The following is a 72,089-nucleotide window of genomic DNA, read 5'->3' on the forward strand; positions in this document are numbered from 1 at the left end:
TTCTGGTTGCTTATGTCACCAAGAGGTTCTGCAGCAATATCCCCTACAGTCCTGCTACTAGAAGAGACTATCTTGGTTAGTGCAACCAAAACCATTGGAGCAATCTTTGGTGATACAGACATAGAGGTAACATCCTCAATTGTAAGCAAATGAGAGCTATTCTTAATTATTTTATCTACTAGTTGCAATGGTATCAAGGCATTCAATCCTCTCATCAAGGAACGATCCTTAGCAGCAGACAATCTCAAAGCCATCAGCTCCTTCTGTAGTAGATTCTTTTGTTCTGCTGTCAGTTGACGAATAACCCGACTACGTATAGAAGGCTGCCTCACAGGCAATCTTCGTGAAGGTGCAGAATGAACAACATAAACAATTGGAACAGCACCATTAGTGCACACAGAGCAGCATTTATCAGGGTCAAAGTTTCAGGAGATTCAAGGATATGTTTGACCAGCAAATCCCGAAGACACACCTCTTCTGAGCAAGCTGTTTGCATATGACAATCTGCTTCTGTTACTTCCCGCTTGTCATATAGTAGTTGACAGACACTCTGTAGCTGAGCTTTACGATAACGACGACCAGACAGTTGACTGTACATAAGACCATCTGCTGGGCAACCATACAATAAAACTGATGAGATGTCTGGAACATTAACCCCTAATCCAAAAGCGCTAGTGGCTATAATCACACGCATCTGACCAAACTTGAATGCGTGTTGATTTCTTGCCTTTCCATCATCGCTCATTGAAGCATGGTAGACACCAAACCAGTGTCTTTTAGCAAAGGAAGTCACACATTTCGAAAGATGAACATAAATACTACAGCAAACACCTTTTGTTAGACCAAAAATCAAGTTTTGGGGACAAGATCAGGACATTCAGCTGAATTAATACATGATACAAGAGGAGACAGATCAGGAGATAGACCTTGTTTCTTTCTAACAGACTATAAAGTGTTTTGACGATCAAGAGGTTGAGATACTGAAGAGTATGGTTTTCTGAGTCCAATATCACGTGACACAAGAAATTCAAGGGAAGGAGGCAAAGTTGCAGAAAGAGCCATAATAGGCACAGAGGGACAAAGAATACGAATAAATCTAAGTTCCTGGTAAGTTTGTCTGAAATCTTTCCCCCACAGTCTGACACAGTGAGCTTCATCGATAGCCACAAATGACACCAAATGCTTCAAGTCTTTGGCTAAGGCCTTTCTCCAAAACACCGAAGTGATTGCCTCTGGAGAAGTGAAAACTAAAAATACATGAAGTCCACAACAGTCGTATCTGTATACACATCAAATCGCCTATTTTAGCATGACAGATACCTAGCTTGTAGTGTAAAGTTTTCAGTTTCTCCACTAGCTTGTTGTCTTCTTCTGAAGGTATCCTCACAACAGAGATACATTTTCACTCCAAATAGAAACCTTTCAATCAGAAATTATTATCAGAAATCACGAAATGAAGAGAGCCTAGCCGACTGTACTCACTTGGAGACCACTCCTTTCGATTGACTGCCGCAATCCATGGACGCCGACGATCTAGCTCGGCAGAAAAACGGTAAAAACTTAGCGAAGTGCCTTTCTCCCATCTGCCATTGCAGTGAACTGTGGAACAACCTTTACCATTGCCACTTAGTATGGCGTGTAACCACGGTAACGTCACAGTCACATGACCAATGTCCCGGACATGGTTGCGTTAGCGCACAAGACCCACCTGCTCATTCATGAGAGAAATGAGAGGACTTATGATAATAGTGAGACCGGTCAAGCAAAGGCAAGGCAACACGTAGCACAATGATTTACCGCCTGAAGTCGGCATTTTCACAACAACATCAAGACCGTCTAAAACTGCGCATGCTGTTTCAAGCTGCCCAGCACGAAAGTTTTCGAACTGGAGTTTCTCTCGCAACGCATTCCAAAGCTGCATTTCTATCTCTTCCGATGTTTCCCGCCTAGCCATGATTCAAACTTCTGCCTCCTCAGTGACTGAGTAATTGCAAGCTGCAATCGTCTACCTAGTTAGGTCATACGATCCCCACTCGCGGTACAGACTCCGAACAGCCAAAATGAAAAGCTAGTCCACGCTCAAACAAGAACAGTTCAGAACTTCGCTCAGGACTTACTTTTAAGTGAGAACTAACCTTCGAACACTGATTTCTGATCCGCCATTGCAACGCTACGCTCCATAACGTAGCTGCAATCTCTTCACCAGCGCTTGGCAGCAGCCTAAAATCCCAATGTCGCAAGTATAGAGGCTAACAACGCCACAGTCCAAAAGCGGAAAGCTGAGATATTAGTTAATATCATTAGCAAACTAAAGCAAATTTATATCAATACTCCCGCCCAGTAAGGCGGTATCATACCAGACGTACAGTAGTGGTGATGGAAGCGCATCCGGGGCTGCAATCCACACTGCGAGGCTAGGGAACAACAGGGTGCAATCCAATGTTCAAATTGTAACGAATGGTTCAGAAGTAAAGGAGGATTGACAGTTCATAGATGTGTAGAATTCTAGCAGGCACAATATTCATTCATCAGACTTGTTGCCTTTTGGAGGCAAGCGTGACTGTGTTACGGTAGCTTTTGAACAGGACAGGACAGGTGTGTGTGTGTGTGTGTGTGTGTGTGTGTGTGTGTGTGTGTGTGTGTGTGTGTGTGTGTGTGTGTGTGTGTGTGTGTGTGTGTGTGTGTGTGTGTGTGTGTGTGTGTGTGTGTGTGTGTGTGTGTGTGTGTGTGTGTGTGTGTGTGTGTGTGTGTGTGTGTGTGTGTGTGTGTGTGTGTGTGTGTGTGTGTGTGTGTGTGTGTGTGTGTGTGTGTGTGTGTGTGTGTGTGTGTGTGTGTGTGTGTGTGTGTGTGTGTGTGTGTGTGTGTGTGTGTGTGTGTGTGTGTGTGTGTGTGTGTGTGTGTGTGTGTGTGTGTGTGTGTGTGTGTGTGTGTGTGTGTGTGTGTGTGTGTGTGTGTGTGTGTGTGTGTGTGTGTGTGTGTGTGTGTGTGTGTGTGTGTGTGTGTGTGTGTGTGTGTGTGTGTGTGTGTGTGTGTGTGTGTGTGTGTGTGTGTGTGTGTGTGTGTGTGTGTGTGTGTGTGTGTGTGTGTGTGTGTGTGTGTGTGTGTGTGTGTGTGTGTGTGTGTGTGTGTGTGTGTGTGTGTGTGTGTGTGTGTGTGTGTGTGTGTGTGTGTGTGTGTGTGTGTGTGTGTGTGTGTGTGTGTGTGTGTGTGTGTGTGTGTGTGTGTGTGTGTGTGTGTGTGTGTGTGTGTGTGTGTGTGTGTGTGTGTGTGTGTGTGTGTGTGTGTGTGTGTGTGTGTGTGTGTGTGTGTGTGTGTGTGTGTGTGTGTGTGTGTGTGTGTGTGTGTGTGTGTGTGTGTGTGTGTGTGTGTGTGTGTGTGTGTGTGTGTGTGTGTGTGTGTGTGTGTGTGTGTGTGTGTGTGTGTGTGTGTGTGTGTGTGTGTGTGTGTGTGTGTGTGTGTGTGTGTGTGTGTGTGTGTGTGTGTGTGTGTGTGTGTGTGTGTGTGTGTGTGTGTGTGTGTGTGTGTGTGTGTGTGTGTGTGTGTGTGTGTGTGTGTGTGTGTGTGTGTGTGTGTGTGTGTGTGTGTGTGTGTGTGTGTGTGTGTGTGTGTGTGTGTGTGTGTGTGTGTGTGTGTGTGTGTGTGTGTGTGTGTGTGTGTGTGTGTGTGTGTGTGTGTGTGTGTGTGTGTGTGTGTGTGTGTGTGTGTGTGTGTGTGTGTGTGTGTGTGTGTGTGTGTGTGTGTGTGTGTGTGTGTGTGTGTGTGTGTGTGTGTGTGTGTGTGTGTGTGTGTGTGTGTGTGTGTGTGTGTGTGTGTGTGTGTGTGTGTGTGTGTGTGTGTGTGTGTGTGTGTGTGTGTGTGTGTGTGTGTGTGTGTGTGTGTGTGTGTGTGTGTGTGTGTGTGTGTGTGTGTGTGTGTGTGTGTGTGTGTGTGTGTGTGTGTGTGTGTGTGTGTGTGTGTGTGTGTGTGTGTGTGTGTGTGTGTGTGTGTGTGTGTGTGTGTGTGTGTGTGTGTGTGTGTGTGTGTGTGTGTGTGTGTGTGTGTGTGTGTGTGTGTGTGTGTGTGTGTGTGTGTGTGTGTGTGTGTGTGTGTGTGTGTGTGTGTGTGTGTGTGTGTGTGTGTGTGTGTGTGTGTGTGTGTGTGTGTGTGTGTGTGTGTGTGTGTGTGTGTGTGTGTGTGTGTGTGTGTGTGTGTGTGTGTGTGTGTGTGTGTGTGTGTGTGTGTGTGTGTGTGTGTGTGTGTGTGTGTGTGTGTGTGTGTGTGTGTGTGTGTGTGTGTGTGTGTGTGTGTGTGTGTGTGTGTGTGTGTGTGTGTGTGTGTGTGTGTGTGTGTGTGTGTGTGTGTGTGTGTGTGTGTGTGTGTGTGTGTGTGTGTGTGTGTGTGTGTGTGTGTGTGTGTGTGTGTGTGTGTGTGTGTGTGTGTGTGTGTGTGTGTGTGTGTGTGTGTGTGTGTGTGTGTGTGTGTGTGTGTGTGTGTGTGTGTGTGTGTGTGTGTGTGTGTGTGTGTGTGTGTGTGTGTGTGTGTGTGTGTGTGTGTGTGTGTGTGTGTGTGTGTGTGTGTGTGTGTGTGTGTGTGTGTGTGTGTGTGTGTGTGTGTGTGTGTGTGTGTGTGTGTGTGTGTGTGTGTGTGTGTGTGTGTGTGTGTGTGTGTGTGTGTGTGTGTGTGTGTGTGTGTGTGTGTGTGTGTGTGTGTGTGTGTGTGTGTGTGTGTGTGTGTGTGTGTGTGTGTGTGTGTGTGTGTGTGTGTGTGTGTGTGTGTGTGTGTGTGTGTGTGTGTGTGTGTGTGTGTGTGTGTGTGTGTGTGTGTGTGTGTGTGTGTGTGTGTGTGTGTGTGTGTGTGTGTGTGTGTGTGTGTGTGTGTGTGTGTGTGTGTGTGTGTGTGTGTGTGTGTGTGTGTGTGTGTGTGTGTGTGTGTGTGTGTGTGTGTGTGTGTGTGTGTGTGTGTGTGTGTGTGTGTGTGTGTGTGTGTGTGTGTGTGTGTGTGTGTGTGTGTGTGTGTGTGTGTGTGTGTGTGTGTGTGTGTGTGTGTGTGTGTGTGTGTGTGTGTGTGTGTGTGTGTGTGTGTGTGTGTGTGTGTGTGTGTGTGTGTGTGTGTGTGTGTGTGTGTGTGTGTGTGTGTGTGTGTGTGTGTGTGTGTGTGTGTGTGTGTGTGTGTGTGTGTGTGTGTGTGTGTGTGTGTGTGTGTGTGTGTGTGTGTGTGTGTGTGTGTGTGTGTGTGTGTGTGTGTGTGTGTGTGTGTGTGTGTGTGTGTGTGTGTGTGTGTGTGTGTGTGTGTGTGTGTGTGTGTGTGTGTGTGTGTGTGTGTGTGTGTGTGTGTGTGTGTGTGTGTGTGTGTGTGTGTGTGTGTGTGTGTGTGTGTGTGTGTGTGGTGTGTGTGTGTGTGTGTGTGTGTGTGTGTGTGTGTGTGTGTGTGTGTGTGTGTGTGTGTGTGTGTGTGTGTGTGTGTGTGTGTGTGTGTGTGTGTGTGTGTGTGTGTGTGTGTGTGTGTGTGTGTGTGTGTGTGTGTGTGTGTGTGTGTGTGTGTGTGTGTGTGTGTGTGTGTGTGTGTGTGTGTGTGTGTGTGTGTGTGTGTGTGTGTGTGTGTGTGTGTGTGTGTGTGTGTGTGTGTGTGTGTGTGTGTGTGTGTGTGTGTGTGTGTGTGTGTGTGTGTGTGTGTGTGTGTGTGTGTGTGTGTGTGTGTGTGTGTGTGTGTGTGTGTGTGTGTGTGTGTGTGTGTGTGTGTGTGTGTGTGTGTGTGTGTGTGTGTGTGTGTGTGTGTGTGTGTGTGTGTGTGTGTGTGTGTGTGTGTGTGTGTGTGTGTGTGTGTGTGTGTGTGTGTGTGTGTGTGTGTGTGTGTGTGTGTGTGTGTGTGTGTGTGTGTGTGTGTGTGTGTGTGTGTGTGTGTGTGTGTGTGTGTGTGTGTGTGTGTGTGTGTGTGTGTGTGTGTGTGTGTGTGTGTGTGTGTGTGTGTGTGTGTGTGTGTGTGTGTGTGTGTGTGTGTGTGTGTGTGTGTGTGTGTGTGTGTGTGTGTGTGTGTGTGTGTGTGTGTGTGTGTGTGTGTGTGTGTGTGTGTGTGTGTGTGTGTGTGTGTGTGTGTGTGTGTGTGTGTGTGTGTGTGTGTGTGTGTGTGTGTGTGTGTGTGTGTGTGTGTGTGTGTGTGTGTGTGTGTGTGTGTGTGTGTGTGTGTGTGTGTGTGTGTGTGTGTGTGTGTGTGTGTGTGTGTGTGTGTGTGTGTGTGTGTGTGTGTGTGTGTGTGTGTGTGTGTGTGTGTGTGTGTGTGTGTGTGTGTGTGTGTGTGTGTGTGTGTGTGTGTGTGTGTGTGTGTGTGTGTGTGTGTGTGTGTGTGTGTGTGTGTGTGTGTGTGTGTGTGTGTGTGTGTGTGTGTGTGTGTGTGTGTGTGTGTGTGTGTGTGTGTGTGTGTGTGTGTGTGTGTGTGTGTGTGTGTGTGTGTGTGTGTGTGTGTGTGTGTGTGTGTGTGTGTGTGTGTGTGTGTGTGTGTGTGTGTGTGTGTGTGTGTGTGTGTGTGTGTGTGTGTGTGTGTGTGTGTGTGTGTGTGTGTGTGTGTGTGTGTGTGTGTGTGTGTGTGTGTGTGTGTGTGTGTGTGTGTGTGTGTGTGTGTGTGTGTGTGTGTGTGTGTGTGTGTGTGTGTGTGTGTGTGTGTGTGTGTGTGTGTGTGTGTGTGTGTGTGTGTGTGTGTGTGTGTGTGTGTGTGTGTGTGTGTGTGTGTGTGTGTGTGTGTGTGTGTGTGTGTGTGTGTGTGTGTGTGTGTGTGTGTGTGTGTGTGTGTGTGTGTGTGTGTGTGTGTGTGTGTGTGTGTGTGTGTGTGTGTGTGTGTGTGTGTGTGTGTGTGTGTGTGTGTGTGTGTGTGTGTGTGTGTGTGTGTGTGTGTGTGTGTGTGTGTGTGTGTGTGTGTGTGTGTGTGTGTGTGTGTGTGTGTGTGTGTGTGTGTGTGTGTGTGTGTGTGTGTGTGTGTGTGTTGTCTGTAGCTCAACCATTAGTAAGTCGCATTTGGAGAGTGGAAAGATATCCAAGACCTCTGGGTTGCAAGTTCTAGGAAAGGCATACTTTTCTTGGGCAAGGAATTCACAAACAAATACCTGTCTTGACTCTGGGAGTACCTGGTGAATTGACTTTGAGACCGCTGGCTTGGCATCCTGCTGCAGAAGAGTACTCGTCTAGTTTTAGACTGTGCCAAGGGGCTATGTCAGTGCAACCAAAACTTCGAGTAGCACCAAAGACCTTGTCTAAAGTCAGGTTCACGATGTGACAGACAGTAATTCATTTCGTTCCATAAAATTTGGTGGTCAGGTTTATTTGCCAAACATTGACCCAGAGCGATTCACAATTTGTTGCGCACTCTAAGGACATGACTTTATTATCTTGGTGGGAAAGGAAACTCTATTGTTGTTATATGTGCTGTGGTGCAACCGAAAGAGCAAGAAGAAAAGGAACTGTAGAAATGTTTGTCATCGTCTTCAGGGATTATACATGATACTTATAAGCTAATTTGCATATTTGTGATTCTCTTTGATTGGTGATTTATTCAATTTTATTTTTGCTAAAACAGTAATCGCTTGCTGTTTTGATGCCGGGATAGAACTGGATTCTAGTTGTGTGCTACCTGTTTGTCAGTGTCTGCATTGTCACGTTAAGTAACATAACAGCATTCACGGTATGTTACTGTTTTTTATGTGGGCGGACATGATGCTATGGAACAGAACGGCTGCTGTTTATCAAATATTATGAACCCGGCTTTAGTTAATGCTAGGTAGGGGAGTTATCTTTAACATAGGACATCTGAAGGTCAAACATCCATTATTTATCCTCTGTGTGTGTGTGTGTGTGTGTGTGTGTGTGTGTGTGTGTGTGTGTGTGTGTGTGTGTGTGTGTGTGTGTGTGTGTGTGTGTGTGTGTGTGTGTGTGTATGCGTGTGTGTACGTGCGTGCGTGCATGCATGGGTGAGTGGGTGGGTGGGTGCGTGCTGCATGTGTGTGTGTGTGTGTGTGTGTGTGTGTGTGTGTGTGTGTGTGTGTGTGTGCATGCGTGCGTGCATGTGTGCTTGCATGTCAAGTTTATGGTTTGTGTAGAATAATGTTTCATGCAACTAACTTAGACTTTGTTACAAGATGTCTTCTCTAATCTGACATATTTCGAATCGTCAATGATATTTTTATGAAATAGATAACAAATTGTATTATGGTTGGGTTTTAGATGCTTCTGGCAGTTCATGTCAGGGACGTATGTCAGATGGAGTGTTTGATGGTGTGGTTCACACACAGGCAGAAACATTCTTTATTGAACCGGCACGTCGATATTTGCCATTGTATCAATCTTTTGATGGAGTTATCTTCAAGAGTTCTGATGTTTTATGGGATCATCCATCGCATTCAAAGAACAAGACAAGTTGTGCAATGAATAAATGGATGTACAGGGAGATGAAAAAACTGCAACAGACAGCACAACCAGTTGAAACAAGCAGAAAAACGTCAGCAGTTTTTGTTTGTATTTGATATTTGTGTAGAGCATTGAGTAGGCAGATGGCTTCACTACTTGTCTAAGCTAGTTGATAGATATAGGGAGACAGAGATAAAGACATACAGACATACAGACGGAAAGGGTGACAAACAGACAGAGGGACAGACACTTGGTTATTTGTCTTCACTTGGCCCTGTCGCCCCTGCCAATACAGTCTAAACCAGCAGATAGTATCAAGCTATACTAATTAGAACATATAATTACAATAGCAGGAAACAGAATGAAAGTCTGAAAGGCTAGTCAAACAATCTTCCCAGTCTTGTTCTTTATGCACTAGACAGTGAAATAGCAACACAAGGCCATTTGAGACATATATTACAGAAGAGACTGATGTGAAGTTTTGTTATTAATCGAATCACAGACACTGGATGACTTGAATGGGATGAGTTCTGGTTCACCATCTAGCTCTTATCAGCTTTTCAAAAAAGCTTACCGTATTACCACACATAAATACATGTGCTTGTTTGTGAGTGTTATGAACCAGTGTGCCTGTACCTCGGGGTACTAGTGACTTGTTGATGAGGTTTATTGGCCAGGTATCTCCAAGTAGCAGAGTGGGTAGATGAGTTTTATAGACAGAGATGTTCTTTGAGGGTGCGGTATTGTCGATTGCGGTCTGTCAACAACAGGAAACTTCTTTGTTATGTACACTTTTTATTACGTCAGCTTCTAGAGAAGGGTTTCGTATACGTATCTGAAACAGAGTGCAGTTTCAGCAGTGTCGATGATAACGATGGATGATGATGGGGAGTTTGAGACCGAGTGTATTGACGAAGAAATGATCACTTAGCAATTATGACAGTACTTTAGACAAAAAGCTACTTAGAGAAGTATGTTGGATAGTGTGAATGTAATTCTTGTCAACACAACACCCAATCAGATGAATTCCAGTTGTTCACTTAGAGGCGCATGGGCTTCTATCTCTAACAACTTGTCCTATTCCTGAAAGATCCTCACAGGGGCATGCACTTTTATGCACGGTAATACGGTCTATCAACGGTCATTTTTCAAGATTAAGGCACGAAACAGTTTGCAAAAGTTGAAATAGTGCATAGAACTGAATTATGCCTCCATGTAAAACGATGACTGTTTAGGCCGGCAGAGCAGATATTTAAAATGTGCATAAGTGTTTGATTCCAGCCGCAAAGAGTCTTAGCATCCTTCTTATGCCAGCAGTAAAGATTGATGTTATAGACAAGGACATCTAGGACTGCATTTGTAACACTTAAATCCTTGTCTTAAGGTGAGACACGCTTATTTCCCAAATATCCTTTCTGTTGTAAGGTGAAAGACGGCGATGTACTCCTTGAATGGGGAAACATTTTATGCACTGGAGTCAGGGATATCATCAGATTGTACAAATGATATGATCTGGGACTTTATTGTTTGATGGCAGTTCTTCAAGACTTGCCACAATAGATTCTGTTTCAAGTGATGTTCTAAATTTATGATGCATGTCAGAGGATGAAAAGAATGGCTAGGAATTCAAGGCTTTCTGGTGATGGTGTTTCTGTGACATTATGACGATGTGACGCAAGTGTGATCTGCAGGAAATTATCAAGATTAGGTCAATCTAACACATGCCCCTAAGTAGGTATTCTCCTCGGCTTGTTAGTTGTTAGATGTGACTTGTATGGCAGCCCATTTTGGGTCACGCTAGTAGAATGTTTTGGTTTTAGTTGTCACTTTAGTGTGTTAAGGGTGTAGTCGTCATGATTTATGATAATACATGGTTTGACAGACAGACAGACAGACAGACAGACAGTCTAGACAGACAGACAGACATAATGATGTAACGCTAAAGTCATCCTCCACAAGCTGACTCATGTCTTTCCTGGAGAAGTACATGAGAACATATACGATAGAGACTATCAAGTAGCTTGCATTAAACTAAAACTGAACTCAATAGCTTGTTTGCATTTAACGTTAAAAATGTAATGTAGAGTTTGTGTTTCAATAAATGAAATTGACAGACAGACAGACGAACAGACAGACAGACACAGACATTTTAAATAGTTTTGGTTGTAATAGCATTCATTTATAAAAATATATGAAAAAGACAGATGGACAGACAGACAGACAGATTAGTTCTTTCAAGTTTTGTTTTAGTTTAGTTTAGTCATGAACACTGATAGTAGTTAGACGGCATTATAGTTATTTGCATATGGAAATGTATGATAGATAAATGTTTAAATGAATGTGACAGACATGCAGACAGGCACACAGACAGACAGACAAAGAAAGGCTACCAACTGGCAACCAGATAGTCTTCACACCTCTAGTCATCGAACACTTTGGTAGATGGGGTGATGAAGGATACTAATACCTCCGTTCTCTTGGATCTTAATCCTTTGACAAAAATGGTCGGCGCAACGTAGTACAATTTCTGGATTACTGGCGAAAAACATTCAACGTTCAGCTACAGCAATGCAGTGCTTGAGTAATTCAACGTAAGATGTCATCTTTGGGTTGCAGAGTTCACACAAAAGGAAACTGCAAAATTCCAATAATTAATGTGCTGTAGTAACTGGAACGCTCTTTGGGTTCTTCGGTAGCTATAAACTGTAGTTTTAGTTCTAAACTTGTTCTCTGTAGTCTCTAGGTAATTCTGTGTAGTTGGACTCGTAGCTACATATTGTATGTTGCTAAATTCATTTTTCAAATATATGTATTGGACAGACAGACAGACAGACAGACAGACAGACAGAAGAAAATGCTAAAATGGAAGGTACTTGCTTAATTGAGAATGCAACTTCACTTCGAGATGGCGCTAGACTTCACTCTCTGCAAGGCAAAGGTGCAGGCTCTTGGTTGTCTGCTATTCCAACTTCAGGGAAGCTCGCACTTAAACCCTCCGAATTTTGGTTGGCGGCTTATCTGAGACCTGGACTTCCCTTGCCTTTGTGTGATGATATTCAGACGCGTGACTGTGGACGAGCAACTGGTGACTCAAGCGGATATCATCAGATTACATGCAAAACAGGGGGTGGTCCTGTGTGGTCACATGACTCGATCATGTCTGTGTGGTCAAAGTGTCTAAACGATCTCAAAATTCAACACAAAAGAGCCAAATGATAGACATGCTACATCTGACAGCTGCCCAGACATTGCTGTTTTTGATACTGGTATTGGTGCCAACGTAGAGTTAGATATAGCACTTACTCATCCTTGGAGTTTGGACTTATTTCCAACGTCAGCCACTATGGAGGGAGCAGTCACTGCTAGAAGGGAAGACAGGAAGTTGGCTTGCTATGAGAAAGAAAAACATCCTGGTGGGTTGTCTGTGAGAGTGGTTCCACTAGTCTTGGAACATTTTGGGGAAAGAAGGCAGAGACCTATTTAGATGACTTGTCAAAACGATCAAAGAATGACTTTGGAAAATCAAACAGGGCAGAGTTTAAAGACTATTGGCGTCAAAGAATTGCCATTCAATTGCAAGTTGCAATGCCAATGTACAGTGAAACCTGTACCAGCGACCACCTCTCAGCGACCACCCAGCTTTAGGGACGGCATCTGCCTGGAACGGAACATTGTCCCATACAATAGCTACTGTACTATGTGACCACCTGCCCAACGCCAATGACCGCTAATCCAAGGCCCTACAGCAATTAACACCTCTTCTAAGCGACCACAATGTACCTTTTTTGTCTTGATTACACATTCCAACATGGCTGTCACCTCTCAGAGGTGTTGCCGACACACGTGCGATCATGTCAAGAATTCGGAGACGAGTGGGGAAAAAGACCTCCTACATCAAGCAAAGAGGCGGTGTGAGGATCGAGGCAGAGAGGATGTCATTGATGCTGGACAACATGGCATTGACACAAGTGACACTGAAGATGATGATGATTATGATCCAATTCGAGTTCAAACTTACAAACAAGCCGTAGAGCTCATGGATGACCTATTCCAGTTTTCACTCATCAGAAATGATCAGAAAATGCTGGATTTGGTTGCAAAGCTGGAAAATGTGGTGCAGAAGAAGAGTTTGGAAGTCAGGCAGCAGCAAACTCTATCCAGTTTCTTTTCCCTGTCACATTAGCTAGCTTTGATTAGAACAGTCTGTAACCACATGGACGAAATACATGTATGTACATTGCACAAAACAAGAAACGAGACGTTTAGCACTTTGTAAGTTCCGTGTCGCAGTGGTCTGGCATGCAGGGCTATAGGTGTGTGGAAGCGCTAGGCTTCCTCTACTAAGCGACCACCTGTCCTAAGCAACCAATATCCCTGGGTCCCACAGGTGGTCGCACAGGTTTCACTGTACTTCTGAAGAAAATCAGTAATGCCTTGTCGGGACATGCCAAGTGCCCAGACTTGTAGATGTTCTATAGGAAAGGGATCACATGATCCCTTTTAACCAGTTAGTAGTTAACTATATATTGTATTTAGTTGTTAGTTGTTTTCTCTTGCTTTTATAGTTGTTAGTTGTTTTCTCTTGCTTTTATTGTGATAGGACAAACATAGTTAGCCATTTGCTATTGTATCCTAATTCAAATATGAAAATATATGTATTGACAGACAGACAGACAGACAGACAGACAGACAGACAGACAGACAGACAGACAGACAGGCATTCCCAAGCAACATCTCTCACTTGTAAGCTAGTTTTTGTTGAACAGGGACATCTATGTCCCTTTACTTTACTTAATTTGCGTGTTGTTAGCAGTTGGACAATGTGAACTGTACTTAGCCTTTGCTTGCTATTGTATCTAACTTCATTTATGAAAATATACTACCATCGACAGACAGACAGACAGACAGACAGACAGACAGACAGGCAGGCAGGCAGGCTCAAACTCATTAAGAGGTAGATGCCGGCTAACAGGTTTGCACGTATGAGTGTATAATTTTGAACGTTACTTGTGTCTTCATTGTGTACTGTACTGATGTGTGAATAATTATGGTATTGTTTGAAATGTCTGATGCTAAATGCATTTTAGTAGTTTGCTGTTGTTTTTGGTGACCATTATCACAGAAAGAAGGTCAATAACCTAATTATTGTAGAGGAGAGGAGAGGGTTTTGAAACCTTGGATGAAGGGCCAATGTTAAGATACAAGAAAGCAGACAGGGTTGTACTACGGCTAAACTATGCTACTAACCTACAGTGATTATTACACGTATTATTACTTATCTTCACACCTGAAAGGGAGCCATCATGATCATCATCACTACCAACCAATTACTGTTTTGTGTAATTTTTTCTAGTTTAACATTTCAGGTACTTGTTGCTCACATCTATATGAACAATTGACTGAACTAGCAAGTGCCACTGCATGATTCTAATTTTAATTGTATTTTGAAAGTGCTTGTTTATGTAATAATTATTTAAGTGCTATGTATTTATTAATTTTGGAAATACACATTAGGTATAAGTACTTGTAACTGTTTTGTTGTTTCATTGATGATATTTTTATAGTGTTTCTCTGAATATTTTGATTTAGTACTAATCATGACCAACATTCACAATCTACCAAGAATATGTATCGTCGGGCCGCCAATGCTCCTCTGGACACTTGCACTGTGCTAGTTGCTGCTGATCGATTTTTCCTTCAACATGTAGCAGGGGGAAGTGAGGCTGAGGCTATCTCAGAGATCACACTTCATGTAGATGCTGCAAATACAGTTTATAGAACAACAGAATTTGGATTGACTTATCGTCCTGGTTTGTCCATAGCAAGAGTACAGATCTACACAGATAGTAGCAACATTTTTGATGATCCAAATTTAAGCGTTCAAAACTTTTTAGATCGCTGGTCTCGACTGAATCACGACTATTTCTGTTTGGCCATGTTATTCACTTATCGTGACTTTGCAGGTGGCGTTTTAGGACTAGCGTGGGTTGGATATCCTTCAGGATCAGGAACTGCTGGTGGAGTATGTCAGAAACAAGTTAGACTGTCATCAGGAATTAGAAGCCTTAACTCAGCCATAGTGTCACTGATCAACTTTGGAGAACGTGTTCCTCGGAAAGTGTCACTCATTACCACAGCACATGAATTTGGTCATAACTTTGGTTCTGAGCATGACCCTGAAACTGCAGAATGCTCACCTGGGACTAGCAATAATGGCAACTACATCATGTATGCTAAAGCTACTGATGGGGATCAACCTAATAATGATGAGCTTTCACCGTGCAGCATTCGTCAAATTGCAGCTGTTTTAAATAGCAAAGCGGAGAGTTGCTTTCAACGTAAGTATTGTCCTTTTATTATATGACCGAGTTTGCGACTAGAAGGCAGGCAGGTACTGAGGGTAAGTGAACAAACAGGCAGATGACCAGACAGATTATGGGTGGACAGACAGATAGACAGACAGACAAATACGCTATTCTCATATAGACTCTACTAGTACGTATGCTAGGAAATTGTGAAAGCAAACCAGTCCTTGCAAACAACAAAGTCATAGATTAACTAATGGAGTTGGCCTACAGACAGACAGACAAACAGACACACAGGCACACAGATCCTGGGTGTTGAACGGCAAACTCTTCTCCTTGTCGTTCTTGTTTGGACTTATGCTCTGGTCATGCCTGAAAGTATGCAGCATGCTCATCATTCCTGTGGGGTGCGGGGCCACATCTTTGCAGTATGTGTTATGCCATTTCCACAGTTCTCATGACCCAAATAACTGGCTGGACAGTTTTGTTCCTTTTGGTCCTCATCAATGATAGTTGCCATAAATGGTTTAACAAATTTTTGCAGCACGTTTGTCATTGCAAACATTAGTTTAGATTATAGGTACAGATTTGAATGAGGAAGCTATTGGGTTTGTAGGTGTAAAGATCCATTTTACAGCTTCAACCTTAATTAAACTGTGCTAGTTGAAAAATTTAGACCATTTCTTCACCCAGGACATTTTCATTGCTACAATTTGAAAACCATCTCAGCTAAGACAGTGCAATTTATTCAACCAAGTCTAAGAATGCTTTTTCGAGGTTGTTGTGCAATTGACCCCTTTCCAGTTCTGGGTACTTTGGTAATAGCCATATTTGGTTGGAAACATGCCTTCGCTTGTGTATCCTGCAACTGTTTGGGTTTTATTGTGCGGGATCTTGTTAGTTGCTGTAATGCTGACTGCTTGTTGTGTTCGTGGTTGTCGTAGCTTCTTGTCAGGAGATAAGTAGCTGTAACTGCGGAAAAGTGAGTAATCAATGGTTCCTGCCTTCTGGAGCTCTTCCAACTTTGGAACTTTAATAGTAGTTCTTTTGGAACTTTGGCACTTCCAAGTTTTGGAATTTAAAGTATTTGGAGAAAAATAATGACAGACAGACAGACAAGCAATAATCCTTTGGCACCTTATTTTTTTAACAGTGAGTTATGGTGACATCAAGATCAGAGATTACACTGCTATTGACATTTTACATACTGTTATTATAATGGTTCTTTGGATCTCTGTGTTTGATGGATTCTGAATATATTGAGCATATCTCTGTATTCAGAGCCAGTGCCAGATAGATATACCTCCCATACATGGGCATATAAGGAGATGGAATCCTAAGTCATTCTATGCTATCTAAAGCTGAATGACTTTGTTGCTGAAAGATATATGACTATTGGACAGACAAGTAGACAATCAGATGGAGGAACAAACTGAAACAGTCATTGATAGTGTGTGTGTGTGTGTGTGTGTGTGTGTGTGTGTGTGTGTGTGTGTGTGTGTGTGTGTGTGTGTGTGTGTGTGTGTGTGTGTGTGTGTGTGTGTGTGTGTGTGTGTGTGTGTGTGTGTGTGTGTGTGTGTGTGTGTGTGTGTGTGTGTGTGTGTGTGTGTGTGTGTGTGTGTGTGTGTGTGTGTGTGTGTGTGTGTGTGTGTGTGTGTGTGTGTGTGTGTGTGTGTGTGTGTGTGTGTGTGTGTGTGTGTGTGTGTGTGTGTGTGTGTGTGTGTGTGTGTGTGTGTGTGTGTGTGTGTGTGTGTGTGTGTGTGTGTGTGTGTGTGTGTGTGTGTGTGTGTGTGTGTGTGTGTGTGTGTGTGTGTGTGTGTGTGTGTGTGTGTGTGTGTGTGTGTGTGTGTGTGTGTGTGTGTGTGTGTGTGTGTGTGTGTGTGTGTGTGTGTGTGTGTGTGTGTGTGTGTGTGTGTGTGTGTGTGTGTGTGTGTGTGTGTGTGTGTGTGTGTGTGTGTGTGTGTGTGTGTGTGTGTGTGTGTGTGTGTGTGTGTGTGTGTGTGTGTGTGTGTGTGTGTGTGTGTGTGTGTGTGTGTGTGTGTGTGTGTGTGTGTGTGTGTGTGTGTGTGTGTGTGTGTGTGTGTGTGTGTGTGTGTGTGTGTGTGTGTGTGTGTGTGTGTGTGTGTGTGTGTGTGTGTGTGTGTGTGTGTGTGTGTGTGTGTGTGTGTGTGTGTGTGTGTGTGTGTGTGTGTGTGTGTGTGTGTGTGTGTGTGTGTGTGTGTGTGTGTGTGTGTGTGTGTGTGTGTGTGTGTGTGTGTGTGTGTGTGTGTGTGTGTGTGTGTGTGTGTGTGTGTGTGTGTGTGTGTGTGTGTGTGTGTGTGTGTGTGTGTGTGTGTGTGTGTGTGTGTGTGTGTGTGTGTGTGTGTGTGTGTGTGTGTGTGTGTGTGTGTGTGTGTGTGTGTGTGTGTGTGTGTGTGTGTGTGTGTGTGTGTGTGTGTGTGTGTGTGTGTGTGTGTGTGTGTGTGTGTGTGTGTGTGTGTGTGTGTGTGTGTGTGTGTGTGTGTGTGTGTGTGTGTGTGTGTGTGTGTGTGTGTGTGTGTGTGTGTGTGTGTGTGTGTGTGTGTGTGTGTGTGTGTGTGTGTGTGTGTGTGTGTGTGTGTGTGTGTGTGTGTGTGTGTGTGTGTGTGTGTGTGTGTGTGTGTGTGTGTGTGTGTGTGTGTGTGTGTGTGTGTGTGTGTGTGTGTGTGTGTGTGTGTGTGTGTGTGTGTGTGTGTGTGTGTGTGTGTGTGTGTGTGTGTGTGTGTGTGTGTGTGTGTGTGTGTGTGTGTGTGTGTGTGTGTGTGTGTGTGTGTGTGTGTGTGTGTGTGTGTGTGTGTGTGTGTGTGTGTGTGTGTGTGTGTGTGTGTGTGTGTGTGTGTGTGTGTGTGTGTGTGTATTTATGAGTGCTCTTCGTTTTAGCTACTCGTGGTTCTTTTTGTGGAAATGGCATAAAAGAGAAGGATGAGGAATGTGACTGTGGTTTCTCTGATGAATGTGCTTCTGTTGACCCTTGTTGTACTCCTCAAGGAGGGCAAGGCAATGATACAGAATGCACGTTTAGATTGGATAACAATGCAGAATGCAGGTTAGTGGTGCTTATATGGTTGCTATTTTCACTTTAATGCAAGATCTGAATATTTGCTGTTGTTTAGCTACCTTGAGCCTGTGTAATTGTTTATTGTGTGTATTTCTAATTGCTTTTTGGGTTGATCACTTACAGTACTAAAAGGTTCTGTTGTTATTTTGTCAATGACATTAATCGACTTTAACATCCAATTAGAAAGTGAGGAGATACTCTTCTACTTGGCTGTTGAAAAATAGATGGCACACTCTGTGCATACTGTCCGAAGTTAGGAATGGGCAGTTAAAATTTGGTGGAGATCCGATGCGCCGTTTCAGAGAAATTCACGTGCCAGTGGAAGTGGTTCCATCAGCAAGAAATCGCGTTATTCCGAGAGAACTCCGGAAGATGATGACAGCCTCAGTGTTGAGCTCCATCCATTCGGTGTGCGCGAGCAATATTCTGTGGCACTGTGACTCGCTGTTTGGAGATACTCTCTTACTCACAGATACACAGACAGACAGACAGACAGATCTCCTAGATATAGATTACAGAACAGGAAATCCATGATTGAGGCTTTGTCACAAAGCTATCTATCTGGATGTAGTGGCAATAGGATGGTTTTTGTTCAGATGTATGATATTACAAGATGTTTGTGAGGAGGAAGAGATGGCACAGAATAGAATGTTTATTGACATTCAGGCAAAGATTTTGGGTACAGGGTTGTTGAAACTTTTAGAAGATTTGTGGTCGCTTGTGTAGAGATAACTTGCATTTTGCTCTTTGTTGTGAATTTGCAGTTTAGTGCCAGACTTGGATATCCTGTGATAAAAGTTTTGACTACCTGCATGGTGATGAATTTAGCAATGAGTTATAGTTACTCTTGTGGACGATGGTGATATTGACTGATGACAATGCAGTACTTTTGTTTTTGGAAACATGTAGTAATATTGTATGGAGATAGTATTGTCTAAAATACTGTATTTTGTGATGTGAGATCAGCGCTATTGACTTTTTGTTTACAGAACATTACCATATAGCATTGGTATTCCTGGCACTAACAGAGGATTTTGCGCAATTTATTGATTTAGAGTTTTCATTAAGACATAGATCATATGGTCTATGAGTCGTCAACCAGTTGAGGAACAATGTTGAAAGCTGATAATAGCAGAAGAGACGTTGATTTATTGAGCATCTTGCTTGCATGCATTGTGCCATGCGCTTAGATAGCATTTCATGTTTCATTCGGTGATGACAATCAACTTTAGGATAGCCTTTTACATGAAGAGAAGGTGTAATGGAGCTTATCTGCTGCAGCAGTTTGGTGATACTTTTACTTATGTGTCTACACACGTGTTTTCTTGCTTATTCATGCAATTATCTCAATGACTGCCTGTCTGCTTTAATACTGTTTGCTTGCTTTTGGCCTGTTTAGTTTTGTCTTCTTTCCACTGACGTGAATATATTGTACTTCTTTTGTATGCGTAGGGCTATATACAATATAATAGGCTGTCTATGCTTGTGCTTAGAAAAGTCATGTTGTAACGTATTTAAATTGATGATGATGATGTTGTGCTGAGTTTATTGCTCATGATTGGTTGTTGGTTTAGTCCTAAAGATGGTGGTTGCTGCACACAAAACTGTAAGATTCTGAAACCTCCTTTTATTACTCCGTGTAAAGCTGCTACTGACTGTCTCCAGGCGTCTTATTGCAAATATCCTTTCGTTGATAGTCTTAGGTAAATGTTTTACATAGAATTGATATTAATAGTGTCATGCTGTGTACATACATGTGGCTATGTCATAGTCTTTTTTGCGTATTGTCATTGGTTCTGTTTTCAGTCTTATTTTGTGTTTGCATACTGTCATTGGTTGTTTGGCATTTACCATCCTTGACCTTGCTATTCTTACTGGATCAAGTGGTTTCTGTCCTGAGCAACCTCCCATAGAGAATCAACCAGCAGGAGGCAAACTCTGCGATAATGGCACAAAGACGTGCGTTTTGGGAGACTGCAGTGGCAGCATTTGCTCAACCATCAATTCTACAGAGTGCTTTTGTGACAACAGTCCATATCTTTGTCATATTTGCTGTCGCTTGCCTGGCACAGACCAGTGTTTGCCAACATCGTCTTCGGAACTAAAGGGATTCAATCCAGACTTTCGAGCTCTTCTTCGTTCAGCTGGCCGTTCATGTCAGAACTATGAAGGCTATTGCAATTCTGCAGGATCGTGCCAGGGAGTTGACAACAATGAGGTATTCAATACACTCAACAAAGTTTTGTTTTCTTCAGATTCTCTGAATTGGATAAAAGAGAACTGGCTAGTGATTGTTGGTATTGTTGGAGGGATCGTCTTTATATTAATCATGTTGCATGTGACATACAAAAAAAATAAGCCAGTGAGAAACCTTGCGAGGAAGGCGTTTAGTAGAAAGAAGAAGGAAGCAGAAGAGAAATTGAGGAAAGAGAAAGAAAACGCTAAACGCAAGAAAGACACACGTAAGATATGAATCATTTGTAAACTAGAAAATTTATGGTAAATTAAGAGAAATTTACATCTGTAAATAATTAAATTAGCCAATAATATACGAACAGTCAAATTAAGTTCTCATTAATGTCTTTTTGTTGTTGGTATGTGGAGCAGCAGTTGCTTCACTGATGTGTACACTGGATTGGCAAAATAAGTGTCAATATTATTAAATAAGATAATATACAGTGTATGTCAATATATGACATTAGTATTGCTCTGCAATTTCTGTTTGCTTAATCATTGTGTATTTGATTTTTATGCCAATTTATACTCTACCTAAGGCAGTAGCTATCTGCTAAGTGCTCAGCACACTGCTAAGCATATTTAGGAAAGTAATTGATTGATTAATTCTAAATGTTGTTGTGACTTGATTTGTAGTCTTGAGCTTGGTAGTTTGTCAGAAACTGCGGTCTCACAGTGCTATTAATTTTTATTATTTATCGTACGGAAAACAGTACTTTAGTAATAAATAATTGATAAATCATTAATAAATAATTACTAAACTATAAATTTATGTGTATAATCAGTGGTGGCGGAGCTGGGGGAAGAGGGGGCAATTGCCCCTTCCCAACTTCACGATTAACAACTACGAAGAAGTTTTTGAAGAAAATTTTTGAATATTTGTACTCCGGTATGAGTTGACAGTGTATACCATATTTCATCGAATAGAACGCCATGCTAAAATAGAACGTCACGCTCTAATAGAACGCTACCCTAGTGTCTCTCTGAGAAATAGAGCCATGCTGAAACAGAGCGTTAACGCCACCTTCTAGACATGAGCACAGTGGACAACCACGTGTTGTAGGACAGAATCCGTGTCGTAGTCATAGCAGAGCAGACTGAGCAGCATCGTCCAGGTATGTAAAAACGAAGATTCTACCGTTTCCACCTAAACGTGAAGGCTATTGAAGAGTCCAAGAGGTGAAGATGAAGATATCTAATTGTAGAGCAGCGAACGGTACCGGTATAAATTCGCGTTTATTTTAATTAATCAACACCACTAATGTTCTGTGGATACACTAATAACAATAAAGTACGTCACTGTTCTTCCAGAAGAGATGTTCAAGAATAGAGCGCCCATGCTTGAATGCAACACCATGCTCTAATAATAATAAAATTAATTAATAGAACGCCACTCTGGGGACCTCTTCCAAATATTATTAAAGCCATGGCGTTCTAAGTAAGCGCTTTCTGTTGCCTAAGAGGAGTGTTTAAAGTTCAACACTAGAAAGCGCCTCCCGACGTGCAGGAAACGTCGACAACGCACTCTTGGTTAGGCGTGGGGAACTTCATGTACTTCGACGTCCGTTTATGCGCCGCCTCCCAACTGCGAGTCGCTCCTGCGCCACTGTGTGTAATAGTGTGTGGGCCAAATAAATTAAGACTGCAAATCACGCCTATTTTCTACTTTTGCTTTTCACGCTCACAGTTTCTAGACATGTAAGTAAATATAGTATCCAATTTAGGTTACAAATATACTGCGGGACTGAGTGCCGTCAGTGTGCAAGGAGTGGAACACATGCACTGTTACAGTCTGTACCAAAAAAGGGTTTGCAAGGCTCTCTTCGATCGTCAAATTAGAATCTAGAATACTAATTCAGTGCAAACCGGCGTTGACCAATTTAGCATTTCGTAGCTAGCTAGATTATCCTGTGCATGCGCACAAAATGGAGAAAGTACGGAGTGCATGCGAATCGTTAGCTAGCGCGGAGCCGCCGGAGATTCCGTTCTCCCGTCAATCGGGTTGTCGACTTTAAAATTACTTGTAAAATAGAAGAAATGGAAACAAATAGAAACATATACAGGCAGATGGACAAAACTACAAATCGTGTGACCATAGGCGCCGAGAAACTGACTCCTTTCCAGTACCGGGTACTTTGTTTGTACAGCAGAACCTCGCTAATCCGAACAGCCCCATGCCAAGCCTTGTTCGGATTAGTGAAATTGTTCGGATTACCAAAACGGACACCCATACACCGATGCGAGGTATTCGGCTCTGCCGAACGCGTATCACCTGAGGTTCAGACCTAGGCACAGGTATACTGTACGTCTCCAATCGCAACAACACCATGCACACGTACTGGCAAGCACTTACTTGCAAGCATGCTAGACCTAAGCATCCCAACACTTGTATAGACAGGTGACTGAGAAGGACAGGCAGTCTTATCATCAAACGGTAAATCTGTTTGGTGCGGCGCTTTGTCGCAGGTTCACTTACTCTCTGTTCACTTACTCTCCGTTTGCTATGACCTTGAAGGTACACTCGAAAGTCATGATCAGTAATCAAGATTGGAACGTCCTGCGTGACTCCGCCTAGACTAACGGACAAGCTCCAACAGCCGTATGTCGAGATTACACGAGCGATGACAGTGAACGCACGCTATACATTCCAAAGTTGTTTACATGGTCGTTTCCGTCGATCGAGTTGGTACATTTCCGTCGAGTCGGTTGGTCGGTACATTTCCGTCGAGTCGGTCGCCATTCCGGTAAGACGACTACCCTAACCCTAGCTACGCCTAGGATTAATAATTGATGGATAGGCGGCTTCTGCCTTGTTGATGCAGTCTTCTTTGACTCTGCCATTGCCGGATAGCGTAGTGACGTCCTAGAAGTGATGGGCATGCGCACTTTACCACGATTTCTCGGCACCGGTTACACTGAAACGATGATGTGTATTATCAAAGAGATAGTCAACGTCGTCGTCAAAATACTACTCTAAGATTAATTAAGCGGACTGTGTAGTAACTTGGCTAGAGTTGAACTGTTTTGCTTGAAGCGGGTGACACGCCCCAACCCCCACGCCCCCAATCCCCCCACGCTATGCCGGTGAATTTTTCAGTAACAAAGGCAAAGAAATTTGAGCTATTTGGTATTTTATTCAATTTTCAATGATCATGCGATGTAATGTTTTAGTTGGCATTGGTCAATTGGTGTTGTTTATGCCTAGGTATGATGTTGCCTCGTTTGAAGAACATGTTCCCAAGTGCACAAGAAGATCTTCTGAAAGACGTTATTCATCACAGCGTCAACGAGGAGAAGGCTGTAGAGAAACTGTTGGCTATGAAATTTCTAATGCGCAGATGGTGAATGAAGGCTCGATTTCAGTTAATGTTATTTCTTTTGCTAAACACCGTTGCAAAGTGGCGACCAATTGTTAGCATAAAATTAATGTGGAGTATTTTAACTGCCATCACGTCGATGCAGTGAGATTGTTTTTTGAATATTCTTATAGTTTTTGATTGCCTCACGCAGTGGTCTAAGTCTGCTGAGTAATTAGTATAGATGTTCGGTTAGTTTACGGTAAATTCGGTAATTGCTATATTGCTATATGGTCTGGCTCTTACGGATTTAGAATTGACATGTTATTTATTTGTTAGCTCGAATCACTGTACTATATACATTTCTGGGGTTTGGTAGCATTCGTCCGAACTCACGCATGGTAGAAGTTTGCGATAAGAATTAGGGCTAGGGATGTATCCGACAAAGCGATCGATCATATCCGCACACATCGTGTCTATGCACCGTCTAGATATATATTGTAGACTAGAGTACAGACAACGCATTCACCTGCGTAGTACGCTATGAATGTCAAGGCTTCGACAAGATCTAGCCTACAAGATCCGTGCAGGGGTCTCTTCGATGTGTCATACAGACGTACCAAATTTCTCTGCCAACTATATGCAGAACTGAAATCAAACCATTCTGTACAATTTGACGCTTATTTAGATACTAGGTGTCGACGACTACATTTATGTTATCAATTAATTATGTTTGCGAGTTGTAACAACTGTTCACAGGGCCAGATCCAGAGGGGGGTTTAGGGGTTGCAACCCCTCTTTAACCTCTGCGCTAAGGTTATAGTAAAGCTGTTAGAAACTACCGACTCGACGACTCGCCACGCCTCCTGCGCATACGTTCATTGTTACGGTATGGTTACGTATGTGCTAAATTAAATTGTCACAAGAGTGGATTGCCGCCAATCATCTAAGTGTTGCAATGACGCACGGATGGTTAGAGACACGCGTACTGCTCTAGCTGTAGTGTTGCTATGTCAACAACACTACAGCTGTAGACTAGCTACTGAGCTTTAGCTATTAGATTAACCCTAGGCGTAAAGCTACATGTAGTCGTCTTACCGGAATTAAATGGCGACCGATTCGACGGAAATACCGACTCGATGATTAGACAGAAACGACCATGGAATGTATAGCGTGCGTTCACTGTTATCGCTCGTGTAATCTCGACATATGGTTGTTGGAGCTCGTCCGCTAGTATAAGCGGAGGCACGCAGGACGTTCCGATGTTGATTACTGATCATGACTTTCGAGTGTACCTTCAAGGTCATAGAGAACGGAGAGTACGCGAACAGAGATCGAATAGGTGAACCTGCGACAAAGCGCCGCACCGAAGTGATTTTACCGTTTGATGATAAGACTGCCTGTCCTGTCTCAGCCATCTGTATAAACAAGTGTTGAGATGCTTGGGTGTTTTTAGTGACGTGCACGTGGTGGATGCTTGCAAGGTGCTTGCCAGTGGACTTGTGCAGCAACTGTCTGGTGTTGTAACGTTTCGATTGGAGTACGTACCTGTGCCTCGTTGTTGAGGCTAAAATAAATCGTTGGGTGCTCTAGAAACACACGCCTAGGTAAGTTTCCTGTTTTGCAGTGCGTTTGGAAGCACATTGCTTACTCTACTGTACAACCAAAGTACCCGGAACTGGAAAGGGGTCAATTTCTCGGCTCCTAGGGTTCAGCACTGTAGTGCTCTCTTTCATTAATTAATGACAGTAATTGGTTAGTGAGAAAACAATCACGGTCTAGCTGGTCTAGAGCAAGAGAACAATTGCATAGCAGCCGAGGGTTTAGCACTTTAGTGCTTCCTCATTACAGAGCAGTACTTTACAGTACCAATATGCCATTGTACACCAAAAGCTGTATACTACCGTAGTGATTTCTTACTAAGTCACACAAGGTCATTGAGATCATCCGGCTCGTCATTGAAATCGACGAAAATGACGATTGTAAATGTGACCTTACTTTTTGTAGTCGATCGACTAATTACTATATATTGGATTGCCCGCCGTTGAGTCTAGCTTCCTCGGAGCTCACCATGGATCCGCCCCCACCTCTCACTTCGAGTGTGGAGAGATACCGGTGTGGTACACTCTTCTGCGAGCTCCAAAGCGGCAGCTGTTGCATCTTCCGTATTATCGACAAAAATAAATGAAAGAAGCTTCATGCCTATAATTTCTCACTTCACCAACAATCCCCGAGTTCCAAGACTGGCTTGAGCCTGCGCCACTGTAGATTGTTTTCAGCGACGTCTCAGCAAACATGCATACCTACATTTGATATAGCAGTAGTCTTTCCGTACAACACTATGCAAATTTTCGTCATGATTTAATTAATATCTGTCTAACAAGCGTAATTATCCTTTGGTTTAGCATACATGTACGAAAGCATACGTATGATGCACAGAGGGAGATGAGTCGCGTGCGAATGCAAACTCTAATCTACCATACAGGTATGCAGTGTCGTAGGAAGCTGCGAGCAGGAGACTCGCTGTGAACGCCATGGGTTAACAGAATTTTCTGGAAAGTCCTAAAAGCTTTACTAATGATAGCCCACTACAGATATATATATATATATATATATATATATATATATATATATATATATATATATATATATCTGTAGACTCCGGACACCCGCAGCCTCGCTTCTCCAGACCACACTATAAAGTTCTGTGGTAGACAAACTTGCTTCACTGAGCGAGGGGCCTTCATCCCCAGTCCCCCTGCTTCCTGCACCAGAGGTATGATACAGACACTTACAAATATCCTCGACAAACATATCTCGTCTATTTGATTGAGTGCACTCTACACGTAGTTAATCTAAACGCGGTGTCTTTCATGATATCTGAATACTAAGAGTACCAAAAACCGACCGATTAAGCAGCATAACCTTCAATTCTACTGCAGTCGCGGGGCATTGAAACCAAAAAGTACAGCACAGTTATTACAATTACAAACCTGTCATTTCATTGTTGTAACAATAACTCTCAGCATTTTGTGAACAGCAGCAAAATTTGGTCTGCTCTCCGCCTCATACTCCCAACACTTAAGCATTACTTCATAAACTTCCGTCGGTGTTCCTTCAGGCGCTGGCATGCGGTAGCCAAGTTCGACACGTTCACGACACTCCCTATTGTTAATTCCCGGGTATGGAGGAGAGCCACAAGAAAAAGACTCCCAAAGGAGAACACCAAAACTCCAAACATCACAGAATGATGTATACGTGCCATAGTTTAAGGCCTATAAAACAGAATAAAAGGTCACTACAAGAAGTTCCCAGAAACTAAAGATGTCACCTCAGGTGCAGTCCACTTAATCGGAATTTGCTTCATTCCTGATGATACCGTATAAATTCCATCATCCTCTTCACGACTCATTCCAAAGTCTGATATCTTCAGGACAATGTTATCATCACCTATCAAACAATTGCGTGCTGCCAAATCTCGATGAATACAATTCTTGCCCTCCAAATATTCCATTCCTATATCACCACAAAATCGATTTAGTACATATAACAGATCAACGTCTTAACCAAAACACATTCCAGTCACAGTAGATATATTTCTCAAACCCAATTCATTTTACAAAGCACATGTAATGAGATGACAAATACCATTATTTGCCATTTCAAATATTTCAAATTTACTCTGTCAAATCAATTTGGCATTGGCTCAATCATATAAAAATGTTCACTATAGCACTGCAAAGTGAAACGGGCAACTCTGCTTACCAAAATTTAATTTCACAATCCTGCTGATCACTACAGTACGTAAAACATGACCTATGCCACACAATGACTAGACATCGAACTAGCACATTACCTGATTCATCAGCACATAAAAACTTGCGTGAACAACACTCACTTATACTGTATTCCATTATTCCCAAAGTGTAATTTCCCAAACTGTTCTAATCTCTACATGCATGACGGGTATTCCAGACACAAGTAGTAAGTTTATGAGCTACTTGTGGTGTTCCTGCTAAGGCGTTGAAACCTGAAGGTGACAATCAGACGGCTGTACAAACAATATTATAGAACAAAACAGATTGGTGGTTTCATTTACAGAATCTAATATCCAGAACATCCTTTTAGCAGTTAGGGAAAGTGAATGTTCTGATGCGTTGATCCAAGGACTACTAGTCTTGTACCATGTTTTTCCAAGTTCAGATTGTGCGTGCGTTGTCAATACACCATTACAAACTACAGAGCGACAAAAGAGCCTCCTCAACTTTGTCTATTACGTAAACGAGAAATCCCTAACATAATCCACATTCAGTCATCAGTTTTCTCCCTTATAAGACAGCAGCAGTAGAGCAGGGCTCACGTCAGCTGTTCTTTGTGCCACTCTAGAGACATCGCATTGCATTTAACAATTTCTGCACGTTAAATATTCTTAAACACCTGAAATACTACCCATAATTTGCAAAGTACAACAGTACATTGAAATTAAAATATCTGATAATTCAAATGCTAACCAAATAACTATTACATGCACCTGTTCCTACCACACAACTGACAGTAACCATAAAACTTGTGATTGCCCATGAAGTATCAACGAACAATGTCAAAACTGAATACAACAACACCCATAACATGTGTGTAATCAGGAAGGTGATAATTCACTTCTAGTACCACAGAAATAACTACAGAAACTTTCTAAATTAAAGACAATGCATACAAACAGTGCACAGAGACATAAACTGCAACACAAGACTTAAATAATTGTATGCATAAATGATAATCAATTAAGTTAATGTCTACCTGCAGCTGCCTGTCTTCCAAACTCCGTCAGCTGCTTTGGAGAGCAGCCATTTCCTTTCTTCCTCAGAAAAGAAAGAAAATCTCCTCCCAACATCAGTTCCATGACAATGTAAATTGGCTCCTTTTCAGAGCATATTCCAATAAGTTTGACAATATTGGGATGGTCGTACTGAGCAAGTATTTGAGCTTCTTTCAAAAACTTTTCAGCATCCCCAAAGTTTTCTGAGCGACAGGTCTTAACGGCAACATCTTGATTGCTATGCTTCATTTTGGCTCTATAAACATCTCCAAAGTTTCCCTTGCCTAGACGAGCCCCCATAACAATGCTGTCATGTGACAATCCTACAACAACATTTCTTATCAGATCATACAACATACCAATACAATCTAAAAACAAACACTATATTATTGATATCATGTAATCAGCTAATACCCAACACAGGGCATAATTTACTTTTTCTTTTTTTTGCGTAGCGGTATTGCTACACAAATTGCAAACTGAGTAGCAGTAATGCAAAATTGCATCCCAACCATATGTTTGCAAAACAAAGCAATTATTTAATTAATTAAATACCCAGGCAGTTCATGCTTTTCTAGTCTACAGGCGCAAGTTCATAGTCAGTGCCAAACTGTGAATAGTAATGATATTATTAAATTTGTTATTATAACACAATTCCCTTTAGCTAAATGGAAACAAAGTTACTTGAATAGTAGCAAGTGGCACCCTGCCCATGCAAATTTTAGAAACAAAATATGCTATTCATTAACTTTTGGGTTTTTTAACCATATGGCTGAACGTGTGGCCTCCTTGGAGTGCTGAAAAACCGTTGGACTGCAAGTGTAGGGTCAAACTGTGCCAATGGCGGACCATCAACACTAATCCTCATCAAGTGATCTAAGGTATCTTTACTAAGACTTGACTGCCAGTCACTCTTTATCCTCCTCATAGCACTGAAACCACGCTCCACTATGGCATTGCTGACTGGAAACACCAGCAGTATGCACACCAATTGCACAAAGTTTGGAAATTTCTCTTTGTACTGGGACAGAAGCAGTGACCATACAGTATTTTTTGGATGGTGTCGCAAGTTATCGATCCAGTACATCTTGAAGAAGGTCCAGTCTGTCATTACCCCATCCAGCAATACGTTGTTCTTTAGTAGAAGACGATGGAAGTGCTCTACAGCAAGAGACGATGGAAGTGCTCTACAGCAAGAGATGATGGAAGTGCTCTACAGCAAGAGACGATGGAAGTGCTCTACAGCAAGAGACACATCAGCTACACCAAAGGCTGCAAGATCATCTCGGTCAGTCGACCACAGATTAGTGTCAAGGAGACAAACTGCTTTAAAAAATCCCTGTTGTAAATCATCAAAACGATTGTGAATGCATTTCCCAATAGCTTCGGCGTAAAGTGATCTCGACATCATAAATGCACTAGGTACGTTTGGCTGTACGCCTGACAGCTTTACGTTTTGAAAATGCAGCTGGTCATCTTTCTCTGCAGCTGCAGTAAACTGCGACAGCTCTGATGGCACTTCAGGGTTGTCAGTCTTCAAATTTCAAGGATAAGATGAACCGAGTCTAAGTTAGCAATGGTGAAAGGCAAGTCAGCGGAATGACCTTGCAAATGACATGACAATGTAGCTAGAGGGTTGAATTGCCACTTTTCCTGTGTTTTTGTGACAGTTCTGTTTGTGTTGACCTTTACATTGGAAAGGTCCCATGCAACTACACATTGCACGATTGTTTGTTATTTTAGTAGGTAGTGACCTTCTACATTAACTACCCTGTAAAAGTGCAAGTACATTGACTACACTGTTACTTACTTTTGTTCCTTTTTACCTTGTTACATAGTAACAATGGAAGTCTCAATAGCTATCTTGTTTCAAGTTTCAGTTGCCATCCCCTGCTAATGAGGTGATAGTTTCAGCAGATGTTTGCTAATGTGCTTTAGTTTCATGTATTGCACAGCATGACCACTCAAGTACAGATGGTTCATAATTGAATAAAGATATAATAGTATATTATATATAGTATCTTCTCACCACTTTGCTATGCAAGGGTGCACCATTATGAGGTCTGTAGTTAGACTCCTACTGTACTTGGATGGACATTCTGATTCCGCATCCCAGTTTGTGTGACATGTAGCTGACTTTGTTTCCCAACACACAAAAATTGATTCGCAAACTGCGATGCCATACCGGATAAATTATGCCCTGCAACATGTTCCTGCGTATACCTAAACACCACATGTCGCAGTCTGGTAACTAACTAGCATACTACAGTATGGCTAGAAACAAGGATAGGATGTCTATGCCTACATTGAGGAAGTAATAATAGCCAAGATTCCATATGAAGCTGTACATATTCTCTGACACAAATAAACTAGAAAAACATTTACACCTTATAGTTGATGCCCATAAGCACGCCACCAACTAGCCTACTTCCAGACCAGAGAGCGCGCCAAGCGGGGGGGGGGGGAACTCTAGTCTGGACCAAGTCGATACCAAAATGATTTCGGAAATAGCCCTTCTAAAGGCCTGTCCACACTAGACCAGAATGGATCGCGATCCGATCCCGATCGGATCGGGATCCGATTGGGATAGCGAGCGTCCACACTGCACTTTGAAAACGATACCTCCGCCTCATTTCGCTATCACGTGACTGATGACCGATGTGTATGTGTGGTTTCTTTGCTTGTAGAAAGCGTTGATACAGCAACGTAAGGTGAGCGAGAACAAAGACGAGTGAGGAGTGTTAGATGTTCCGACTACACGCGTAGCGTACATGAAGGTAACGCCCACTATTTCTAATTGGATTCAACCGATCGCGATCGAATCCACCTCGCGATGTGGATCGGACGGATCGCGATCGAGTTGCAAGTGTGGACAGCGTTGCGGTTGGATCGCGATCGGATCGCGATCCAGTTGCCAGTGTGGACAGGCCTTAAGCCAATCAGCTTCTACAACCCCAATCTCGGTTGTAAATTCTGATTGGCTTAGCAATAATTGGTTATGCTAAGTGCACTAGCACTGATTGCGCGTGTGTGAAGTCCTCATGGGCGGCTAAGTGCACACCAGAACAATGACTAAACTCTGCATGCCAGAACAATGATTAGACTCTGCACACACACATCTTAGTTTTAGTTTCAGCTTTATCTCTTCCATATTTTCAAGCTTGTGGTGACAGAACATGCACCGCAGCGTCGCCAGACCATCACCTTTGACAACTGGTCGAGCGGTAGTCTCGCTAGTCGAGCAGTTAGACTAGATAGTGGTCTGCCGAAGAATCAAAGAGTCCTCGTTTCATGCCGTCTACCAAGATATCGCCGCAAACACAGCAGACGTCTCTTCTTTGTTGGTGAGATCTCATGGCATTTACGAATGATATGTTGATCTAGGTACAACGATCCTACGGGGTAGACACCATTTAGCTGTTACACACCATTTAGCATAGCTATTGATAAATACTTCCAAAATCATTTTAGTATGGACTTGGTCCAGACTAGAGTTAGCGCGCTTCACGCGCTCTCTGGTCTGGAAATTCGAGGCTAGCCACCAACATTAGACCAATATCACTCACAACAGTGTAACTTGTTTACTAGACCTAGAATAGCCTGTTCCTACTACTGTATAACCAACGTTTAATAGAATAAATCAAAATTTATGCAACACACCTTTATCTACACAAATTCAATTAATATCAGTACAACTAGAATATCAGCCATACTACTGTCCACATCTTTTTTTACCCACAGTGCACAAACGCTGCTACAGATGAAGGTACGCTTGTAACGATGAACAGAAAAGAAAACAATTTGGTCTCTGTACTCTTGAAACAGAGTGACTTGATAAATGACAGCATATGCATATGCACAAGAAATCATCTGTGGGCAATCACATAGCTGTTGTAATCATAGTTACCAGCTGAATCCGTGAAGTAGTTCATTACTTTCCCATAGCTTGCTGAACTGCAAGATGACAAGCAGCCTTTTTTCTCAAAGATACCACTGCTAAGTCCTCTGATGTCTCTACTTTGTACTTCCTTAATTAATTAAGTACAGCTCCCCTGGAATACGGATCTGCTGTACTCAAACAAAAGGTGACTAATTCAACACATCAAGCTAGACTATGTTGTATGCCAGACACGCTAACCCTAATGCAAACACTTGCCTTCATTTCACCACTAAAAGACAGACTCCTTGTGCAAAATGTCATGCACATATTTCACTACCAATAAACGTTTTTCCCAAAAATACTGAAACTTTGGTATGTTCTGTTTTAATGTGATATTGTGTACACATAAATACAGAAAAGAGGTACTCTTGTCTCTTACACTCACACGATTGCACTGATGCCTTACTAAGACGTGCAATTTCAAAACAGATAACCTTATTCATGCCTGCATGACTGCACCCAGTGGTTGATTAAGATCAAGACAAAAGTATCAAGTAAGTCCTTGCTAAAATCCCCAGCTAAGGAAGCTAAGCATGCGAAATTTGCAGTTACACAAGTGCCATACAGATGACTGCCAATTAACACCAAGAAAAGCTCTAAAGTGTAAAACTGTTAAGACGGTCAAACTAGGGAATAAAGACGTGCTCGAATCTTAGGGTAATACTAGCACAGGTAAGATACAAATATCATACCAAGTTTTGATACTTCAAAGGCATAAACACGACTGTACAGGTAAAATCTGTTCCTTCACGCCTTTGGCCACACCTTCCCAAGCAGATGAAAAACAGTAACTGTGCATAAATTTTTAAGCATGTGTACCTCAAACTTTTAGACTAACACACAAAAGAAAACCCCTTTATGTAATAATTCATTAAAATCATTGAGTCATCAATAATTCATCAAAATCATTGAGTCAAAACAGCCACTATAAACGTTGTGTTGTAACCAGTCTGTACCTTTTGAGCCTGCTTGTAGTTTTCTTAAAATAGCTTTCTTGATAACTACACCACTCTTCTTTGTAACGGCTGTCCCTGTTTTAACATGATGTGTCAGCAGCTCAGCTACAGTCACAAATGCCTTATCTTCAAACAGAAAACATCCCTACCAACAAGAAAAAAGACAAACTTGCATTAAAGCACATTCATGTATGCTTTCACACACAAGACAAACAGAAGCAATATTTGACTGCTGCCAAACAAAACAGCAATTCAAACAAGCAACACTACCATATTTTTAGCATACTACAACACAAGAAAGAGTAATTCAGATATCCAACTAATGGAAACAGCAATGTGCGATTTGCCCAGAAGAGATACTATTGACCAGATTCAATTAGTGAGACAAATTGTGGAAAGACCGTTGAGCATAACTCTGGTGTATACGTCTGCTTTGTTGACCTGTCATATGTTTTCAATTCAATTCCTAGACATGCCCTCCTTCAGCTGTTGTGGAGAATATAAAGTACAGGAAGAAGTTAAAGGTGCCCGCTCACGATTCACCTCGTACGTGCAGACACACCCACGTAAACTTGAAACATGCCACGATGTCAAGTTTTGTCACAACAAAGCAGAGCACGCAAACATCTTATGGTATCATGTTCTATGACATACAGTCTTTATTCCTAGTTTCGCTCCTCATACTTGACATTTCGAGAAAGCTAACAACAAGTGTGTTAGGTTCTATATCCACACATTTACCATTTACCATCTTGAATAGCTTGCTGTTGACTGATAAAGTGCTTTCTCGATTGTTTTCTTGTTGCACATGACCCGGAAATGGATGCAAACAAGAGCAATTGTGATAGTATATGGAGAGGCGCCGGACACCACCGACAACAAAGTTCTTGCATCTATCGTGCATGATAGCTACTAGCCTCAATGTTCCAGACCCATTTTCGGATCGCGTGCAACAAGAAAAAGATCGAGAAATCACTTTGTTGTTCAACAGCAAGCTATTTCAAACTGGTAAAATAGTAAATGTGTGGATAAAGGCACGATTTCAAGTTAGCGTGTCTGTGCGTGAACGTGAACTCGTGAGCCAACACCGTTAACTATTTACATCTGATAACAAGACAATAATCTGGGATGCGTTTGATTGACCTCCTCCAGAACAGGAAGAAACAAGGTTATCTTTCAGATGCATTCAATTGATCACACTGATTGCTCCTGGAAGACTCTTCCAGCCTCTTCTACTTCTTCCAGCTCCTGTCTAAAAGTTTCAGACACGAATGCGCAGGTGGTATGGCTCTTCCAGTGATGAAAAGGCATTTAATTCACTCCAATCTCCCAGTCTCTTCCAACTGCCTTTCAAAGTCTTGCAGACTCTTCTGGAAGAGGTCAATTAAACACACCCTTGGCCAGTGACTTGTGAAAACATCAGATGGCTCACCACCTTTCGCCTGAGATGTACTGGAACAATTGTTGAAGTTTCAAAAGACAGAAGGTCACACATAAAGACAATATCATTGCTGCTACAGAAGACCCAACAGACACTGAATAAAGTCAAAGACTGCATAAAAGATTCGCCAATAACCATTCTAAAAAATTGTTGCACAGCAGACTTAAAATAAGTCAAACACACGACACCCTACAGCACTGGGTTGATACTATGTACAGGGACTCCAGATTACTAAACTTGCTGGTGACATCGGCTCATGACTGTCATGTCTGCTTAGTTTCTGCATTCTGCAAAGCCTACACCCTGTGGGAATCAGGCCGCCGAATGGTGTGTGTGTGTGTGTGTGTGTGTGTGTGTGTGTGTGTGTGTGTGTGTGTGTGTGTGTGTGTGTGTGTGTGTGTGTGTGTCTGCTATATATAACTTAGTTGATTAGAGAGTATCCAATAGAGTGTGTACATCCAGGCCGTTGCAAAATTGCACATCTAAGTCACAGTAATGGCGAGCTATGGCATAATTTCCTTGGGTAAGAAACTCACACATAATTGCCTCTCTCGACTCAAGAGTATAAACGAGTACCTGGTCTTTGACTGGGGGACTAAGCGACAATCGGCTATGACATGACATCAGCCACTGGGGTCTAGGTGAGACTTCGGGTGCTCACACCTCAGTTGGCTTCACAAGCTGGTGCTCCTGTGAGTACATGGCACAGCTCCAGGAGATCGCTAGCGCAGGCCCAGAGTTCTCCTACGTAGCGCAAAGGAGCCTAACAGTTAGCTGGGTGTGTGACCAGTATCTGGCAGTTCTTAACATTTAGTTTAGTTTTGTGTGTGTGTGTGTGTGTGTGTGTGTGTGTGTGTGTGTGTGTGTGTGTGTGTGTGTGTGTGTGTGTGTGTGTGTGTGTGTGTGTGTGTGTGTGTGTGTGTGTGTGTCACTAAACTTTGACAACAATACTATAAACTGAGCAAATGTCATAAGTCATGATCCTGACCTCTAATAACAAGAACGAAGGAAACACTTAACTTACCGTTAGCACAAGTCACTAGGAAGCACACATCAACATGTGCAAAAATGCTTCTTGTCAAATACCTCCACTATCGCAATACAGCATTATCTGTATTTTGAATCTTACAGGAACACTACCGAGAACTGCGCAGCTTTAGTGCAGCGTAGTGTGCAGCTGAAATAGCGAGGTCCGGTGATCGAGGGAGTTTGAGGAAAATGTTCCTGCGTAGGGATGAGTGCCTTGTAAACTGTTAAGAACACGATCAATGACAGCATCCATTGCTTTTAATACCAAAGAATCTCACAAAATGTCTATTCTCTTGAATGTTGGCGGATGGAAATAAATCGCACGAAAAGGTCAGTCTCTAGACAGTCTGAAAGTAGCATGATGGTTTCCACCATTCTTGGAGTGATAGAAACAACAGAAAGACCATTTCCAGGAACATAATTAAGTCAGTAAGGCTCACATGACCTGATGGCACGCAAAAAAACAGTTCACTTGGCAAACAAAGTTCATGAAACCTCTTAACATACATCTATCGGGTTTGCTCTGAGATAGCGCCCGGATACCCACCTTGGTTAGTATGGATTTACCATTAGCGAGCGAAGGTGGAGCCAGCAACCTATTGCATGTCTCCGGAATGCTCCTTTAAGATGCCAGTTGAGGACAAATTAAACTGTCAACCTCCCTCCAAGCCCGACATTTAACTAGCAATCCATACACAAACTGTAAATAAGAACTTCAGAATTTCCACCAACCTCATCATCTGTCTGTATGATGAAATGTTTTGGTTGCAAAAGCCACTTGGTTGTCAGCACATACCCTCTTTGCCCACTTGTACGAACAAGATAGTCTCCATCTCTAGCACACAAAGCCTCTGCTTCTTTTCGACCCATCTTGTCATGAAACCACTCTTCTTCTTGAATTGCCCGTTCAGGAGGCTATATGCAACACATTCGTTAGAAAAACAACACTAATTTAAGTACAACAAGCAAATGTACATTCCCATTAAAGTGCATTATATCAAATCACAAAATAAGCAAGCTGCTAGAAACATAAGCCTCCCACCTGCTCATAAGAGTCAGAACTGTCATCGCCTTTACTATTTCCTTGTAATGTTGCAGAAGAATCTGCTACTGGCTCTTCTTGAAGATCCTTTTTGGCACTTTTCCCCATCAGTTTCTTCAGTCTTGCTCCTACATAAGAGATAATATTATGTCGCAAAGATAACTTAACCTGCCTACTACAATTTACAAGTGCATAACTCACATAAAGTGCAATGCAACCATGCAACACTCCAATTCAAAGACTAGTAAGTCTGGATGGTAAAGAACATATTTTTTACAAAGTCTCTGTGCAGAACCATATCATGTGAGCTGTTTCGATGAACGCAATCATAAAGACACTGTTGATATGGAAATGAACTGAAAGTGGTCACTGTTGGTCCATTGCAAATAACTTTAAACGTAAACATTGAATATACATTATTACAAAGCTGTTCTTGATTACTACAACATATGCACTGTTACATAAAACATTAACTACTAAAGATCGAATTAATTAAGGGGGAAGGCACACCTTAGTGTATCTATTCACAACTTATTGACAATATTGTTTACAGGTGCAGTAACACCGGTGATGTACGTTCACACAGAACTGAACTAATATGACAACCAGTCAAGTCTCTCCATATCTCTGTACCACTACAGTTTGACTGGTTTTAATTTGGTACATTTGTGTAAAAAGAACGTCAAATGATTCATATCAGCTTTTACACAACTAGCAGGAAGTAGCCTCATAGTTGGAGAAAGCACTTTGGAGCCTTAAAAAATGTAGTTACATACAAAATGAAGAGACTCTGTCTTACGTTTTTATTAACCTAATCCAAAAGTGTGCTGAATATGGTATGACCTCAGTTACATCATCAAATATTTATGCAAATATGCCTTCTCAAAGACATTGTCACAAGCTGACGTTTAGATGTGAACGTCTCCCATCCCATGTTACTGTTCGTTCTATTTTACTTCTGTGAGCACAGTAAATTTTTCATGCCGAATTGTTGTCATTTGGTCGTTTGATCTCATACAAAAACAGAGCAACATATGGCTGTCAGCTTTATATGTACTGTACATATTATATAAACTCTATTGTAAAGATCTGGTGTTCGGGCTCGTGTTGTGTGATATTTTGATATATCATCAGCTGACAATATCTTCTGATTATATCGCCTTCGCTGTAGGTGATAATCATATATATCGGTTGCACGGTTTATTAAGGTCCGGACACCGAAGCTCATTCTTCTGATATCGTATGCATGTGGTCATCCACAGGCCACGTGTAAGGAACATGGCCTCAGCAGAGTATGTCTGACCTACTTGCAAAGCCAAACATCAGCTCTGCTGTTTGGAAGTATTTTGGGCTTGAAGATGATGGCAATAACAAATCAAAGTCTACAATGGCAGCAATATGCCAAACTTGTCGAAAATGAGTGCCGTCAAAGACTGGTTCAACAAGCAATCTATTCAATCATCTTCACAAGCACCATCCATGGGACTACAACAAAGTCAAAGACTGAAAGTGGGACCAAGAAAGCAGGAAAATAGAACAGACATGGTTCAGCCCACTCTGGCAAAAAGTTTGCAGCTACCAGTCTATATAGCCGCACAGTAAGAGGTGGAAGACACTGACGAATGAAGTAACATTGTCTTGCAAAGGATATGCTTCCAGTACAGTTGTTGGAAAGGCAGGCTTCACACGGATGTTGTAAGCATTTGACTCATGCTACAAGTTGCCAACTCGTCATTTCTTTCTGAACAAGCCATTCCAGCCCTTAGTTTACAGTTCAACTACTGACAGATGGTCTAGTGAGACCATACAACCCTACTTAAGTTTCACAGTTCATTACATAGATGAGGAGTGGAAGTTGGTGTTTTTCTGTGTGTTGTTGTAATAACATGGTCACGGCTGAAAGTAGAGTTGTATCAAGTTTAGTAGATAATAATGTCAAGTTTCAAAATGGTGATATAACGCGACATTTTGCCAGAATAAATATCGCGATTCACTATGATGGATATCGAACAACACTGGTCGGATTTGTTGTTTTCTTACTTTTAAGGAAACATTGTGTAACTTATCTTAGACAAATAATCTTGAATATCCATTCCTTAACTTAACTGGTTCTGACAGCATAAACAAGAAGTAAGCACAGCCCTTTGCACTAAAGTGTACACTGAATAAAAAACGAGAGCTTTGAGAAACTAGTTGACCGTGCCTCATCAACAAAATAAATAAAATACAAAAAACTACAGTCGCATGTCACTTATCTGACCCCCTTGGGACCGAACCCCTGTTGGATAAGTGGAAATGTTGGATAAGTGAACTGTTACAAACACAACTATTGTTCATATTATACGGCATTTTTCCACATTAGGTATACTGAACGTTGATGTAGAATGAATGTAGATGAATGTAAAGTGCAACGAGAAGAAGTGCTTGAAGTCACTCTCAAACTTGTTTCAACAACTGACATGCACGTGGATGTACATGTACGTGCACCTACACAGCTGATCAGCCACGCGACAAGCTTGACCTGTCAGTTATCCATGTCGGTTGTCGGGTAGCTTTAGAATAGCATTAGACTAATCCTGATTAGGAGCGGTGTAAATAGCCAAATTTAGTGCACAAACAAAGAAGTAATCATGATTAGGTCTGGGTGTGAACAAGCTCTCAGATGATTTGTATTCATATACAAGATAGCTCATTCAGTATATATATTACAATCAATCAGCCTGTAGAAACAAACCAACAATTTGTGTTTCATTAATCTGGCCTGAGTCTTGTTACACGGCAAAGCTCAGATGTACCAACTTACCTAACTTATGTCCCACTGATTTTGATCCTGGTCTTTGCAAGTCTGAGTAATTGCCTTCCCCCTTTGCCCCTCCATCGACTGATGACAGACCTACTTCAGTAGTAGGTGACAGACTTTGAGGGACTTCAGCGGACTGCACATTATCAGCAAACATAGGTGCATCATCCTCACCCAATGGTTCAAGAACATTCTTTATCAACTCATCTTGTGCCTACAGTACAACACAACTTTTATCAGTACCAGTTAAGACGCTACCTGCAATCAAAAGCAATTCAAACCTACATTCAATATAAACTTGATAAATTTTGACTGCATTAAGTTATTCATAAAAGACAAACATTGAAAAAAGTCTTCAGTTAAAGGGTTACAAGCAATTGAAAACAAACTCTAAAATGTTATCTGTGTTCACTGACAGATCCACCTTTACTACAGTAATCCTCAGATTTAACAACATTTCAATACCCACAAAACCTGTGTCATTAAATCTGACGTGTCGTTAAGCCCGAGGTACCCTTATATTGAATCACTAAATGCAGTTTTAAATTGTACTTTTCCTTTGTTCCTGATGTTTCCACTACTCAAGCTGATGTGTAAATCTAGCTTTTCATAACTCTTCACTTATGAATATTGAACAATGAAGTAGATTGAATGTGCAGTCAGCAAAGATTCTGCAATAAATTACAGCATAATCTTAATGTTTGCGCATACACAAGAGTCTCAAAACACATCCTGTATAGGTTTTATGCAATCTGAGACCAACAGTGCATTCTAGAAAGTCAAACTAAACTCATATCTGGGAAACTTAACAAATGAAGATATGTGTGACCAATGCCTAACTACATAAACCACCACAATATCATAAACAAAAAGCTCCAGTGTAAAAAGATAGCAGAAATCTATTAAAATGTGATGCTGGCAAGTGACGTTGCTGTCCTCTCTCTAGTCATTGTGAAGGCTGTCCTAAATGGCTCTGTAAACGTTTCTAATTAACAAATAATAATAACAACAAATATTACAGTTGGTTAGAACAAGTCAAGGCAGCGCTACAAAGTACACAAAGTCACATGAGCAAATCTGGAGAGATCTACCTACGATGTCATAAGCCAACCCGAGTGTTGCGACATTTAGCTATACATAAGAACCTCAGACAATGGCAATAACATCATATGAAAGTGCAGGTTTCACAGATTGTAAGCATTAATCTGTGCTTCAATCAAATTGCACCAAGGTCTCCATTAGAAACCGAAATAATTTAAGAGATTTTCAGGGTGTTGACTCCTGGCTCTTGACATCATATATCACGTGGTTTTAAATACCTCAATAGGGTAATAGGGTTAAAAGTATGTACTCGTTAAATCCAAAATCATTCAATTGAAAGAAGAAAACTTTTCTGCTGCAGTACATGCAAAACCATGAACTTAACAAAGAAGTGTCATCACTCCAAATCACAAGTCAAATCCAAGGTTCACTGTACAGTAAACTCTTCCTAAGCTACACCAAAGAGAATTTGAATGAGCCATGCACAGAAGTCCAAGGCCACTGTATGACATCAATCAAACCCACAGCTACAGCAATTCGAAGGATAGCTAACTGAAGTGAGTGCTAAATTTTCATTACAACTACAAAGTCTTTATACACAAAACATTAAGAGGGCTGCATTTATGTGGTTTGCTACAAGGCCCTGTACTTCACAAGAAATTGGAGACGACGCTGGTAAAGCACTCATGCGCACTTGTGTGTGTGTGTGTGTGTGTGTGTGTGTGTGTGTGTGTGTGTGTGTGTGTGTGTGTGTGTGTGTGTGTGTGTGTGTGTGTGTGTGTGTTGGGGCACATTGGATGTCATTTGGGCGACTGAATTAGTTCTGGTGGACTGTCAAAATCAACTTCTTGTGCCCCTGCCTGAAAGGAAGCCATACCATCTGCGACAACTACGTGGTATTGCCCTTTTAAGCATACCTGGTAAGGTGTTCGTCAAAGCGATCCTAAATCGGCTCAAGCCCAGAGCAGAACAACTTCTCTGTGAAAGCCAGTGTGGTTTCCGTCGCAGTAGAGGCTGTGCCGACCAACTTTTTTCTCTTCGGCTATTGATGGAGAGAGCACGACAATATCACCATTCCATCTATGTTTGTTTTATTGATCTAAAAAGGCATATGATTTGGTCAACCGCAATGCCCTTTAGCACATCCTTCATTATTCATATCAATTGCCTCCCAAGTTGCTGGGCTATTTGTGCCCTACACGAGAATTCCAGTGCTGTAGTAAAGGCTTATGCTTATGGGAAGGTATCGAACAAGTTCCCTGCCACCAACAGTGTCCGGCAAGGCTGTGTGTTGGCACATGCCTTATTCAATCTCTACTTTGACATTGCCTACCTTCATGATGCTGATCTTGTCGGGAATAGGAAGAGCTTGAGGTTTGAATCTGTGGTGACTGATCTGGAGTATGCCGATAATATGGCTCATCTCTCTGACAATTCGCTTGACCTCACCACAATGCTGCACTCTCTATCAAACTGTTGTAAGAAACTGGGTCTTGCTATTAGTTGCAAAAAAGACGAAAACCTTAGCAGTTCTACCATCTGAGTGCTCACACATTCAACTCCTGTACCAATCTACCTTGTGCCAGGAGACGAGCCTATTGAAGTGGTGTCTCATTTCCAGTACTTGAGCAGCATTATTGGGGATCTCAGTCAAGGAGCAGAAGCGTCAAACTATGATACGCAAGATGTCTAAACAGCAAAGAATCTCATCGATTCTCTTACAACATCGTCTCCGTTTCTTAAACATCTCTCAAGGATGTCCAATAATCTCTTACCCAAGCAGCTTCTTGTGCCTGCTCCTGTTGGTTGCAAGCACAATGTTTGTGGACAGAAGCATCATTGGAATGATGTTGTATCTGGTGACCTCAAACAGGGTAACTTGTTGGAATCCTGGAGGGAGAAAGCTGAAAAGTGTACTCTTGGTGCTCCGTCATCAAATGTAGTGCAGGGCATTTCAACAAGGAAGCAAAAACAAAGAGAAGAACCTGATGACAAACCACGATGGCAAGAATGACTCGTAAAACTGTGAGTCTTCTTCACTGTAACCACCCTGGCTGCTCATTTCAGGCATTTAACAAGGCAGGTTTGATTAGTCACCAATGTTGTCATTCTACAGCCTCAAGGATTCCATGTCAGTTTTGTCATCAGACTTTCAAACAACAAGGTCTCTATAATCACCGGCATTTTTGTCGAGACAGACCTCAAGGAGTGTAGACTTGATGTTTTTCTGGACTGCATCTCCTGTACTCTCATGGTAATCATGGAGCACAAGCAGCAAATGGACGGATGAATGGAATGGAATGGTGTGTGTGTGTGTGTGTGTGTGTGTGTGTGTGTGTGTGTGTGTGTGTGTGTGTGTGTGCGTGCGTGCATGTGTGCACATGCTTGCGTGTGCATGTGCACGTGTGTGCGTGTGTGTTAGACTTCTGGACTTTGCTCAAGCCCCAATCTGATAATTACCAACACTTTGTTTCAGCACAAAAGTATTCACACAGCTTCTTGGTATCCTCTAAATCCACTCGCAAAGCCCAGTTCGAAAGAGTATATTCTCATTAGACAGTCTATGAGGACAATGATCCATGACACAAGAATCATGATAGGTCCTGATTCTGATTCAGATCACAAGCTGGTATCAAGTAAATTAGTATTGCAGCTTCAAAAATCCTAAACAGAGAGTCCAATAGCCAAAGTAAATCATGATGCTTTGAAAGATCCACATGCTTAAAGACTTATCAAGAGAGCACTGTCTGTTGATATTGCCAGAAATGTATGTTTACTACTGATGCATGTGGAAGGGAGTTGTAAAGATTTTCATTCTGCGATAAGTAACGCTGTAGCAGAGCAACTTCCCTCTGCCTCAGTCAAGAAAAATAACTGGATTACAAAGGGTACTTTGCAACTAATTGAAAAACGTGACTTGTACCTTACATGGATAAGAGCTCAAGATTAGTACAAGATGGAATAGAAAGGCCAATACACACGCAGTTACATCGGCAAGCTATAGCAGCAGTAAAACACGACAAAATCTTGGTTAGAAAGGCAAGCAGAAAGTATAAAAGATCTAAGACATCACAGACCTGGTGACTTTTATAGAAAAATCAAAAAAATTTGATAGAATCAATATCATCCAGTTGACATTACCTTGGATAAACAAGGTCAGAAAACACTTACCGAAGAAGGAAAACTGGACCGTTGGAAAAGACATTTTGAATCAGTATTGAATGTGGACCGCATTACCAATCTAGACTCTGAGTTTCAATCCTCTTGCAGCATCACAAATGAAGAGTCTCTAACTGATGAAGAAATTGTACCAGCTGTCAAAGAAGCTAAAAATGATGAAGCAACAGGAGATAATGATGTCGTTGCTGCTGAATTTCTAGAAGTTGGTCCACCTGAACTCCTTACTTAGTTAATTGAAGTTATTCAGTCTGTTGGGACTCTGGCAAAGTACCTAGGACTGGGGAAAGATGCTATCTTAGTACCACTGTTCAAAAAGAAGACAGAAATAATCTATGACAAGTACAGGAGTACTTCTTTGCTGCATATTCCTTAACAAATGTTTCGCTAGAACGTCTCAAGTAATAGAGCCTCGTCTTTTGGAACAGCAGTGTGGCTTTCACCCTGGGAGAGGCACCATTGACCAACTTTGGGTAGTGAGGCAGGTCATTGAGAAGGTCATAGAACATGATTCAAGTGTACATATTTGTTTTGTTGACCTATCTAAAGCATTTGATTCAGTACCTAGACATGCCCTCGTTTCACTGTTGAAAGAATACAGTGTTGAGGAAGAAGTCTGCAAGTTGATTATTGACACATATAGTGATACACGACGTGTCGTGAGGACTAAAGGTGGAAAGTCAGATAGATTTAGAGTAACCACAAGTGTCAGGCAAGGTTGTTGCTTATCTCCAGTTTATTTACCATCTACATGGACAAGATAATCGTAAAGCTCTCTCCTTGGTTGATACAGGTGGAATTGAGATCAAATACAAAACTGAAGGTGATCTATACATAAATGATCGATCTCGTGCAAAACGTCATAGTGAGATTGCAGAAGGAAGTATGCAGATGATTTAGCTGTTATTGTAAGATCTCCTTGTTGTCAGTCTCTAGATGCTTTGCATAAAACTTGCGTCAAGTCAAATATGAGTATTAGCTTTGAAAAAACTAAAGTTCTTAGTGTGGGCAACAACCAAGCTCACATCTCCACTGATGGTTATCACTAACAGATTGTTAATGAGTTTTGTTATCTGGGTAGTGTCGTTCACAAGTCTAAAGGACGTTGTGAGGAAATTGAAAATAGAATTGTTAAAGCCAGGACATCATTCAATTGTTGTTGAAAACGAGTGTTTTCCAATAGAAATTTCTCTAGAGCCATCAAAATGAAAGTATTCTAAACTATTGTTCTGCCAGTGTTGTTGTATGGCTAAGACTTGGCCCGTGACTCAAGCAAACATTCTCAAGCTGAACACATTTCACATGAGATGTATTAGGACGATTCTTGGAGTATCTAAATGGCATAAAATAACCAACAAAAATCTGGCCACAGCAAAAGATCCTACAGAATTGATATTCAAAAACAACGACTTCAGTGGTTGGGACACATTGTAAAAATGTCAAACAACCTTCCCAAAAACAGCTTCTACGCAGTACACTTTTTAATCATAAATGTCCAGTTCACGGTACTTGACAACGCTGGGTTAATGTAGTTCAAAAAGACTTAAAGTCATTGAACTTATCTATAGAAGATCCACATACTTGCTCAGCTGGGCGATCTATTCTGCAAGGCCTAAACTCATAGTGGGGATGGCTAAAATTCAGGTGTGTGTGTGTGTGTGTGTGTGTGTGTGTGTGTGTGTGTGTGTGTGTGCGTGCGTGCGTGCGTGTGCACGTGTGCGTGTGTGCGCACACACGTTGGCTATCTGCCAAATCCATCTTTCATGTTTAGTGCACTCAGTGCAACAGAAAAGCATCAGATGGAGAACAATTAAGTCAAGCTTATATACATAACCTCCACCAGGACAGGAAGCTGCATATGATGTAGTCGCAGATGTCTGAGTTTCTGGTTACCAAACCTAATCCTAGAGTACTGCACACAATACAAACCTATAAAACAGACAAGTAAAGCATCTAGTTCGTTACCCTACTGCCATTCTTTCCATCTTATCAAACGCAAATTATCCAAACCTGTTGAATTCTGTTTTTAAGCACTATTGTATTCAAGCAATCCCTGTTTTCTACCAGACATTATCAGTTTATAACCTATTACTGTTTCTCCAAGTGCATACTTCAAGACAGTAATATTTATTACTGTTTTGTCATCACTAAAATAAACATACATACACATAAAGTACACTATAGCTGTTATTCACTGTTGCTGCCTCAACTATTTGGATAATCTTTAAGTGTCCTCATTGTAGCCTATGTCATAATAATGAAAGATCTTCTGTTGAGTTGTCGTGTTCACCAAATGCACAATGAAGGGTACCCAGACAACACCAGATTTCGTAAAACTACAAATGTTCTTTCTCTTTGAAGTCCCACCATTTTGAGATGAAAATATTGAAAAGTATTACTTGAAAAGAACCAGCGATGCCAAAAAGAGCACATGTGCTGCATTCCAATTGGCTGGCCGTCCGGCCGTCCTTGGGTCCATAGCAGTATTACTGTAATCCTAGTGCATGCGTGCCTTGGGTTAATTAGTGAAAGTACATTATATGATTACCTTCCCACAATAGACAATTCCATGCCCAAACTGATTAAGCTCTCTGACGCGTCTAGCAAAATGCTGATGTAAAGATTAGATCAAAGAATGAACTGTCTGATTGAGTATATTTATTCCATGCAAAGTACTGTATAAGATGAAACATTGGTGGGGAATTTAGTTTGGCGGCTTGCTAAGAAAATTGACGGAAAAGCATATTGGCAGATTATATTTTGGTGGTTGGACATCGTTGTTTGATAACTGATATAGGTCTTACCATAGGCGGTCATGGAGGAGTTTTAGATTGACAGTTGTGTTCGTGGCTCATAATTTCCTAACTTGCCGGTCTCTAACTACTGCGTAGTAATGAACAACTGCTGTGTCAGCACAAAGAACGTGACATGCGTGAACATGACAGTTCAGCTTCATCCATAGCCTCACGGCCTCATTCATAGGCACAATAGATGGCAAGCAGGGATTACCTACCATCTTGTGGACTCATTTGCATGACGTACCGCCACTTCGCCGTTATATAGCTGATCCACATGCCTGATGACGTCAACACATCCCGGTGGCCAAATTAATAGCGGATTTTATATTGGCGGTCACTGAAAAATCCGCCAATCTGCAAAAATAAATTCCCTGCCAATATTTCATCTTATACGGTATCTACTGTTGTGCTATGTGTACAATACCTTTGCCAAGCAAACCAACAAAAACAGTATACACAAAGACCAACCTTCAAGATAGTTTCAGAGCATTTCAGTTCTTCTATTTCTCTCTCCAGATCTCTTTGTCTTTGAACACGATTTGTAAGGCTACTCACATTAACACACAGAATTACAAACATTAGTGTCGTCCATACATAGAATTCACTAGACATGATATTTACTAAAAGGAATAATCATACATACAAAACTAACTCCCACACAAACAAACTGGTCAAACATTAGGAAGACTCCTGAAAGTAGTACAGTTACCACTTTGAACTAAAAGAGCTGAGAATCAAGAGGCACAAACGCTCATGAATTTGAAACCATTGAAAATCCTCTCACGTGGTGGTTACACCTCTTGTATTTACACAGCTATCACCGTCTAACAGCAATTATTTAGGCCCACAGCTAAATTGCCACAGGTTGTCGTAATGAGGTAACCCCAGAGCCGCCAGAGCCAAAACAAAACATTAATGTGGGAAAACATGGACGTGAAAATGTAGATTAGGCGTCTCTGCTTGCTCTGACTGGAGGATACCGTAATAAAAATTAACAGAGACACACTAGCGTACTTACAGGTCAGTCGCTTCATTCGACAAACAGACGCGCTGTCATGGACAATGCACATTCCCCTTCACAAATTCCTGTGGAGCGCCAAATTTCTGTTGAAGACGACACTATAGTGATTTTTGCAATAACACTGCGGCTGCTCAGCCATGCACACCAAAAATTCAAGCTGTCAGACTGCAGAACAACTATGCAAAAACATTGTGGAACAAGCACAATGTTACAAGTCAAGTAGAGCTACACATACCGCATAGACGCCTGGTTGTTGGTGGGAAAACATGCATGTGCAAATGTAGACTCTACGTGTTGTTTATATGTGCTAAACCCTTATGTAAAGCAAAGGAATAAACACCATGTACAGGACAGACGCCCGATGGCAGAATTCTTGTAGCACAGCTGCCAAACAAAGAGTGGTGGAGCCTTATGATGACATCACGTTCGTCTATTGATCGATAATAACACAAATTATCGTCTATTGGTCAGAATAGCTTCATTGGCATCTGCGTTAATCGAGTGTAAATACGGCCGTACGGTCACATGTTGGACGACTACTATACTCTTAGCCCAGATATCTGAGCCTCAAGCAATAACTGCACTAAAGTGCTAAAAATGTGCCTAGCATTTGAGTCTTAGTACAGTCAGAACTAATTCTACAACTTCCTTCCAGAAGGTGAAATGAAACTAACCACCCTTCTGCCACTACCCTAACAACATCTTGGACAAGTTAGCCATAAGCATTAAAACTGTTCATTCCCTCACATTCCCAGCTCTTGAAGGGAAACTCCAACGAAAATCAACCTGGTCTTGAAATTTAGGCTTTGCCCTGAAAAGTTGTGTTGTGCTACTTCAAGGCACTCCATCTCTTTGGTAGCAGGAAAACAAGTGTCTTGCATACTGTTTTACAGACCATGTGCCATGCTGCTACATCATAAGTGCTAAGCTTAGCCTACACCATATGAGTAGTCAGTGCAGGTGAGGTATCTTGCTAGCAAACAGCAAACAAACTGACTGGCCATGGTAGATATGAAAAAGCTCATCCTTGCTGTAGAGTCAAAAGAGTGTTTTGCACAAAAAAAGGATACAAGAGTTGTTCATTGTGAGACAGATCGCAAGGCATGAGATGGTTATAGGCTTTTCCTATCTCTTTGTTGTGCGCTACTGTGCACTCAAATTTGCCTGTTTGGTTGACCCAGTTCAAGGCATGGCTGCTTCTACTCTGACCTTGCAAAAACCAAAGCAATTCAGCTAGCTGTTTCCACAATTATACGTATAAAGGAATTATACGTATAAAGGAATCGTCCCTCAGGGTATAAAATTGCAAACATAAAAGAGTTAGTTAGTCAAGTCTAAACATTTCCAGCGATGCTGTTGGCATGATCAACACCCCACAGGTAAATTCATCTACACACAAACATGCAAACACTTGCCCAAGCCTCTTCAGCCATGTTTCTTAAATTTAGAGAAACTCGCACGCAAAAACAAGTTGCTCTTGAAAAATAGCCTTGATTTTAAGAAGTTCAACAGTACCAAAGTCGCCAGTCAAAGAGACTCCGTAAAGGAGAAATCGTGTTTTAAATGCTTCCAGATGAAAAAAGTGCGTGAGGCATGGCGTGATTGAAAGGAGACTCTTATTGCTTTGTATTGGAAAAATCTCGATTAGCGTGATGCGACTTTCTACATCAAATCGCCTGATTGGAGACAGCACTTAAACATTCACCTTCACTGTGAGGTAGATGCAGCTTCATAGTGAGAAGAGGAAAACGCTGGAGGCATTTGTCATAACTTCTCATGCGTGCAGGTCCGGAACTTCTGAGGAAACACAGAATCAAGTTCTGCTTTGATGTGTAGTGCTGTGTAGATACTTGAACTGGATAGGAAACTACAACGCTTTTACATCTGTCCTAACCCTAACCATAACCCACCCATTAGCTCTGTTTTCAAATTTCTCTCAAACAATTCAACTGAAAATAATCTGAGCATACTCTGGAATGTGGTCCGACTGCCTCCCTTTTAGCCTTAAACACAAACTTCACTCTCTTGATTGTGCCCGATCAAATGCAAATCTAAACAGACTTCTTTCTCAATTCCCAGCGGCACATTTACGACAAACTTTACAAGTCATCAGCATATTAATGAACTTCAGACATCTCAAATTGAAGTTAGGAAACTTCAGATTGGCTAGAAGAGTCGTAAACAAAAAGTTAGTACAACACATCACAGAGAAAGTTGATGCCGTGTTTCCTTGAAGTTTCAGACCTATGCACATGAGAAGTCATATCGAATGCCTCCAGCATTTTCCTCTCACCTCTACGAAGATGCACCTACCTCACTCACAGTTAAGGTGAATGAATGTTCAAGTGTTGTGTTCAATCAAATTATTTGATGTAGAAAGTCGCGTCGTGATAATCAAGGTTTTTCCAATAAAAACAATAAGGATTGTGATAGCTTGCGTGCACTCATCGTCTGGATCATTTGAAATGCGATTTCTCTTTTACAGAGTCGCTTTGGCTGGCAACTAGAGCGCTGTTGAACTTTTGAAGGCAAGGCTACCCTACTGCTCCTAATGATTTTCGAGGCTATTTCTTTTCGAGACTCCAAAAATAATTTAGAATTTGTTTACGAATCCTAATTCTTCGAGGTCTTGATCTGCAATATTAGTCGTTTTTCGATTTAACTACCTTTCTAATACTGCGACAAAAGTAGTTGACTCTCCACAGAAGCGGTATATCGCACAGGAAGTGGTAATAGCATTTCGGTTTGCCGTAGTTGAGAAGAGAAGTTGCCCGCTTTTTTGCCGAGTTGGCATCTTGATCTGAACACTTCCCTCTAGCAACCACTTCTGACTATGGTCTATGCACACGTGCAAAAACCAAAAGCCTGGACAACCGACAATTTTCGAGACCAAAATATTATTCTTTCTGTTATCCAGGGTTCGAAAACCGGTCACCAAGTCGCCAAATGGCGATCTCTGTCACAGAAATGGCGACTAGTCAAGCCTAGGAAGTCGCCATGCCGTAGAAATGGTAAACTGTGATGAAGAGAGACTTTCCAGATTTCCGAGTTTAGTAGGAGCTTGAAAACTAGTACGACGTAATCTGGGTCCACAAAAACCTCAACTTTGCCATCTACAAGAATGCAAACTGTCCACCCGCATTCCAGTACAGAGCGATCATAATGAGCTGAAGCACGTGCAAAGGAATGACACTTACCTGCACTTGGGAAACACTTAGGTAACTATTTAACTAAATAAACCAAACAACAGGCTCAATTTTGACTGGCTTCCCGCATAATGGCGTGCATTCAGCACTTACCAAACTTGAAATGTGTAACAGAAGTCAAAGCCAGAGTAATTCTAGCCGACATCAGCAAATACCAATATTCCCGGGAGCCAGCTACAAGTTTCTTGTCTCGGTGCCAACTAGATTTTCTGGCTAGGGATCTGATACCAGATGATGCTCCAGCAAATCTGCTTCCACTAGCTGTAGAAACTGCCTCTATCTGGCCATTTCTTTGCTTTCTGCGGGGCACGAAAATTGCCATCAAGAACCACGGCTTCGCAGTCTTGTGTAGCCAGACCCCTTTCCGCCGCGTCATCCTTCCGCCCCGCGAGACTAGGCTTCGCACTGTTCTTGAGCTCATGCTCAACAAAGACTATTACATCAGTTGCTGCAAGGAACGTGCTAACAAGATGTCAATGGAGTCTCTCCTAGTGGCTGCCTCACAATCTATTTGTCTAGTGTTACTTCTGGTAAGAACTTCAAGTATGAGATAACGGAAGTATGGCATGTGTGCATATCGTCTGCACATGCTAAACCAACAAAAGTTAAATTCTGCTTGCATACAGTAAACCTAGCTAAAAGAGACCGTAGCCTAACCTGCAAGTATTTTATGTCTCCGTAATTAATTAGGCATAATTAATTAGGCTTCCCATGTGACAGTGACGCATCATGTGATTCTTAATTGAAAGTTTAGTGTAACAGACTGTTGATCAGTTGGTCAGTTTATACACTCTAAAATGTCCCAACCATTGAACCTAGATATTAATCTAGAGAATGAAGCAGCTTCTGTGCCCACATGTGGCTATATTGCCGCATCATACTATCGAAATTTTAGGATCACTGTAACAAAAAAACAGTAAGTAGCTATAATAAGCGTATTAAAGAGACTGTTTGACTAATAACTTTTGAGCATCACAGTAGACGTGGCCTCACGTACTTTCATTGAAGGGCGTGGCATAATAAGCTTTGGTGACCACCATTTCTTAGGTTTTTCGAACCCTGAGTTATCCTATTATTTTTCGAAGGCAAGTTTTTGAAAAGATTACTACTCAAAAACATTAGAAGCAGTAGGGTATTTTTAAAAGCAACTTGTTTTGCATGCTCATTCTCCTTTAATTGTACCGCTTAGCAACAGTTCTAACCCCCGCAATATGTCTCAGAAATCTACAAACTAAATATTAAATGTTCCATTAATTAAAGTTTCCCACAATCAATTAACAGAATAACAACTTACTTTGTTCTTCTAATCTCACTCTCAGTATCTGGATCATCCTGCTCACTCTTCACTGAATCCAGCTCCTCTAACTGCAGCAAATACATAAACTTTGGTACACATCACGAATGTCTACAACATAGATACTCACTCGATAGCCAAGAGTCATTACACATTCTTCCAGCTTGTTCTGACACGTCTCTTGTCTGCCACAGATACAATAGTCACAAATATTAGCAATAAAGATGCACAAGACAGCTGTACTTGTCTCTCAAACTTTCAACAGTAAGGTTATTTAAGACAATTTGTCCAGCCTGAACACTTGTCGTTGTTAGATCCATCATTTGTGAGTCAAACTCAAAAGGTACAAATGGTGTAGGATCAGAGCTAGTAAACACATCACATATAATACAATGATAAGGCATTGTCTCAGCATCTTCAAAAACCTGTTTTGCTTGACAAAGGTAACATATTCTAGTCCTTTCTGAACATCATCAATAGCTTGCTGTACTGAAGAAAAACACTCCACAAAATCATCTCGATTAAATCTTGTCTGCTCTTGGTAATCTTGAAGAATAGCCTTCCTACAAGAATGTTCATTGATTACATAACCTGAATGCAAAATCTTAGCTACTAAAGTGCTACCCAGGCCAATTATCCAATTTAAGCCACTATGTCCCAAATTTAGTTATGGTGACTGTTTCCAATGATATAGAGTGAACATGTAATGTGTGTATGACGTTCCGCAGTGCATACTTTGAAATGTGGATCGAGATATACAGGTAGAGGGACAATAAATAACATTTGCTTTAAAGGAGAACTCTCACCAAATCAACAATCTCTCAGACGAAAGCTGTCACTTCATGACACAGCCTTTTGTAACCGTTTACTGCAGACATTTACCGTAATGAAGAAATAAAGCATTGAAATTACCTGTGTGGGCGTGTTTAGTACCCGTATGTGCCATCAGAGTAACTCTGATTGCTGGTTAGCAAGGAAGACCAATACCCGTGCACTTTTTTCAAGGTAAGGATTATGAGATATATGGTGGAAAGTTGTGATTATTGACTAAAGCAAACTGAGACCCCAAACTCATCACGCAAGTATCGACTGTGTCAATACAACCATGGAGCCTAAAAAGAAGACCATTCTTAGATTAGTTTATAGATCATGTCTCGCTGCATTTTGGTTGCATTAGAAGCACTTGGTATGGTTAAACCTAAAGTAGTTACCTCCTAACGAGGACAGAGAGTAACTCTTCGTGATATATATGGGGAATTGTCTGAACAACTCGTGGCCCATTCTCTGCTTCTGCGGCTGGCTGGACTGTAAGCTTCCTGCAGGAAGATACTAAGCCTTTTATATTTCTTTCAACAAGTTTAGTATTTGGTAGGAGTTCCCCTTTAAGTGCTTCACACACAGGGTTAACTTGGGTTAACTTTGGGTTAGACTCCATTTACCCCAGTCGTGTGAATGCAACTTCAGTTAACCCGGGTTAAGACTGGGGCTAAGCGAGGGTTAAGATAACCCTGGCTCTGAGTAGGGTTAAATTGAGTTCGAGTGGAGTTAAGTGGAGACATGCCCTAATATATGCAAAGACACGTCCTAGAGATCGATTGCGCCAATGTACAAATGGTTTCTCCTTCTGGGGTGTTCTGCTGTCAGCATTACTGCTTTCCTATTCTCAAGCAGAAATCTCAAGCAATCGAACTGTGGAGTACAAGAACCAGACAATTCTGAGTTCCGAACAGTGCCCGACCCAAAGCTACCGAGATAAGGGAAGTTTGAATATATTTGATTAAACTGTTTAAAAGATGAACACAATACACTTACATAAATGTTGCATGTCATTGTTGAAATACAAAACCAATACTTGAGTCTATTCATCTTAGTTACTTGATATTAAGCAATGCATCTTAGAAACCAAGATTACACTCTTTGTTTGCCATACTACTGCTGGTGCTATGTCTAGCCTGTGCCCTCCGTTTCCTCAATACATTATAATAGCATCGTTGCTTAAAGCAACAATAGCAACAACAGTAGAATAAAAAGCTGTACAGGGGCGTCGCGTGGGTGCAAAAAGTGGTGGGGTTGACTCACTGCTGAGACTTCGGCTCCGGTCTTTGATATTGAAAAAAGGAAAACGCCCCCAAAAAGTGGTGGGGCTTCAGCCCCCTCTTGCCCCTATTACGCGACGCCCGAGCTGTATCAACAGACACACATTATCAAAACAAAAAGCAAAAAATTCACTAACAACTACAATATAACCAATAGCTGTTAGAAAGCTACAAATTTTTCTATTTAGATTGCAAATCTAAAGTATCTTGAATGTATAAAGTGCACTAACCAGTCTTCAACGTAGCACTCCTGGAGTTCTTGTTGAGCATCCAGTAAGTGTGGCATAATCTTCTCAAGTGATGCTTGATGTTGATAATTGGCCTCCACAGTGGCCAATATGTAATCGTTGTGACAATGGTGCAAACGTGTTGCATGTTTCACATACTTCTCTCTTGCTCTACAAAACATCTTCAAAAATCAGAATCAACAAATATACAGTACACACTACAATTATCATGGTTGCCATTGGTATATTGAGTCAACACAGGCTAGTCAGCAATAGCCTATGATACATCACAAAAACTGAGGATTTGAATTCAGGCTACATCGAAATCCAATTGTAACACCACAGACAAGTTCGTCATATTAAAACATGGAAGATAAGATGGTGTTAATTACACCTTGCATTATAGCGTTATTCATTAAAGTCGTTTTCCTGAATTCTTCTTGTTGTTGTCATTGTTCAGCTTCAACTCATAACTCAAAAACCGGATGAGATACAGAGCTGAGAACTAGTGTACACAACTCAAACAAAACAGGCTTCCTCTTCTAAATTCAGAAATGTTTACACAGTTTTGCTCTTGTTGTGGAAGATGTTGCACTGTGTGAATGTTTGCACCATTCCACAATAGCAAGATCGATCGATGTTTTTAGTACACTGACTGAAAGAGATCGATCCTGCAAAGACACACCCTGTCCAGACCAGGTTTCGTTTTACTTCAGTTAACGGCTTTGTATTTTTTCTTAAAAAATTTCTATTTGCTCTAATTTCGCTCTAGAGAACTCCTCAATACATTGTGAGAGGAAGGATGCAGACTTGCTAGACATATCATGAGCTCTCACCACAGCAGTTCTCCCTGTTTGCATTTCAAGTTTCACCCAACAGATTTATTCAATTACAATAAAGAGCAATATTAAATTAACCAACTTGAGAGCTGAACAATAAGCTGGTAACTCAATTATAGTTGGCCAATGTCAGTGTACCAAATGATAACAGGTCATTGGTAAATGCTTAAAACCAGTGTGCGAAATAGTCTTTGACTGACCACCGGACATCATGTCATGTCAATTTAAAATTTGCTGGACATTAGAAATGTTTGGTCGGACATTCCAATCCTGGCAAATACTACTTATCACTTAAAATTCATCATATATATTTATATATATATATATATATTTTCTTATCAATACATTTTCTCTATTCTACTATAGTTTCCCAACCCCAACCCCAACACAACTATCTCAAATTAACCCAAAAATATCTTCCCTACTCTTATATGCTAGTCTCTCTAAAACCACCTTAGAATTATAAAGCCAAAGTTTGATGGACAACTGTTGATGGAGGTGTGAGGTGGCTTGGCTAACCGTCAGGTGGTTATGCAGTGCTGATCTCCGTGCAATTGATTTTGAAACGTCGACGCTGTGAGACAACCAAAGACCAAAAGTTTCAACCACAAGGGTTATGTACATTCTTGCCGGGTCCAATGGACACTGCTTGGGAGTAAAGACCTTGCAACACCTCCTCGAGGAGTGTAGCAATGACATATTCAAGCGAATGTGTACACACACTGATCCCACCACATCTTTTTCCAACATCTGAGTCCACCGCAATGGATATACAAGCACAGGGAATAAAGTGGTCTGGGTGGAGGCAAATGTTTCCCCATTCAGATCTAGTTGATGGTTACTGTAGTGGATCAATTCATGATAATTATCATGGGTTGCTGCAGTAATTCAAGGTTGGTACACGTGTCCATGTCTTTGTGTTGTCAAACTAAATCTCTTAGCTATAATACACTGCACAAACAGGTTGATAAAGGACACTTGCCACCCCAGCTAGCTCGAGGATGCCTGACCAAGTGCTAGGTTTCATGGCTCTAGATGACACTTTGATGATGCATGCCTTTGATAAAAGAGTCATATGGATGCAATTAGTACAACTCACCTCACAAATTACTAAAAAAAGTCTGACTAAAAAGCGGCCATTGTTTGAGATAGCAATGAAGAGAGAGACAGACTTTCATCGCTTCCTCGACTCTGCCCTGCATGGCTACAAACCCATTCGTGTAAATTTCTGCATGCCTGGTCTTGTGCAGCCAGCCCCTCCCCTTTCACTTTCGTTGACGTGTCCTACCCAGTGAGTTTCGGAATGTCATCTACGTCCCTATCTGCAGCATACCTCTAGACGTGGAAACTGCAATCGTTCCAAGAACATGCACTACGCTACGCTGGTGGCAGTTTTTTAGTTCAAGGACTCCGTGCTATCCTATCAACCTAATCATCTTCAGGTTCTTATAGCCCCTATAGAAAACATTACATGCAAGTATCTGAGTTTCCAATCCTGCCGCCTTCAAGGTGTATGACCCGTGGCTGTCCGCTGCATTTTTGTTGCGCACTTTTGTTGCGCACCTCGGAGCCCCAGTGTGTGTACTTGAGCGCCCACATCCGGGATTTGACAAAATACACGTTCAGCTACACAGTACACGTACGACGCGTGGTTGTCTGCATTTGTTTCGTGCACGAACTGCGGAAACTATGTTTGTTGACATGACACTGGGATGTGCGAGGATGTGGGTTGCTCATATGGAATTCCACACCTGACGCTATGCCACCGGACAAAATGTCTGGCGAAATCATGAATGGCCGGACAAATGCTTCGTTCGGTCGGTAAATGTCCGATGTCCGGCCGTTACTTCGCACACTGAAAACCCACCTCTCCAAAGCCAAACACAGCTTCTGGAGAAAGTTAGAGTACACTCAACTTTAATGTGTCACCACTACTTGACTTGGACCAAGTATTTTGTTTTGTATTTTGTATGCTCTGGTCATGTGTTGTCAATACTTTTACTACAGACTACAGGACTCACAATCAGTAGTGGGTTTGTAAATTTGTGTTTAAGAAAAATGACATTCACGAACATCTCCCTTTATCTGGATACATATATAGCCGTAGTGTCGTGTGTGTGTGTGTGTGTGTGTGTGTGTGTGTGTGTGTGTGTGTGTGTGTGTGTGAAAGTCCTCTCACTGAACCCTCCAAGAGGGTACCCCACGGGACCTTGTATTTCTGGTAGTTCCCTTGCCTGGGGGAGGAAATACATGCTAACTTCAACCTTCGGCAAGTTGAAGATGGTGAGAGGCTGGGGTGTGCTAGCCTAGCAAGCTGGTCACTTAAAATATATGTTGCTACTAAACGCAGAATAGAGCCTTGTATAAGTAAAGCAAGTAAAGTTTTTGGTTCCTGGAAGAAAAGGGTATTTACCAACAGGCAGTTTTCAATCTCCACAAAGACGAAAATTTTTTGTGCTTTGGTGAGACCTGTTTTGCTATATGGATGTGAGACTTGGTCCGTTATACAACCAAACTTGCAACGCTTAAATACATTCCACATGCGGTGCATTCCATCGATTCTTGGTGTCTCAAGATGGAATAAAATCAAGAATTCAGACAATTTAGAACGAGCTTGTGAAGACCCTATTGCTATGAAAATACAGAAACAATGATTGCAATGGCTGGGCCATCTGCTACGTATGAGTGACAATCATCCCCAAAAACAACTACTTTGCAGCAGACTTAGTAATGCAACAAGACCAACACATGGACCTAAACAGAGATGGATAGATGTTGTTACAAGAGACCTCAGATCATTACATATCAGTCTTCGTGATGCTGATGATCGTGCTGCTTGGAGAAGTGCTATTACGCTGCATTGCCAAAACCCATAGTGGGTATGGTAGAATCAAGGTTAAAGGTGTGTGTGTGCGTGCGTGCGTGTTCAGAGTAAACTCTTAAACAGTGCGGCAGAGAGAGGCAATCGAACTGTCGTTCATCTGCTCTTCTACACTGGCTCAGTCTGCGCCCATTGGTGGATCGTGGGTCCCACGTCCCCTCTCAAGGAGTTGACTCCCACTTGAAATCTCGCGAAGACGCAAACGCTACACGTTATGGTTTATTCGAACGCGCGCCTGTACCGATCCCGTGTGGACTTTACGCGTCGCCGTCCTTCGCAACGCTTCCAGCAATCAACAATTTCTCGCCAACTGAAGCCGTTCTTTACAGCTTGCGTTTCACTCATTGCATTTGCACCGAATTTGTACTGAGCGCTACATGGGGAAAGTACCAAAAAACATGAAAAGAGCAAGATCTGCATGAACGTCAAAGCCATATACGAGTGAGCAAGTAACTGCAAGTGACTCAATGATCTTGCTGCCCGGGTATGATTCTGAACGGGAAATTCGCTGCTAGCTAGACTTTGGAATACTGGATCCTTCTGAGTGGGATATAGTTGATGGGATCTATAAATCTACATGAAATTCTTCATGAGAATGTTGTCCGGCTGCTAGCCTGAATGTGATGTCATTCTACGCCTATACCTTTCACAATTTGTTACTTCCACACTTCCATCTTCATGATCAGCTGTTCTCTATCTTCACAGGCTATACAAAGGAGAGCTGTGTGTGTGTGTGTGTGTGTGTGTGTGTGTGTGTGTGTGTGTGTGTGTGTGCGCGCGCGCGTGTGTGTTTGTGTGTGTGTGTGTGCGCGTGTGTGTGTGTGCGCGCGTGTGTGTGTGTGTGCGTGTTTGTGTTTGTGTTTGTGTTTGTGTGTGTGCGCGCGCGTGCGCGCGCATACAACAATAAATTAATTTACTAACAACTAAACTAATCTGCCCGTGAGGAGAACGGGGGATGGTGGGCTAGTACTGTATAATGTAAATAATGGTTACACGTTTCCAATCTAACTGAAGACATAGTCCGGATATGGTTTGTCTTACTTGTCAATTTCCTTAGCCTTTGCCTTCTTTTGCTGCTGCAACAGGTCTTCATACTTCTTCTTGTGCACTTCCGTTTCGCTGGCATAATCTCTGTAGTTCTTCTTTAACTTCTCTACGTCGCCTGCAAGCTTGCTGTTCACAGTCTCGATGCGGCGCCTCTCACTTGCATACTTCCTCTGTGCATTGCGCTTTTCTCTGATAAGCTTGTTGAGAGCTTCTAGCGTTGTATTTGATAGATGCCTAGCGTTTTCCGTGATGCGGTGAGCAACTTCGTCAGACTGACCGGCAAATGCAGTCCAGGCCTGCACAACAGTAGTACAAACCGTACAGTAGCTACATTGCCGGGTCTACACTGTCAGCACCGTACGGTCTGGAGCCCGCACAAACACACACACAAACACACTGCTACATGGTCAAGAAGAGATTACACGGATTAGTGAGCTTATCACGCCACGTACTCCCTCCCTTCTGACTAGCACGAAAATTCCACGAGTAACGCCTGGAAACGACTTCGCAGCCAGTCTTGCCTACATATGCACAACAAATTGCTAATTTACCTTCGCCAGCGGACTGGAGTCTTCCTTGCATGTTCTAGAAGCTAACTGGTTGACCCTGAGAATTGTTGATGCGTAGTCTAAATCTGCTTTTACTCGTTTATTCAGATGAAGCTTGATGTTTTCAAGAAGGCGTATTTCTTCGTCTGCTAGACGTTCTACAGCCTCACCGCCACCCTTCGTATGTAGCTGCCTGCCAAAACTCACAGCAAGATCACCGGAGTTGGCCATGGACCCCCAATACGCACAACCTTTGCACGTGACTACTTTATGCCTTTTAGCGTACGCTAAATATCAATATAATAAAAATTCATTAAAATTTAATTCTGAGAAGTTAAGTCGCAGACATAGCTTGAGTTTTCAACTAGTAGTGACTGTCGTTTCGCGAAGTCCGCAAATAGTCTGTAGTCGGACAGTCTGCTAGGTTCGAGTTAAGTATTATTAACGCATACGGGATAGAATATCGCATGTAGGTTTCCCGTATAACGGTCAAGACGTGACCGTGCCTGACTTCGCTAGTAAGTCCGGGCGAAATACGTCGATCATGGCTTCATGAAATCGAACGGCAACGTTCCCACCGCCGCGGTTAATTGCTGCTGTAGACATGCAGATTTCACAAACAGCAACGATTCTAGATCTACTAGTAGCTGTAGTCTTCGAGTTGTTCTCTACGAAACGAGAGAAGCTACCAGTTTAAGAAACCAAATCTGGTCTCTAGATAGCCGATTTGTGGCTACCCGGCACACAGCGACTTCACCAGGCCCCGGTGTTTGTTCTTCCATATGCATGACGCGGCGGAAAAGGTCTGGCTACGCGAGACTAAGGTCTTTTGTTTATTTTCGATCAAGACCTGGCAATCGCAAACATGAATTGCACTGGTACGAAACTTTCATGAACGTTGCACGCGCGATACCCGTTACGTCTAGACCGCTCGACCGCTCTAATAGTAGGGCGTGGCACATTGTTGAAGCATATGACAGACATAGCCAACCAGCCAGCCAGCCATACAGCCTGCAGATCAAAAGTCAGTTCACCCCTTTGTGTTTTGAGTATGTTCCTCCCAACTTTCGGCGGCTAAACACGACGGTAGGTTTAGTTCTGTACTGCGAGGCCACATCCGGGTTGGTTCCAGAGTGGCATTCTTCTGTGAGCTTGTTGCTACAAGTGAATTTGCCACTGACACTATGTTGAGGTCATGTCATCCTTCCAAACGACGTTTAGCAGAACTGCGGAGTTCGTTTCACAAGTTTTTTCGCGAAAGACGGCGTTGGAGACGCCTCATCCAAACTACACCGGCGTCTTCTGCTGCTGCGATCGACGACCTGGAGAAATATGACTCTGCGACAGATGACTTGGAGCTAGCACTAGAGGCATCAAATTTCGCTCTAGCCTAAATTGTTTTGGATGCTCTGTCTCTATGTACTATCTAAACGTACGTATGTATGTATATGTACAGGCGCGTACCCAGGATTTCTCTGGGGGTTTCCATATTAATATCAATAATATTGATCTGTTTATATTAATATCAATATTATTGATCTTAATAACTGTTTTTATATCAATATCTAGATTAATATTGATATTAATGGTTTAATTGATATTTGATATTTACTCTCATCCTTGTAATATCACGATGTCTTATGTATCTATACAAGTTGACAAAATGTCTTTCAAAATCATTCTTCGCGGATGTTTCCTGGAAAAACTTAATAACTGCATCAAAATCGATTGTCATCGACTGATTGATGTGTAGTAGAGCCAAACTGCTTAGTCTTTCTTGGCCCATTGAGGACCTTAGGTATGTCTTTAGTCGCCTTAAGACAGACACGGATCTTTCACACTCTGCTGTCGTGACTGGCAGTGTGCAAAATATGCGCAGCACACAGTTGATGTTTGGGTACATAGTTTCGTCAGCATATGACAAGCAATCTGCAGGCGTGTGAGGAAACGCTCCTTTGAATCTGCGCCATTTGTTGACCCAGTTGTGCATCTCCTGAGGCAGCCCATCAGCAGATGGTAAATCGTCAAGGTAGAATTCAAAGTCGTCAAGTCCCATAGTTTTCACTTCCAATTCCCCCGTAGGGGTTTTTTCGGGCAACCTGGAAACATGCCTGCGTACGCCACTGATGTATGTATGTGTGGTATGTATGTATGTTTGTATATATGTATGTATTTATGTATATCCATGTGTAAAGTCTAGGCTCGAAAAGTAGGCTTGCATACATCGTAGCTCTAGGGCCGTGTGCATGTATTATCACCATGCCCACATATTGGTTTTCAGCACTTCACGGGGGCCCCCTTCAGCCAAATCCTAAACACGCCCCAGGACCCTGATAGGCTGACTAGCTGACTATGCCAAGAATGACCATATATGGGTTTCACGCTTCAAGAATGTATGGTATGCAAGCGAGTGACCAATCACGCCGCATTATTTTTATGTTGTCAGCGGCAAGGAAAGACAATGGCCGGCCAGGCTTGCGCGTTGGACGTTCCTGACTTCGTTGCTAACGCAAGTCCCTAGCCACGGATGCAATAATATTGTACGTAAATTTATACAGTATGTATTTTGATACACAATTTAGACTGTGAAATCGATATGCATAGCTGTAGCATTGGGAAAATTGGAAGTCTGACCGAATCGTCATATTCCTGTACTAAAATAGCAATTTTTAACGTAAGTTAGAAGTTATGAGAGATGAATGCCTAGAGGAATGAAGTAGCACTACAGTGCAAACCCTCCGAGTACCATAAATAGCTTGGCAGCTTGATTTAATTACCGGTAGTCAAGCCAATTAGAAGAGCGTGAGAAAGAGACTGACACCTGGTCACGTATTTCCCTCAATCAGCGATCACGTGTTACTAAGCCGTTGTCTAGCAGGTTACGTACGACGGTCCCCAACGCGTTACTATATACCTAGCGTTTCAAAATAATTGTACCATTGTGCAGAGGCGTCGGAAGCAAATTTAAAGTGGTCCGGCCTAACGCGCGCTAGGTGGGCGTGATCATATAACGGTTAACGCACGCTAAACATTTCTCTAAAAGCTTGAATACCATACAGAGAACGCAAGATTAACACTTAGTAACTACTAGAACAACATGTGTCAAACCTTACAAGGCTATTTCTGTACGTAAATCTACATTGAGCCAAAAATGTTTCTTCTGTGTTCTGATTCCCTACAGAAATCATCTATGCATAGTTCTAGATCAAGACTATCACATGCTTCTTTGTGCACATGCAACATTAAAAGGTGATTTAACCTTGCCTGTGTCATAGTGCACCGAAGGTATGTTTTAACAATGCGGAGAGCTGAGAACGTTCTTTCACTAGTTGCATTTGTTGCAGGAGCAACAAGGATCAAGCGTATAAGTTTGACCACCTCAGACAACAGCAGTTGGCCGGGTTTCCCTAGTGACTTAACATAGTCCACAACATCCATCAGGGCTGGTGTGACTGCCGTTTCTCTAAAGTGAGAATACAGTATCAATAGCTGCGTCTGGAGGATATTGCTGTCAAAGTCTGTGCAGTACAACTCCTGTATGCTAGACAGGTCATCCGTATAGCTCTCTCCAGCAGCACCCTTCAGAAGTGTGCATTCAAGCTTGCTGTATATCTTATAGTGTGGCTGGTCAAATCTGCTTTTGATAGACTGAATTGCCATATCGAAAGTGGAAAAATACATAACCCGGTAATGATCTTCTATACATGTTGCGAAGTGTCCCGAACTTCCTTCATCATATCGGCAAGGACGCTTCCTTTTCCGAGGAAGGGAAGGCTCTGCAACATCTTCTTTGCTTTGTTTCTCTATCAACTTTTCCCAGAAATTTAAGAATTCAGCTTCTGTACGCATTAGTGCAAGAGATTTGATGGTAAGTTCTGCTAACACTTGACCTTGTGCAGCAGACATCTTCTTGTGCTGAAGAGCTTTGCTCAGATTGTCAACCAACTTCAAGACTTTTTCTCCTAATGCTACTCCAAAGAGAAAGTCAAATGAAGAAAACTGAGCAGCAACACCAGTACACCGAGCAGACATCTCTGGGTCTCGTTTTGCCATATCTGCAAAACTGTCTAAGCTGGATTGGATGACCGAAAAGTTTTGCATAACACTCTGTAGAGAAGCTGCTCGAACGGTCCATCTCGTAGGGCATAGTGTCCTAAATCCAGGGTCTTGAGGAGCCATCTCAGCTTGAAGTCGCTTGTACTCAGACTTTCTTTTTGCTGAGTACTTGAGAAGTTTTGACAGTTCAAATGTTGTGTCAAGGGCATATTTGATAGGGATTATGTCTTTGATGGTGTCTTGGCAGGCTAAATTGAGGCTATGACCATAGCAGTGAGTGAACAATGCTGGTGGTTCATCTTGAGTGAGTTGAGCAGCAACTCCTGATAGACATCCTTTCATCACAGCTGCACCATCATAGCACTGACCACGACAGTTGGTCAGACTAAGGTTCATACGAACAAGAACATCCCTGATAATTGCTACAATGGACTTAGCATCAGTTGAAGCAGTGATGTGCAGCCCAATAAAATCCTCATGAGGCTCTAGGTCTTCATCCACCCATCGTAGAACTATTACAACCTGCTCCTGGGTACTTGCGTCAGTGGTTTCGTCTACCATAATGGTGTATGGTGTGCCTTCAAGTTTGGCTGAGACATCTCGAAGAATTCGAAGTGACATCACCTTCAGCAGCTCATTCTGTATGTCTGCACTTGTGCACTTATTTGTCTTTTTCTGCAACCAATCGGAGAGATCTGTAGAAAGCTCACAAAAAAGACGAAGGAGCTGTGACAAATTGCTATCAATCTCTTTGGTGAGGGCGGAACCGCGGAGGGCAATACCTTGACGTGCCAGGAACCTCAGCGCCCTGAGAATGCGAAGGAGGCTGGCCCGGTTTCTCTTTCTGTCTTCAACCAATTGAGTTCTTAGTAGTTCACCAACGTGCTTTGTTGTGGCAGGTAGCGTGATCAGTGACTCAACCGCTTCTCTGTGGCAGTCTGATTTCGCGTGTGAACGAAATAAGCGGGTGGCATCATTCCAGTTTTGAACTCCGCGATAGATGAATGCCTGCTCAGCAGTCTTGCATTTCAGCTTGCCAGACTTCGCAGCCTTCACACAGACGTGACAGAACACTTTCTCAACGGAGTCGTGCCAATGAAGCCAAGGCCAGTTGTCGAACCAAGCAGCTTGAAATGATCTTGATTTTGGGGCTTTTTTCCCAAACGAAACTTTTGGAAATGAAGCACGGCGAGGCTGACAGGGCTGATCACCGACATCTGGAATCCCGTCAATCTGCATATATAGCACACGGAAATGGTTAGCGTGCGCTCTATCTACCGCTGCCGTGTCCTCGCGTTGCCAGCCTCATCTTTGTGACTGAGCGTAAATTTATAAATTACCGCCTGAAAATCTAGCTGTACAGAATGCTAACGTAACTAGAAATATATTACTTATTTAATCAGTTAACCCTAAACCGGAAGTATACGCTAATGGCCGACTGGCAAAAGTCCATTTTTCGAAAAGTGGTACGGCCATGGCCGTGCGGCCGAACCCCTTCCGACGCCCCTGTTGTGGGTACGAATAGCACAACGGATTTCTGAATCTCTATACTGTCTAGACGATAGCAAAGTTTAAATCGATTTGAACTCAACTCAGAGTCTCTATCTAGATACTGCAGATAAAGGCTATACTTCCAATGATTATTGCTTCGAAGCTTTTATTGGAAGCGACGTTCGACGGAGGTCTATACGTACTACTATCTAGCTAGTAGGACTGGAGAGAGTAATTAGAGTATAGGATGGACATGCGAGGTTGATCGGCATCCTGGACGTTGTTTGAAGACGCGGATATGTGTAGATTTAGTAGGCAGGAAGCGGTATCTATAGTATATATACGGTCGCGTTTTTAAAATTCTCTTCCATCTCTACCGGCTGGATCCTGAAGAGCCTTTCACCTCTTTCGGCAGAGTTGTTGGACGAGACGGCAGGGAACGTAGAGGTTAACTCTATACCAATTGAAGGTGTGTTTACATCCTGCTTCCACAGCTATGAGCCTATAGCCTTCTGATAACCACGATAGAATTGTCACGAAGATTACTAATTTAAACTCTATTTCTTCTAAGAGTGCTACTATAGTAAAATTTATCTAGAATCGTACAAAGCGACTGTCTTTCCACGTGACCGTAAAGTCCGTTGCGAATAGTCTGTAGTCGTTGAAGTACCTGGTAACGACAGCTATCACATACAGCACTTAGATATCGCTCATGATTACGAAATCTAAGATTCCCATATAAAATGTCGTAAACCAAGAAAGGGATTGATTTCGTGTTAGCAGTTGCAGACAGTAAATTCTGTTGTTTAATTATTTCCAACAAGATCTCACAATCGCAAACATAAATTACACTTTTCTGGTAAGAAACTCTTTCCTGAACGTTTCACAGGTCGCTGGCGGTTCGTCCATTGTCTCTGGTTGCCACGAACGAAATCTTAATTTCTCTATTTAAAGTCTGAAATGCCTGTCTGTTTGTATGTAACATCAATCAAGCCAAAACTGCCGTGCCATTCGCCACGAAACCATGCATAAAGACTGCGTTCCACGCCACAATGCAACGCACGTTTCGGTAAAGGCGCCCCTTTTGAGGTCCAGAAACGTGACTGTATTAACGAGGATGCTCTTATTGCTCAAAGTTTGCATGACGAATCGGGACTGCACACTGAATTGGTCGCGGTTGACAGCGAAGGTGTTGCCGTCTTCCAGAGTTGTCTTTGGACGACGCGATTTCTTCCCAATCGAACCCGCCTTCACTCGCGCGCAATTTTCTCTAGAACGGCGCATTGAATCTCCACCAAATTTGAAATGCCGGTTTGTGACCTCGGACGGTATGAACGGAGCGAGTCACTTATTACCGGGGACGTTGGTAAAAGCAAGGGAATTTGGACTATATCCGGGTTCTATAAAATATGTCTACGGGTTCTTTCGTTTGCCCGTGATCGAACCCGCCGCCACTTGGGCTCGAATTTCTCTAGAACGGCACATTGGATCTCCACCAAATTTGAAATGCCGTTTGTGGCCTCGCACAATATGAAGGGAGCGAGTTCCTCTTACCGGGGACGTCTGCAAGACATTTTTTACTATATCGGGGTTCTAGATTAGATACGTGTATATGGGTTTGCTAGAAAAACGGGCTAATCAACCACGCAGGAATTTGTGTCAATCAAACGTGAATCCTGCTCTATTTGACCCGGGCCCTCTGCTAGTACAAAATAAAGGAAATACTGCTCCGTGATTGGGCCACACAGGAGGCGTGGCACATCCTTGAAGCGTGACAATACATAGCCAGTCAGCCAGTCAGTCAGCCACATAGCCCGCAGACCGGAAGTCAATTCACCCATAATTATACGTTTTGAGTAGCTCCTCGCCAAGTGTCGTGACTTTCACGAAGTCCTGTTTCTTTTGACTCAACGAGTCATAGCTGAGATGAAGAAACGGAACAGAAGAAGTTGCACATATACACTTTGATCGTCGCTTGCAATGTATTTTGATCTTCACTTCAAATTTGCTGTTGCTTTGTCTGACAATGAAAATAGAAATGCAGAGTTTCTTCCGTGACTTTTTTATCTCTTCTCTTTCAGCTTTTTGCTCTTTTCCTGGAAAGGCGCAACAAAAGTCTCCTGACACGTATCACCACTCTTCTGACACCTTCCGCAAAATAAAGACGCAGCAGAATCTCTTTCATCTCTCCGGAAGAGGCAGAAGAAAATAAAGAAACGCGCCCTAAGCCAAGAGTTGATACCTATTACTACTTTGGCGACGAAGACGGGATTGAGACTACCAGATAGCACATGAAGGCGTTAAGTCAGGCAGTGCCCTTCGATCCCAAAGAAAAGGAATGGATAAATTACTGCGAGCGGATCGAATTTTCTTAACAGAAAGGACGGAGCCTGTAATATACGTGATATAAGAGGATAGACATCAATCTGTAGAGATACCGCACGTGGTATCAGGTAGATTACAAGTGTGTGTAAGAGATCATTACATGTACTAGGAGGAGGTATTATGGCCTCAGCAATTCCCCTTAAATTACTTCCGCCAAAATCAAGACGGCAACCGAAGTGTCGACTGGAAGAAGTGGAAGCAACGATTTGAAGTCGACATGACCGCTTTGAAGGCATCAGAGCAGGTAAAAGTAGCATTGCTATTGCATGCAATTGGACCAGACGGATTAGATGTCTTTAGAACTTTCAAGTTTACCGACGACACAAAGGAATGGACCATTTTGTCTCGGTGTGCCAAAGTAAGCCTAAGACAATCCAAACAGTGAACTTATGCGAGTCAACACCCATAGAGGAAGAAACTTCTACTTCCCGATCTATGGTTTCAGAGTCCTTTATATCAGCTTCCTAGACGAGACTGGCATCAGTTGATGTGAAGCACTTATAACTTGTGGATCTGTGGTAAGGTATAAGCTGGATACGGGTGTGCAGGTAAATGTACCATGGAATGTCTATCGTCATATCTCCTGTGAACTGCCTCTCAGGTGCACTTGGGCAAGAATTTAGCATATGGATGTAAGAAACCCTATCTTTGAAGGGCCAGTGCATTTGTGAAGTGTCCGTGAACGGTTAGTTCAGGCATCTACGTCTTTTCGTGGTTGGCATGCATCAATCCTGAATCGTTGTTGGGTTTATCCGCATGCATGTGAAAAGATGGGACTGATTTGGTGACTACGTGGTACCGTAACAATTGGTAATACAGACACACAGCCCACCTAGGCATGTTACAGGTACACCAACGTCAGTTTCACCTCACATTGCAAAGGACTATGCTGATTTGTGTTAGGATATTGGATTCGTCAAGAGTTACCCTCACCCTATTCAGCTGAAGGGCGGCATTCGATTTCATGCTAGTTCAAGACGGGCACCTTCTTATTTGATTGAGAAAGTCGAAAAGGAACTGAAGAGAATGGTAGGTGAAGAAAATCATCGAAGAAGTGGCCGAACTAACGACGTGGGTTTGTCCTATCGAACCGATATTGAAAGAGACCGTTCGATTAGAATATGTGTCAATTATAACATGTTAAGTAGAGAAGAACATTTTCAGTTTTTCGATTTGTGAAGGCCTTTTCCTAAGATGCATGGGCCATGTATTTCACCACCTTCATGCAGCCTCTGGCTTCAGGCAGGTTTCTCTGACTGCTGAACGCTCTGACCGGACAACTTTCATCACCCCGTTTGGGCTATTCCATTTGAAACGCCTGCCTTTTTGCATACTTATCGGCCAAAAGTGTTTCGTAGAAAAACGATGTTATACGACGTCCTGGTATGGGACTCTACATGAGAAGAGCACGATATTCGTTTGCGAGAATTTTGATCACGCTTTCGGGAACAGAGAGTACGTTTACACCCGGACAAGTGTGTGTTGGTGTTGGATAGAGTCAAATACTTTATCCACACGCTAATTCAAAGAGGTGTCGGTGAAGACAAAGTACTCGCCATAACAGAGTTCCCAGACCCACAAGCAAAGAGGATCTTCAAGGTTTGAGGGAACGATTGCATATTTAGCCCAATTCCTTCCGAACCACTGTCAAGTGTCGGCTTCCTTGATAGAACTGTTAGAGAGCGGCTTTGCATTGTGTTGGACTTTGGCTCAAGATGACGCATTCCGGAAGCTGCGAGGAATGGCTCCCTCTTTTCCGATTTTAGCTTTCTACTCTACGGACGCGGACAATATTATTTCTGCACAAGCCTCTTCATACGGCATTGGTGCTGCCCTTAATTCATATAGAGAGAGACGGCAAGGGAGTTTATGTGGGATATGCATCCAGGTCGCTGACCACCATGGAGCAGCGTTATTTACAAATCGAGAAGGAGGCATTAGCGATGACTTCGCCTTGTGAAATATTTGAATTTTATTTGCTTGGAAAGATTAGACCATTCATTGAGACGGACCACAAGCCACTGGTATCAATACCGAACCATTCGATCAATGCCCACCAAGATTGCAGGGTCTAAAAATGCGCATGATGCAATTTTTTGCTGCATAAAGTCATCTATGTTTTGAGTAAAGACTTGATAGTGAGTGACATGTTGTCACGCAGCCCTGTGGAAACACTAAGAGCAAGTTGTGTTGTGTGGTCGAAGATCACGTAGCTTCTATTGTCCATTAATTCCTGGCCTGTTTTCGGCGTAATAGAGAGGAAAAAAGACCAGAAATTAGCGGTTATTAAAGGTTATACTAGGCACCTGGCCAGCAACGAAGACCGGTCTTAGCCCGTAAGTAAAACCGTTTTGGGACAACCGGCATCTGTTAGCTGATGCGGAAGGGGTGATAATTGCGAAGAAACAAATTGTCATATCAAACGCGTTTTGTTCCGAAAGTAATGACAAAAACTTACACAGGGCACGTAGTAGTTGCAAAGACCTAAGCCAGGGCTAGAAAGGTAGTTTGGTGGCCAAGAATGACAACGAAAATTGATGAATTCTTTTTGAATTGCGACATTTGTGCCACTCACCGAGATCGGCAACAAAAGGAACCGTTGTTAGTGAGTTCACATCCTAATCGTCCCTGGCAGCGTGTTGGAGCAGACCTATTCCATGCAGCATCAAGAAAGTCATTACATCTTTTTGGGGGTCTATTATTCATGATTTCCTTAGACCTACCGTTCGTTGATAGAGAATTTCGCAGCTTCATGAAACGGTATGGTTGCATGCAGCCATGTGGCATTTTCGTCGCGTCACCTTTAGGGAAACGTCGTAGGGTTGGTTTGCAGTAACTTACGCAAGCCGAGCGTCAGCCCGGCATATCGCCAACGTAATGTCAGCGTCTTACTGTAAACATGTTACCATGCACCTTCCGCCGAGACGCTACGTTCTGACCAGCGTCAAGAAGTTGGATTAAACCCGAGTTCTATTTGAGCGTCAATGTAACGTAAACTGGGAGTAATGCGGTTTGTAACTACCAATCGTCCGTCGGGCTTTCACTCACGTGGTCCAGTTGTCTAACATGGACGACGAAGATCTCAACAATTCAAAGCAGGAAATCTTGGTAAGAAGGCATACAGCAACAGCAGCGGCACTTGCTTCACCTGCGCTGGGAACGGCCTACGATGCCAGACACTTCGCAGCTGAGAAGACGTTGCTGGGTTACGCTCAGACATGTTACTTTAAATCAATAGGTTTCAGCGTGTGACCACGTTTACGTTATTCGCTGGGCTGACGCTCTGCTTACGTAAGTTACTGTAAACCAGACCTAGTCGAACGAACGTTACAAACAATACAATTTGTTTAAAGCCTTAACACCCTGTGGAGAAGATTTTTTACATAGCTCTGCTAACTTACAGGTCATCTCCCCACGAAAGTACCGGTGTGTCACCGGCACAGCTGCTCATGTGCCGCCGACTTCGTACATCGCTACTTGTAATTGCTACAGCCTCGTGGTTGCAGCCTGAAATTATCTGTAGGGACGCTGTAGCTGCTAAGGACTCGAAAAGTATGAGGAAACAGACTGTGTATTATAACTGTCGACACGGTGCTCAAATGTTTCAACCCCTTTATTGAGGATACCACTAGCCTCCTCATATATAGAACATTGATACACGGTCGTGGAGGTTCCGGCAGTAGTACAGCAGCAGCTGCGGGAACGATCATACCTATGGTAGTCACTGACGTTGGCAGAGGACTAAGACGAAATCGCCTATCAATTTTGTCTCTACACTGAGGATGATACAGGTTCCTGGAAAACATCAAGTATACATGTTCAAGCAGAACATCAAATGCTAGCGGATGTTGCGGAAGAGCGCAAGCTCAACAGACATCTTAGCGAAGGAGGTAAAGCAGAAGTACGAAGTAGATCAGGGAGAATGATTAGACTTACAGTACTCTACCCCAGGGTAGCTGCTTGTCAAGAAGGAAGATGTAATATACGGAATATAAGGGATATACCGCACGTGGTAGCATATTACAAGTGTTTGTAATAGATCATTACAAAGGTTATTCTGCTGATCACATATGAGCCTCAAACGTATCAATCTGGGAGAACGTTGGCGGCACCGTATAAGGAATAGAGAACAAGGCATACGCAGGCATCATAAAATTGCTGAAGGAACCCCAGAACGGGAAGCTTTTTATTATCTTGCAAAGGTATCGTTGTCGAGAAAGAGGAGAAACTATATCAGACTATGTGGCGGCATTGAGAAACATGATAGAATACAATGGTCTTTGTTGGCAGAAGTGTCGTTGGACTTTGAAACAGCTTTCAAAAGGCTTGCGGCACGGAAAAGGTAGATAAGAACTCAAAAGAGATGCAGAAAGCCGACCGCACCATTGGGGAGACTAGAAGAGACAGTCTATGTAGTGGAGAGCAATCAAAGTTGAAAAGCAAATGCTACCGTTGCATTGGCAACCATCTTTTCGTCACCTGTCGTTTCAGAGAGGTCACTTGCTGTAAGTGTCGAAAGCATGTCATATTGCAAGATCTTGCAAGACGCAACGGGCACAATTTAAAAGAAAGGGAGGAGCAGCTGCAAATTGTGTGGAAGTGAGTGACAAGAAAAACGGCTGTGAAGTACAGCTCAAATCATCTACCACCTCGGAAATTACAGTACTGGAAGAGATA

General features: G+C 42.4%; 3 protein-coding genes across 3 annotated transcripts; 1 reads left to right on the forward strand and 2 right to left on the reverse strand.

Annotated features, from left to right (window-relative positions):
* Window positions 1-2,428: 2,428 nt before the first annotated feature.
* On the forward strand, window positions 2,429-23,675 carry LOC134187780 (disintegrin and metalloproteinase domain-containing protein 10-like). Its single transcript, XM_062655931.1, has 7 exons — window positions 2,429-2,595; window positions 8,187-8,460; window positions 13,959-14,707; window positions 17,573-17,738; window positions 19,325-19,429; window positions 19,626-20,212; window positions 23,191-23,675. The coding sequence occupies exons 2-7, from the start codon at window positions 8,216-8,218 to the stop codon at window positions 23,328-23,330; spliced, it is 1,992 nt and encodes a 663-aa protein (XP_062511915.1). The 5' UTR covers window positions 2,429-2,595; window positions 8,187-8,215; the 3' UTR covers window positions 23,331-23,675.
* A 2,406-nt stretch (window positions 23,676-26,081) lies between these two features.
* On the reverse strand, window positions 26,082-59,729 carry LOC134187760 (tyrosine-protein kinase Fer-like). The gene is made up of 15 exons (XM_062655910.1): window positions 59,484-59,729; window positions 58,927-59,228; window positions 54,169-54,336; window positions 52,268-52,405; window positions 52,086-52,208; window positions 51,973-52,027; window positions 51,843-51,913; window positions 46,790-46,868; window positions 39,309-39,519; window positions 36,506-36,633; window positions 36,196-36,378; window positions 32,994-33,138; window positions 28,079-28,420; window positions 26,613-26,797; window positions 26,082-26,556 (listed from the first exon to the last, which is right to left on the reverse strand). The coding sequence occupies exons 1-15, from the start codon at window positions 59,709-59,711 to the stop codon at window positions 26,278-26,280; spliced, it is 2,637 nt and encodes an 878-aa protein (XP_062511894.1). The 5' UTR covers window positions 59,712-59,729; the 3' UTR covers window positions 26,082-26,277.
* Window positions 59,730-62,615: 2,886 nt separating this feature from the next.
* On the reverse strand, window positions 62,616-64,201 carry LOC134187711 (zinc finger MYM-type protein 1-like). The gene has a single exon (XM_062655864.1). The coding sequence runs from the start codon at window positions 64,155-64,157 to the stop codon at window positions 62,616-62,618; it is 1,542 nt and encodes a 513-aa protein (XP_062511848.1). The 5' UTR covers window positions 64,158-64,201.
* Window positions 64,202-72,089: the final 7,888 nt, after the last annotated feature.

This window comes from Corticium candelabrum, chromosome 12, assembly GCF_963422355.1.
Source record: "Corticium candelabrum chromosome 12, ooCorCand1.1, whole genome shotgun sequence".
Lineage (NCBI taxonomy): Eukaryota > Metazoa > Porifera > Homoscleromorpha > Homosclerophorida > Plakinidae > Corticium > Corticium candelabrum.

Excerpts from the sequence above, each read along its gene's own strand:
- LOC134187780 (XM_062655931.1), top strand. The coding sequence starts at position 8,216 with ATGTCAGATGGAGTGTTTGATGGTGTGGTTCACACACAGGCAGAAACA. Across the intron at positions 17,739-19,324 it reads GATAACAATGCAGAATGCAG|TCCTAAAGATGGTGGTTGCT; the intron begins GTTAGTGGTGCT and ends TTGTTGGTTTAG. Across the intron at positions 20,213-23,190 it reads TAAACGCAAGAAAGACACAC|GTATGATGTTGCCTCGTTTG; the intron begins GTAAGATATGAA and ends GTTTATGCCTAG.
- LOC134187760 (XM_062655910.1), bottom strand. The coding sequence starts at position 59,711 with ATGGCCAACTCCGGTGATCTTGCTGTGAGTTTTGGCAGGCAGCTACAT. Across the intron at positions 54,337-58,926 it reads AAGGCTAAGGAAATTGACAA|AGCAAGAGAGAAGTATGTGA; the intron begins GTAAGACAAACC and ends GATGTTTTGTAG. Across the intron at positions 52,406-54,168 it reads GAGTGCTACGTTGAAGACTG|GAAGGCTATTCTTCAAGATT; the intron begins GTTAGTGCACTT and ends ACATTCTTGTAG.
- LOC134187711 (XM_062655864.1), bottom strand. The coding sequence starts at position 64,157 with ATGTCACTTCGAATTCTTCGAGATGTCTCAGCCAAACTTGAAGGCACA.